Source organism: Solanum verrucosum, unplaced genomic scaffold, assembly GCF_900185275.1.
Source record: "Solanum verrucosum unplaced genomic scaffold, falcon-dt-bn FXZP01000239.1, whole genome shotgun sequence".
NCBI lineage: Eukaryota > Viridiplantae > Streptophyta > Magnoliopsida > Solanales > Solanaceae > Solanum > Solanum verrucosum.
This window is the reverse complement of record NW_026020009.1, coordinates 2,230,659-2,288,893: the sequence shown is the minus strand read 5'-3', so window position 1 is coordinate 2,288,893 and position 58,235 is coordinate 2,230,659. Positions and strand designations below refer to the sequence as shown.

The 58,235-nt window shown below is 32.4% G+C and overlaps 1 protein-coding gene across 1 annotated transcript; it reads right to left on the bottom strand.

Annotated features, from left to right (window-relative positions):
* Positions 1-28,998: 28,998 nt before the first annotated feature.
* LOC125819780 (WAT1-related protein At1g09380-like) lies at positions 28,999-32,934 on the bottom strand. Its single transcript, XM_049499227.1, has 7 exons — positions 32,739-32,934; positions 32,046-32,108; positions 30,903-31,019; positions 30,449-30,701; positions 29,946-30,101; positions 29,710-29,861; positions 28,999-29,134 (listed from the first exon to the last, which is right to left on the bottom strand). Exons 1-7 carry the CDS (start codon positions 32,921-32,923, stop codon positions 28,999-29,001), a joined length of 1,062 nt encoding a protein of 353 aa, XP_049355184.1. The 5' UTR covers positions 32,924-32,934.
* Positions 32,935-58,235: the final 25,301 nt, after the last annotated feature.

Genomic DNA, 58,235 nt, shown 5'->3' with positions numbered 1-58,235 from the left:
AAAGTTGGACCTCCGCGGTGACAGTGAGAAGTCTGTTTGTGTCAGTTGGTTGGTCTGTGTCATGATGTGATCCACATGAGTTGGCTTGTCGAGTCTAAGAGAACGAATGTGCACCCGAACAATGAGGAGGTAGAGAGCCATGTGATTGCTTGAGTTTAGAAATGCTTGCTTCTATACTAGTGTCGTTTAGAGTTGTAGTGTGTCGCTTGAGGACAAACAATGAATTTAAGTTGAGGGTGTTGATATACCGTGAGTTTACGGTATTTCTAATACATTTCACTTACAAGTTGTGTGTGTCTAGGGCCTTTTTATATTGGTTTTTATGTGTTTTTATCATGTTTTGTAGGAAAGGTGTTCAGGCGCGGAAGTTTAGAGACAGCTGAAAGAAATGCAGAAAAAGGCATCCACGGAGGTGATCTACGGACTGTAGGTCCATTCACGGTCCGTAGGTTATGACCGTAGATCAGCAGGCATGGTGTTGAGGACAAATCAAGGAAATCTGACCAAGTGTGGAACCACGGTGCCCATTGACGGTCCGTAGATTGATCTACGGACCGTATTGTTGATCCGTAGAGTGAGACTGCGAGGGTTCCAGTACCTAATTTTTGAAGATTCTAAGTATGGAGCTACGGAGGGGATTGACGGACCGTAGGTCGATCTACGGTCCGTACTGCTGGTCCGTCGTTTGCTTCAGAGAAGCTGAGTTTTGGAAGCTGAAATATTTTCTAAGTCCCGAGCGACGGAAGGGACTTACGGACCGTAGATCAATCGACGGTCCGTAAGTCAGTCTCGTGGATCGAAGACGCGTACCTGAACAAATCTTTCCTTAATTTGTTTCCTTTTTTATTTAGGATTTGTTTTCTATAAATAGGACATGTAAACCTCATTTTTGGGAGTTAGACACTATTATTCTATTTTTGCTTTGTAACTTTGGAGATTAATTTGCAACCCTAGCAATTATTGATTTCCCAAGTTCGTTTTGAAGATTTTGGCTTTGCAATTCAAGTTAATTTTCTGGGTTTATTATTCTCTTTACGTAAGTTCATGATTTCTTCATCTACAATTATGAATTGTGTTCTTGCCAATATGAGTAACTAAATCCACAACTAGGGTTGTGGGAACCATGATCAATTAACAAAGTATGAATAGTAAATAAGCAATTATTGATTAGTATTTTGCATGCATTGATAATTCTTTCGTTTAGAAGTCTTTTTAACGGTGGCTAACGTTAGAACTCGCCTTGTTACTACTTGCCGGACCAAGGAGGTAATTAACAAGAAAAGAATTATCAACATAGATTTAGTGTGATACTATCTAATAGGCTAGTATCGATTGGTGCGAAGTAATAACTAAGCCAAACATCGATTATGATGTCTAATATGAGGTAAAGGTAAATGTTAGTAAATTATACACACGTAGCCGGACCAAGGTGCGGGGTGAAATTCTCTAGATGTCGGACCAAGGATTTAGAGATACCTAACTTATCACTTTGCATGTAATACACTAGAAAAGGATTGCTATTACTAGGATTACTGCGTTATGAGATTGTGGGGAACACGTATACCCTAGTTCTTTCTCTTATCTTGATAACAACCAAAGTTGAGTTTAATTATTGATTACTTATTAAGTCCTTACTATTTGTTTCACACAAGCACAACCCCCCTTTTTATTACCTGTTTCTGGAAAATAATTCGGCATGAACTTTATTCTAAGAAGTCCTTTACAAAAAAATTTATAAATTTTTTTAAGACTTGAGCACTTGAGTTGAGAAAGAGTAGAGTCGAGTTCATTTTCTTTAAAATGATATATGGGAACTATGTATTTCCAAAAGTAAATGTTTTCACAATTAAAAGAAAGGAAACACCGATTTCCAAAAGAGCATTTGAGCTAGTTTTCAGTAAAGAGTAAAATGTTTTCACATTTAATCAAGAGGCGACACACTGATTTCCAAGAGAGCCTTTGGGCTAGTTTTGAGCAATTATCTCAAATCACAGAAAGAGTTATGTTTTTAAACATATGATCTAGTTATATTTTGGGAGTTGTATTGACCATCGATATGGGGAAAAGTTCAGACAACTCACAGCCCCCATAAACCATGTAGCCAACGTGGGTAGAAAAAGGGTCATACTTGTTAGATGATTCCTTAGTGCTTTTTAGCATAGACTAGTGGATCCACTTAATAGTAGGTCTTATACCCTGGAAAAGTATAGGACAGTTCTGACAGTGTGGACGAGACGTTGTATCATCACATAGCTTATAGTGATGGTTGTCGGTTAGAGAAACTCCCACAAAGATATTTTGTATTCTTATATACATAGAGTATTTTGTATTTTCATATACAAATAGAGTTATTTTGTATCCTTGCATACAAACTGAGTTATTATTGTATTCTTAAATAAATTGAGTTACTTTCTACTATTTTAAAAGCTTTCCATCTATTGTATCTTTTATTGTTGCTTTATATTGAGTTGAGTCTCCAAAGTTGAGTTTCCAGAGTCAGGTATCTTATTATTGAGTTGTTCCTTCTTTCACTCCTTAATGAGTTGAGTCTTATTTTCTCTGAGTCGAGTTGAACCATGTTTCTTTGAGTTGAGTGAGTTGAGAAGAGGTAAGTATGTTTACTTTTTATCAAGTTCAATCTTATGTTTATGCTTTAGAATTCCCCTTACATGCTCGTACATTCCACGTACTGAGCCATTTGACCTGCATCGTCTTATGATGCAGATACAGGTATTCAAGGTCATCAACAGGAGCTTCGTTGAATCCACATGGAGTTCAAGTTAGCTATGGTGATCCTTCTTGCTTCCGAAGGGTTACAATTGTACTTTCAGTTATATCAGTTGTTAGGATGTCGTGGGTGTAGACACGTAATTTTTGACCGAACATAAGATTTTACACTATTTTTTATTCCTTAAATGTTTCTTTTATGTCTAAGTTAGATATTTTAATTTTGTCTTATTTTAGTGAGTTTATTTTAAAAGATTTGAAAATAACAAAAAAGATATATTTTATTTTTAGTTTAGTTTAATAAATAAACTAGTATTTCTTATTTATAATTTATTATTAGTTACTCAATTTTTGTTAGTTTAAAAAATAACTAAATAATATTATATTATATTATTTTATATTATATTATATTATTTGTAAAAAAAAATAATTACCCCACAACCCATTACCCCCTAAACCTCTACCCACATGTCCCACTCCACACACCACCCACCACATACACGTACCATACTATTCCCTCACCCCCACTTCACTATCAACCCAGCAGCAACATAACACACACATACACCCTCACACTACATATATTACATACCAACAACCATCAAACATCCAAAAAAGAGGATACCAAAAACATTTTCTTCAAACACACACACACACAAAACGTACAGAAAATGAAAAAAAAAAAGGCAACCAACATATATGCACAGATGCACACTACCAAAAAAATCCACAACACACAGTAAAACCTTTTCTTTCTCAAAAACACACACGTACAAAAAGAAAAATCATCAACCAAAAACACCCCCACTTTAGATTTCTTTCACTCACAAATAAAAGTGAGATCGAGATTCACTTTCGTGGTTCCTTATTAGGACTATTTCCTTTTCGTTAATTGAATTTTCACAAGAGGTACCGTTTAATTTTATTGTATATTTTAATTTTTATGATTATATAATACTTGATTCCAATGTTATAAAGTTTGCTTGAAATTTAGGTGTGTTTAATTTTGACACAATAATATTAAAATATATCCTATTTTATTCCATTGTATATTATTTTTTATTTTGTACCATATGTTATTATCAATTAAGTACCTCTTGTGTCCAATCAAGATCAACAAAATGTCTAAAAGAATCATTCTAATAGTTTGTTTATTCAACTTTATCTAATATGAAAAATGTTTATTTTAAGAAAATTAAGAGATGAAGACTTACAAATTTTTATTTTATTTTAATGCCTTTTGTTATAGCTTGCAAGTTTAATTAAAACGTAAATGCATCTATATCAAATTTGAATATGAAAATAACTTTTTTTATTCGTTTAAGATTTTAGACTTTTATTATTTAAATAGTATTCATGAATATAAATAGTATAAAATAATTTAGTCACGAATAATACGCTTAAGCTTTCTAGCAATAGGTAAGCATTAGGACGGATATATGCCCGGTAAAAACATTTGTTTCGATTAAGAATGTGGTTACACATCTTTTTCTTGAGACATTAAAACAAATTTAAGGATGTGGTGACGCCACTTGTCCAAAAATATAATTATATTTCATTAACTTAAAATAACATTTTTAGATAAAGTTAATAAATGTGATGCAAAGAAGACAATTATGTCTCTAAACGTCAAGACCAAGATTGCGGTTACGTATCTAGGTCGAGACCAAATAAAAGTCCAATAATAAAAATATGATCGAAACTGTAGCATATAAAATATATCCAAAATATAGTTAAAATAATTATAAGTCAATAAAAGCGACCGCGCTAGAACCATGGGACTCGAGGGATGCCTAATACCTTCCCCTCGATCAATAGAATTTCTTACCCGAATTTCTAGTTTGCAGACCATACAAAGAGTCATTTCCTTTTGATTAGGGATTAAATAAAAAGGTGACTTGAAGCACCATAACTCAATTTCAAGTGGCGACTACGAAGAATAAAATAATCCATAATTCAATATTGTCACTTAAATTGAAAAAAATCCTTTCCGTCGACGCGAAAAGGGATGTGACATCTCTGGCGTCTCCGTTGGGGAATAACTAGAATTCGAGCTTAGTTATATTGACTTTTACTTGATTTTATCATTTTATATTTTGGATATATTATGTATGATGGCCTAATGTGTTAGTTGTTGCTCATTTACCGCTTTGATATTGTTGAACTGTACTATAAATTATTTACTCTTGTGCAATCACTATGAGTCTCTAAAAGTATTTCACACACAGTCACAGAATGCAGTTATGCATCCTACTTTCTATTGAGCTAAAGCCAGATTGTTTCGGCACCTGGCGAAGGATTATTCGTAGCACATGCTAGGCGGGGTCGGACCAACAATGAAGTTGGAATAGCACTGCTACCGATAAGTTGCCCATCCATGGCTCGGGTTGTTTATTCAGGTAAGTCTGTTGAGACACCAATCTGTTTAGGATGAGCCTAGTAAATGTGAAACACAAAAATGGTTATCACTAGTAGTCTCTGCTTATTTGCATTTGTTTAAGTGAGACTCACAACAATAGTTGGGTCCATCTAGGACATATATTCCTCTCTTACTTGACCACTTAGATCATTTTATTTGCTACATGAAAATGCATTTATTTAAGAAATTTTTGCAAGGTGACCCATTTTAGTATGGTTAGTGGAATGAGAGAAAATGTTATATTTTGATTTCTACAAAATAATAAAGGAGAGGTAGAACGCATAAAAAGATTTCTTCTTTTAGAAGTTATTATACATTTCTAGAAAATGAAATGAAGATATTTCACTACTTAACCAAAATTACAAAAACAATTATTTAAATTTCTTTTTGTACAGTTAATGAAAAAAAAATCAATATATTTTGCTTTCATAATACTTTCAAAGAAAATGCATTTTTCAAGTAAGTTTCAATATCTAAATTTTTTTTCATGTCCAATCTCTACGCACACCTGATTCTCATCTCGATGAGATACGTAGGCAACTCTCCTCGGGTTCGGTAATCCTTATTTAAAAATTCAAAAAAAAAATCATCCAAAAAATATGATTTGTCCAAAAAAAAGTGTTTTAACTTCATATATCCTGAACTACGTATGACCTGACTCTTGCTTTGACAAAATACGTATGCAACCTAAAATGGGATTTTTTTTTTAATTTAGAAAAAATATTGACTTGGTTGGTACCAACATACTTAGGAATGTGCATATGAAAAAAATAAAGTGTTAAATCATTCGGCAAGACAAACCAACTTTGTTGTGACCCATAGACTTCTTTTGGTACATCTCAATATATTTATATAATACTTGAGAAACTGTTTTGCTTAACATTAAGGCTAAAACAAATTCGAACTCATGTTTCATGTGCATTGTGTGGTGAGCTTTATATATAAAATTCAATGACATGATTTTGTTGATCTAGAACTTGGCCTGCATGTTGGTTGAAGCAAAATTTTGAGAAATATTTAATTTGGGAAAGGATTAGAGGCTTTCTTTGATCCGATTGTACTTACCAAAGCCTACCGAATGACATGTAATCCATAGGACTCTCATTTCGAGCCTAAAACATTTTTATTTGAATAACCGTATTTTAGGATATATCCTTTTGAGTGCATAAATGCACTATTGCTTGGTCCCACCTACCTGAGCGCACTATCTATTAGCTACACAACTCCAAAGACCTAAGTTGGATAACAAAGTGAAAATGTCAAATATGCGAAAATTCAAAAAAAAATGACAAAGAAAAGCTAGAAAAACCTCCAACGAAAGCAGAGAAAATGAGAAAAAAAAAAGAAAAAATAAAATGAGGAGAAGCTTTCAAGAAAACAAAGGTCAAACGCGAAAATGAAAAAGTATTGAGAGCATTGTACAAATTTTAAGGAGGAAATAATCACTTTATCCCAAATAAATATCCTACATTTCCCTAAGCCTACATTACAAGCCAATGACAAGTCTTATTTGATCTCATTTTTTGTGTTCTCATATTAGTGGATACTTACATGAGGGTCAAGCATATGGTATCTCAATCTTATGTATTGAACATCTTTCTGAGTGTGAGTGACTTTCAAAAATGTCCTACGATCTAAATTATTCTATAGTGTGTGAAAAAGGACTCTATTTGTTGTAAGGGCACTTGAAACATGAAGATATGAATAGTTCTAGTCCCTTAATTTATGCAAGATGGACTGATCTTGTTAATACTTAAGAATGTTTGAGATACCATTTGAAACTATATGGATTACTCAAAGTAGTCTAAAAGTAATTGAAGGTGATTAATATTCATAATACTAATTTCTGGTATCAACTAAACTCAAAACAATCTCAATCGTGAATTAATTTCTTTCTTTTTTCCTCTAGTATTTTTTCTTAAAGAGGTCTTTTGCAGAAAAATAAATAATAATTTATGATTTATATGAATTATGTTTGACCTGATTCTTGTCATACGAGATACGTAGGCAGTTTTACAATGAATTCGGTCTCACAAAATATAATTGTATAACCTTGAAGGAATAAAATTGGATCATTTTTTTTATAAAAAAAAAAGAATAAAAAAAAAGAAGAAGTATTAAAAAGAGTTTCAAAGTTCCTTAGTTCCAAAAATTGGGGCATTTTTTTATTTGTTTTAAAAAAAAACCACTCTCATTTCTAGGGAACAAGCACCTTAGTTGCATTTTTATCTTAGGGAACATACACCCTATCATCTTTCATTTTTAGAGAACAAACACCCTAGTTGTGTTTTGACCTTAGAAAACAAACACTCTAGATGCATTCTAGAGAACAAACACTCTATCATCTTTTATTTCTAGGGAACAAACTCCCTAATTGCATATTGTCTTGCATTTTTGTTTGGTACATATATTTCTCATTCATGTTAATAACTCATAAAAATTATTTTCGGGTGCAAACTGGCTAAAAATAAAAATGTTGAATTCCAAATTATGATTATGTTTAGTAAGATATTCTTGAGTAATGAGATTTAGGTTAACAGGATCCGCCTCATAATTGAATTTGGACTAGTAGGACCCTCCTGGATAATGGGACATTAGCAGGACCCTCATGGATAATGGGAGGACCCTCCTGGATAATGGGACTAGCAAGATCCTCCTGGATAATGGGACTAGCAAGATCCTCCTGGATAATGGGATTAGCAGGACCCTCCTGGATAATGGGACACTAGCAGGACCATCCTAGATAATGGGACTAACAGGACCCTCCTGGATAATGGGACTAGCAGGACCCTCCTAAACAATGAAAATTAGAGTAGCAGGACCCTCCTAAACAATGGAAATTAGAGTAGCAGGACCCTCCTAAACAATGAAAATTAGTATAGCAGGACCCTCCTAAACAATGGGAATTAGAGTAGATGGACCCTCCTAAACAATGAGAATTAGAGTAGCAGGACCCTCCTAAACAATGGGAATTAGTGTAGCAGGACCCTCCTAAGCAATGGGAATTAGAGTAGCATGACCCTCCTAAACAATGGGAATTAAAGTAGTAGGACCCTCCTTAACAATAGGAATTAGTGTAGCAGGACCCTCCTAAACAATGGGAATTAGAGTACCTAAACAATGAGAATTAAAGTAGGAGGACCCTTTTAAACAATGGGAATTAGTGTAGCATGACCCTCCTAAAAAATGAGAATTAGCGTAACAGGACCCTCCTAATCAATGGGAATTAGCATAGCAGGACCCTCTTAAACAATGAGAATTAGCGTAACAGGACCCTCATAAGCAATGAGAATTAGCGTAACAGGACCCTCCTAAACAATGGGAATTAGCGTAGCAGAACTCTCCTAAACAATGAGATTAGTGTAGCAAGACCCTCCTAAACAATGGGAATTAGTGTGGCAGGACCCTCCTGTACAATGAGAATTAGATTCGCAGGACCCTCCTAGACAATGGGATTAGCAGGACCCTCCTACATAATGGGATTTGGTTACTTTCTCCTAGGATAAACACTTCCTAGTCTGAGACCCTCTTTTTTTTTCTCCTAGGATAAGCACTTCCTAGTGTGAGTCTTCTTTTTTTTAATTTACATTTGCTAATAACTCACAAAAAATTTCCAGTGAAAACTGGGGCAAAAATTTTGTTTATTTCTTTTGTGTGTGATGGTTTTCAGGTTTCTTCAAGCGAAACATGGATTTGAAATTCAGAAATAAAGTTTCAACTCTTTTTAGAATGATCAATCCCATGATAGCCAGAATTAGCTTCTTCAATGCATATAGCAGCCTGACCTCCTGACACCTGCTTCTATTCAGCTTCTGATCAAAAAAACATGCAGTCATTCAAAAGCATTTTTCAAATTGTCATTTTGAAGAGTCTAAAAACTCACTTTAAGTGGCAAGTTAAGCATCGAATCCATTCAAGATCAAGATACTCACCAAAATCAAAGTGATATCTCAAATTGAAGACTCAAGAGAAGCTACATGGATAAGAGCTTGTACTTTTATTTTCCTTTTGACTATTAGCTTTCATATTTTTTAATGTAAAGATAAGAGTCGCGACTTGGCGCCTCGATGGAACCTCACTTAACTTCCAACTCATCACCTCATCTCCTTGAACTACACGTGACCTGATTCTCTTATAACCCGGGATATGTAGGATGTCCAAAACCAAGACTCGATCGCACAAATTTTGTCTGTCAAATAAGAGTCTGATCAAAACTTGTCACTTTGTCTACTTCTTTGTCTGAAAACTCTTCGTCTTTCCAGTCAAAGAGAGGCAAACTGTAGACATATAATTTTCGACCGAACATAAGATTTTACCCTATTTTTTATTCCTTATATGTTTCTTTTATGCCTAAATTAGATATTTTAATTTTGTCTTATTTTAGTGAGTTTATTTTAAAAGATTTGAAAATAACAAAAAAGATATGTTTTATTTTTATTTTAGTTTAATAAATAAACTAGTATTTCTTATTTATAATTTATTATTAGCTACTCATTTTTTGTTAATTTAAAAAATAACTAAATAATATTATATTATATTGTATTATTTAAAAAAATAAAAAATTACCCCACTACCCATTACCCCCTAAACCTCCACCCACATTTCCCACTCCACACAACACACACCACACACACGTACCACACTACACCCTCACCCCCACTTCACCATCAACCCATCAACAACACACACATACACCCTCACACTACATATATTACATACCACAACAACCAGCAAACATCCAAAAAAGAGGATACCAAAAACATTTTCTTCAAACACACACACACAAAACGTATAGAAAATGAAAAAAAAAAGAAAAAGAACAAAAAAAGGACAACCAACATATATGCACAGATGCACACTACCAAAAAATCAACAACTCACAGCAAAACCTTTTCTTTCTCAAAAACACACACACGTACAAAAAGAAAAATCAGCAACCAAAAACACCCCCACTTTATATTTCTTTCACTCGCAAATAAAAGTAGTGAGGTCGAGGTTCACTTTCGTGGTTTTGAAATAGTGGTTCCTTATTAGGATTGTTTCCTTTTCGTGAATTGAATTTTCGCAACATGTACCGTATAATTTTATTGTATATTTTAATTTTTATGATTATATAATACTTGATTCCAATGTTATGAAGTTTTCTTGAAATTTAGGTGTGTTTAATTTTGACACAATATTAAAATATTTCCTATTTATTCCATTGTACATTATTTTTCATTTTGTACCATATGTTGATATCAATTAAATACCTCTTGTGTCCAATCAAAATCAACAAAATGTCTAAAAGAATTATTCTAATAGTTTGTTTAGTCAACTTTATATAATATTTAAAATGTTTATTTTAAGAAAATTAAGAGATGAAGAGTTACAAATTTTTATTGTATTTTAATGTCTTTTGTTATAGCTTGCAAATATACTTAAAACGTAAATACATCTATATCAAATTTGATTATGAAAATAACTTTTTTTATTTGTTAAATATTTTAGACTTTTATTATTTAAATAGTATTCGTGAATATAAATAGTATAAAATAATTTAGTCACTAATAATACATTTAAGCTTTCTAGAAATAGGTAAGCATTAGGACGGATAAATGACCGGTTAAAAACATTTGTTTCGATTAAGAATGTGGTTACACATCTTTTTTTTGAGACATTAAAATAAACTAAAGGATGTGGTGACGCACCTTGTCCAAAAATATAATTATATTTCATTAACTTAAAATAACACTTTTAGATAAAGTTAATAAGTATGATGCAAAGAAGAAAGTTACGTCTCTAAACATCAAGACCAAGAATTCGGTTACGTATCTAGGTTGAGACCAAATAAAAGTCCAACAATAAAAATATGAGTGAAACTGTAGCATATAAAATATATCCAAAATATAGTTAAAATAAGTATAAGTCAATAAAAGCGACCGTACTAGAATCACGGGACTCGAGGGATGCCTAATACATTCCCCTTGGTCAACAAAATTTCTTACCCGGATTTCTAGTTTGCAGACCATACAAAGAGTCATTTCCTTTTGATTAGGAATTAAACAAAAAGGTGACTTGGAACACCATAACTCAATTCCAAGTGGCGACTCCAAAGAATAAAATAATCCCTAAATCAATACCGTCAGTTAAATTGGAAAAAGCCCTTTTCGCCGGCAGGAAAAGGGGTGTGACAGTGGTCTTGTCCCGACTTCCATCTTTGTCAATTAGAGGATTCATAGATAGACAGTAGAGTTTCAGAAGTTTGTTCATTTATTTTTAAATGTTTTAAAGACTTAAGTTGTCTATTTCATAGCGAGTTGAAGATATTATTTTATTCAGAGTTTTTCATTTGAGTTAAAGCTTTGTATTTCAGTTTCATGAATTTTTATGCAGTTTTTAAGCTTTTTATGCTTGAGTTAGTCTTCTGCTTGTAGTCAGCCAGGATGAGGATTCGCTTGGGGACCAGTAATGGTTCTCGAGTGCTGACCATGTCCAGGGTGTAGGCTCGGGTCATGAAAAACATGGTATCAGAGCACAGAATTCAAGTGTCCTAGGGTGTCTGTGAAGCCATGTCAAGTAGGATCTTTTTTGTGGTTGTGAGGGCCCCACTTCTCTAAATAAGTGACTACAGGCATTTAGAAAAAAAAAGACTCCCTTCCTTCATACTCTTAATCACTCAATAGAGCTAAGTCGTAGAGATTTATTCCTACTTGTGTGTTTCTCAGATTCATTCGACTACCCCTCATACTAGTGGTGGTTGAAAAGCAAAGTCAGTCCTTTATCGATGAGTTGTTCTTAGCAAGAGTTTTGAGGAAGTCATGTGACTCCAGAGGGGATTGAGAGAAGCCCATGAGTGAGTAAGTGTTCAATTTCAGAGAAATGCACCTATATTCATATGAATCGTGCATTTGAGCTAAAAGCAAGTTGTACTCTCTTCTCTAACTCTTATTTCAGCTGAGATCCTTATGAGAAAGTATGTTTAGAGCTTGGGTAGTATTTTCACCCTAAAAGATAGTATGAATGACGAGATCATGAGCAGTAGTAGTGAAAGAGCCTAGAGTTAGAGGAAAGTATGCAGAGGTTTAGTAATCTAAGAAATGGAGATAGTCATGAGGCAGATTTTGTTATTACAGTCATACACCCAGTAAGTTATTGATGAGGAGATTTCCCTTATGGGTAGACTAAGAAGTGATGAGTTATGAAGATCTCATGATATGAGGTAGAGTAAGAGTTGCTAGTCAAGATGATATAGAGTATATATATTTTAACCAGAATAGAGTTGAGGCCGATGTGCCATAGTGTTAGAAGAAGCTAAGTAAATGTGTTGAATAGAAGCACAGAGTATTCATGAAGTCTAGCTTAGATTTGTTTGAGAGGGTCATAATGTTCAAAAGGTTATAGAACTGACTAAGTAATGAGGTATAGTATAGTAGGCAAGCAATCGTATTGATATTCGAGTTTAGTAATAAACATTAACCTTGAATTTGAGATGAGTGTCATGATCCAAAGAAAGAAAACATGAGGGTGATGATGTTAGTCTTGAGATTTGATCTGGTAGACTTGACATAGAGAAGATGAGGAATTGAGATGTTAGCTCCAATGAATGTGAGTAGTACCAGTGAGAGATCCTAACATTTAGATAATTGCAGTGAAATGTGGCTACATCACAAGAGTGAAAGAGAATTAAGTGGTGTATCGAGAGGGTATGTAATCAGAAGAGGTTAACAGAATCACCTTAGAAAGAAGTCTTAGTACCTGCTTATGGAGAGTTTGATAGTCATGAGATAAGCTTCTCCCGAGTGTTAGAGTAAAAGAGGATGTAGACCAGTTAGAGATGTTGGAATGGGTCAATAGCCTACAATTGTCAGCTATGACCTAAGGGGGAGATGATAAGATTGGAAATCAAGTCAAGTGTTGAGAATAAGATAGTAATGAGTTCAAAAGAGTATGGGAGAGATATTTTCAGAGGTCTTCTTAGTAACAGAGTAATGTTAGAAAGAGAAGCTTTAATGATCCTATCATGATAATGATGGTATGATAATTCTGTCTAAGTTTATAAATAAGAAGGAACAAGTGAATGAGGTTTTACTATAAGAAATAGCTAAATGAGAGCCCTTAGTTGGTTCTCAATAGTAATGCAGGCAAATTCTAGTTGGTATGGCAGAGATGATAAGAGTAACTATGTTCCATACCCAGTCCAGCCGTCATTCGAGGACAAATGATCCCAAGGGGGAGATATTGTAACACCCCAGAAAACTTTTGAACTAAGACTCGAGCCATCCTTCGTTGTAAGTAGGATTTTACCAAAAAATTTAAAATTTCTTAAGTATTAAGGTCAGGTCACTAGATATAGCACCTTGAGTTCTAAAAAGAACTAAATTGGAATTAGCAAAATCTGAAATTTTGCAAGTTATGCTTAAGTTGTGAGTTTTGGGTCAACTTCAAATGACCATAAATCTCGGTACAGGATTATTTAGGTGGGCTATAAGATATCAATGAAAGGTCTTTGAATATCTTTTCAACGCCAGTGAGTTTGCTAAGTTTCGAAGTCGGATGAGTGAGATAAGCCCTTCTGAAGTCAAGTTGTCCAAATAAGGAAAGTTACCCGAAAATAGTAAGGGGTATTTTGGTCTTTTCCTTACGCAATCAAATTTAATTCATTTTTAGTAAGGTTTTAAGGGTCTAATCCTATTAGGTTCAGTTTTATAATCCTAATATACGCCTAGGGTTCTAGTTGAGAGTTCAAGAAGAGAAAAGAAGAGAAAAGAGGAGAGCATCAAAGTGTTCGTCACGTTCTTCAGTTTTGTTGCAGATTTTCGCCATGGGTTTAATCACTAAGAGGTATGTAAGATTCCATAGTGTTGGGTTTATTCACCCACATGCCAATCATGAGTTTCTTTTGCGAATCTATCCATAAATATTGAGCAATTTAATTTATTGATAAGTGTTCTTGAAGATTCCATATCGATTAAGTGTTGATGTAAGATTATATTTGGGTCAACTTAAAACAACCATATCTATCAGAATATAAAGAGTTACATGAGCCATAACCTATCCAATTAAAGGTATTTGAATCTACTTTCCAACGACACCAATTTCGCGTTAATCCAATTTCTAAGCAAAAAGTTATGACTGTTTTAGTAACCAATACAGTGTTGTTATGAATTAGCCAACGGGAAAACATTAAAAATGGTTGTTTTTATTTTTTTACATCCAAGAAAGCCCTAAACGAATTTCTTGACTAATAAAAGGCTAAAAAAAAATAATCATATTTTCATCTTTTAATCCATCACTCTCTTCTCTCTCAAAACCTAGGGCAAAACCCTAAGGAAAAAATCAAATTAGAAGACTCCATTCAAGATTCTTTCAATCTCTTTTCAAGATTCTTCTTCAAGGTAAGTCTTTCTCCAAAAATTCCATTTTTTTCAACTCAAAATCCTCCATACAATTATGAATCACTAATGAAAATCATAATTCTTGGCCATAGAGATTTCAAGAAAATAATTCAAGAATCTCAAGAAATGTTTTCTTGATCGTTTACCTTCAAGATAGGGTTTCAAGGCTTTTAATCAAGTTCTTCTTCAAGATTCATCAAGATTCTTCAAGAACCTTGTTCTTCCAGGTATGTAAGGATATCATAGTGTTGGACTAGTTCGTCCTCACGCCCTACATCTACTTTCAGATCATTAAAAGAGTAATCTATGATACTTTCCCTAGATTTTAGTATTCTTGAGATAAGTTGAATTTGAGTTATTCAGTTTGTGTTTTTTTTTAAAGTTCTATTCCTAATTATCGAATTGCTATATTGTTATTTAGATCCTTCATATCATGAACCATAACTCTTGAATTCACAATTCACATTCAAGAGAGAGTTAATAGTAGAGTCCAAGAAAGCCTTTGGGTTCAATTGTGAATCCTTTGAGATCAACTATCGATTTGAGCTAAGTTTTGAGAAAGTAAGTATGAGAATGAGAAAAGTCATATACATGAGTTTCATATTGTTATGTAGACCCTTTATTCGAGTCGTTCATGCCCATAATTCCGCATGAACTCCATAAATTGAGTATCTTTGAGAGGAGTAGTATCTTCAAGTTCTAAGTCTTAAGTATTGAGTTCTTAATCCCTTTTGAGATTTTATTCCTAATAATGAGACTATTACATATTACCCATGAAGTCCTTGAGTTGAGTAGTTTATACCCATAATTTTGCATGAACCCTATAAGTCGAGTAGTCTTGAGACAAGAAGTATCTTTGAATTCCTTGAGTTGAGATTGTTCATGCCCATATTTCCGCATGAACCCTCTGAGTTGAGTGTTCTTGAAACGAGTATTACCATTAAATTTCTTGAGTTCTGAGTTGTTGAGTCTCGAGCATAGAGTTCTAGTTATGGTTATTGAAAACCTTGAATTGAGTCGTTCATGTCCATAATTTGGCATAAACTTTATTCTGAGAAGTCTTTTACAAAAAATATTCTAAAATTGTTTTAAGACTTGAGCACTTGAGTTGAGAAAGAGTAAGTCGAGTTCATTTTCTTTAAATTGATATATGGGAACTATGTATTTCCAAGAGTAAATATTTTCACATTTAAAAGAGAGGAAACACCGATTTCCAAAAGATCTTTTGAGCTAGTTTTTAGTAAAGAGTAAATGTTTTGACATTTAATCAAGAGAGGAAACATTGATTTCCAAAAGAGCCTTTGGGCTAGTTTTGAGCAATTATCTCAAATCACAGAAAAAATTATGTTTTTAAACATATGAGCTAGTTATATTTTTGGAATAGTATTGAGCACCGATATGGGGGAGAAGACAACTCACAGCCCCCATAAACCATGTAGCCAACGTGGGTAGAAAAAGGGTCATACTTTTTAGATGATTACTTAGTGATTTTTAGCATAGACTAGTGGATCCACTTAGTAGTAGGTCTTATACCCTGGCTAAGTATAGGACAGTTCTAGTAGTGTGGGCGAGACATTGTATCATTACATAGCTCATAGTGATGGTTGTCGGTTAGAGAAATTCCTATAAAGATATTTTGTATTGTTATATACATAGAGTTTATTTTGTATTTTCATATACAAATAGAGTTATTTTGTATCCTTGCATACAAACTGAGTTATTATTGTATTCTTAAATAAATTGAGTTTCTTTGTACTGTTTTAAAATCTTTCCATATACTGCATCTTTTATTGTTGCTTTATATTGAGTTGAGTATCCAGAGTTAAGTATCCAGAGTCGAGTATCTTATTATTGAGTTGTTCCTTATTTCACTGAGTTGAATATCTCCTTATTATGTTGAGTCTTATTTTCTCTAAGTTGAGTTGAACCATGTTTCTTTGAGTTGAGTTGAGTTAAGTTGAGTGAGTTGAGAAGAGGTAAGTATGTTTCCTTTTTATCAAGTTCAACCTTATGTTTATGCTTTAGAATTATCCTTACATGCTTGTACATTCCACGTACTGAGCCATTTGGCCTACATTGTTTCATGATGCAGATACCGATATTCAGGGTCATCAACAGGAGCTTCGTTGATACCATATGGAGTTCGAGTTAGCTATGGTGATCATTCTTGCTTCCGGAGGGTTCCATTTGTACTTTCAGTAATATCAGTTGTTAGGATGTCGTATGTCTTGTCTCGACTTCCGTCTTTGTTAGTTAAAGGCTTCATAGATAGACAGTAGAGTTTCAGCAGTCTATTCATTTATTTTGTTAAATGTTTTAAAGCCTTAAGTTGCCTATTTCATGGCGAGTTAAAGATATTATTTTATTCAGAGTTTTTCATTTGAGTAAAAACTTTGTATTTCAGTTTCATGAATTTTTATGCAGTTTTTAAGCTTTGTATGCTTGAGTTAGTCTTCCGCTTGTAGTGAGCCAAGATGAGGGTTCGATTGGGGACCAACAATGGTTCTCGAGTACCGGCCACGTCTAGGGTGTAGGCGCGGGTCCTGATAGTGGATGAACAAACCCAACGCTATGTGAACTCTCATACCTCGTAGGATCGAATCCTTGGCGAAATCCGCAATCAATTCTTCAAGAAATCGATGAATCTAGACCTTTTCTTCACCTTTCTCCTCTTGAGTTTGTTTCTCTAAAACCCTAGCGTGATTTTGCAATTGTGTAAACTGAACCCATTCAGTTTAGACCCTAATTATTTCACTAAAAACGAATTAAGCCAATTGGGTATGTTAAAGACCATAATACCCTTTTAAAATCCAGTTTTGACTTTCCTTATCTAGATAGCCTGACTTCAAATGGGCATATCTCCCTCATACGAACTCAAAAATGAGAAAAGATAATTCAAAGATAATTCCTACGGTATCTTGTAGCACACCTAAATCATCTTGAGCTAGTAGTTATGGTTGTTTGAAGTTGACCCAAAACTCATACTTAGCTTAACTTTGTCAAACTTTCCAAATTTGATTATTTCCAAAACATATTTCTTCTTAATTTGTGTTCTTTCAATTAGCGACGTGTTACAATATCTCCCCCTTGAGAACATTTGTCCTCGAATGAGATTACTCTTAGGAGGCTAAGGGTGTAACATCTAACATTCAGCTCAAACACCCAACAAGAAAATCTAACACATTTAGTATATCAATTAAAGAGTACTAAGAAGAGAATTAGTACCTTGATCTGGAATTTCTCTGGCCTCAAAGAGATGTGGATATCTCTTCTTCATATCCTCCTCAGCTTCCCAAGTAGCTTCCTCAACAAATTGATTTCTCCAAAGAACTTTGACTGATGCTACTTCCTTGGTTCTCAACTTGCGAACCTGGCGGTCTAGAATCTGAACAAGAATTTCCTCATAAGACAAGCTATCCTTGATACCAATATCTTCGGAAGGTATGATAAGTGAAGGATTGTCCATGCACTTTTTCAACATGGAGATGTGGAATACCAGATGAACAGCTGCTAGCTCTTGTGGTAGCTCTAACTCATAAGCTACGTTGCCAATCCTCTTGGATATTCTGTACGGGCCAATATATCGGGGACTAAGTTTCCCCTTCTTACCAAACCTCATAACACCCTTCATGGGTAAAACTTTCAAGTAAACCAAATCATCTACTTCAAACTCTAAGTCTATTCTCCTAACATTTGTATAAGATTCTGATGACTCTACATTGTTTCAATATCTCTTGAATAACCTTTACTTTTTCTATAACTTGATGCACTAAGTCTGGTCCTATCAACCCAGCTTCACCAACTTCAAACCATCCACTAGGAGATATGTATCTTCTCCCATAAATAGCTTCATAAGGAGCCATCTGGATGCTAGAGTGGTAACTATTGTTATAAGCAAACTCTATGAGAGGTAGGTGATCATTCTAATTACCCTTGAAATTAATCACACAAGCCCTCAACATATCCTCTAAAGTATGAATAGCGTCCTCTGCTTGACCATATGTCTGAGGATGAAAAGCAGTACTCACGTTCACCTTTGAACCCAAGCCTTTCTAAAATGACTTCCAAAACTGTGCAATAAATTGTGTACCTCTATCTGAAATAATAGAAACTAAAACTCCATGAAGTTTGACTACCTCTTGAATATATAACTTAGCATAATCTTCTGCTGAATGATTAGGCTGATTTATTCATTCGATCTACAATTACCCAAATCGAATCATGCCTGCCTGCGAGACCGCGTAAACTTGTGATGAAATCCATATTGATCATCTCTCACTTCTATTCCAGAAGTTCTATGTTTTGAGCCACACCACCGGGCCATTGGTGCTCTACTTTGACTTGTTGGCAATTCGGACACTTAGCAACGAACTCTGCAATGCCCTTCTTCAAACCACTCTATAAATATACTTCTCTCAAATCACGATATATCTTTGTGGAACCCGGATGGATAGAATATCCGGAGCTATGAGCTTCCTCCATGATCCTCTCTTGGATTTCATCCACCCTTGGTACACACAACCTACCTTGATACCTCAAAACATCATCTCCCTCTTGTTCAAAAGTCATTACTTTTTGCTTATGAACATTTGCCTTCAATTCAAGCAAAATAGGATCTTGGTCTTGTTTCTCTTTCACTTATGACACTAATGATGATTCAGCCCCATTCATCACCACTACTTCTCCTTCTGTGGAATCCATTAGTCGAACTTCTAATCGTGCAAGTCTGTGCACATCTTTCGCTAACTCTCTCTTTTCTTCCTCAACATGGGAGGTACTACCCATAGACATCTTGCTTAAAGCATCAGCAACAACATTAGCCTTACCTGGGTGATATAGAATACTCATGTCATAATCCTTGAGTAACTTTAACCACCTTCTCTGTCTGAGATTAAGTTCTTTCTGACTAAACACGTACTGGAAACTCTTGTGATCGCTGAACACATCTGCATAAACACCATATAGATAGTGACGCCATATTTTCAAAGTGAATACTACGGCAGCCAACTCTAGATCATGGGTTGGGTAATTTTTCTCATGAACTTTCAGCTGTCTGGAGGCATAAGCTATAACTTTACCATTCTGCATCAACACACAACCCAATCCAACTCTGGACGAATCACAATACATGACAAAACCTTGCGTACCTTCTGGTAATGTCAATACTAGGGCAGTAGTCAACCTCTTTTTCAATTCCTGAAAACTTTTCTCACAAGCTTCAAACCATCGAAACTTTACTATTTTTTGAGTTGACTTAGTCAAAGGAGATGAAATGGATGAAAATCCCTCGACAAACCTTCTATAATAGCCAGTCAATCCCAAGAAACTCCTAATGTCAGTTGGAGACATGGGTCTAGGCCAATCCTGCATTACCTCTATCACTTGAATACCATCACTGAAAATAATATGGTCTAAGAATGCCACAGACTTAAGCCAAAATTCACACTTGGAAAACTTAGCATATAACTCCTTATCCTTTAGAGTTTGGAGAACTATTATGTGATGACTAGCATGATCTTCCTCATTTCTTGAATAGATTAGAATGTCATCAATGAATACGATAACAAACATATCTAAATAAGGCTTGAATACTCTATTCATAAGGTTCATAAACGCTGCAGGAGCATTAGCTAAACTGAACGACATGACCAGAAACTCATAATGACAATAACTGTCCTGAATGTTATCTGTGGAATATCATATTCCCTTACTTTCAATTGATGGTAGCCTGATCTGAGGTCTATTTTTGAAAAACAAGAGGCACCCTGAAGTTGATCAAAAAGATCATCAATTCTCGGAAGAGGATACTTATTCTTGATTGTAACATTGTTCAACTGACGGTAATCTATACACATTCTAAGGGAACCATCTTTCTTTCTCACAAACAAGACCGGAGCGCCCCAAGGTAAGACACTTGGTCGAGTGAAACCTTTCACAAAGAGGTCTTTAAACTACTCTTTTAACTCTTTCAACTCTGCAGGTGCCATCCTATATGGAGGAATATATATAGGGAGAGTATCAGGAAGAACATCTAAACCGAAGTCTATTTCTCTCTCAGGAGGGACTTCAAGAAGAACATCTTGAAAGACTTCTGGAAACTCTTTTATTACTGGAACTGACTGGATATGAGGTATCTCAACACTAGAGTCATTAACTAGGACTAAGTGATAGACAAACCCCTTGGAAACTAACTTTCTCGCCTTAAGGTATGAAATAAAACAATATTTAGGAACTGCTGAACTACTCTTCCACTCTATAACTGGTTCACTGGAAACTGAAACTTGACTACTCGAGTTCTACAATCTATTGATGCATAACAGGCATAAAGCCAGTCCATACCTAGAATGACATCAAAATCTACCATATCTAACTCAACTAAGTCAGTCATGGTACTCTTGTGACTGACGGAAATGGTACAATCACTATTGACTCTCTCAGCTAGAATAGACTCACCAACAGGTGTAGAGACATTGAAGGGCTCAAGAAGTTGCTTAGGAAGAAGATCAAACTTCATTGCAACATAGGGAGTCACAAAAGATAAACTTGCTCCTGGATCTAGCAAAGCATAAATATCAAAGTTAAAGACTTGGATCATACCAGTGACAACATCCAGCGAATCCTCTTGCTCTTGGAGACTAGTGATAGCATATAGGCGGTTTGCTCCTCCGCTTGCCTCTGAAGTAGCTCCTCTAGGTGCAACCATAGAGCAACTGATCAAGATTGGGCTTTATTGCCCTGACTCCCATTACTTGTCCGGTTCTTAGGGCACTCTTTCATGAAGTGACCCTCTTAACCACACTTGAAACAACCATTGGAGCCATCACGACACTTACCTGGGTGGTTCCTATCACACTTAGAACATGCAGGAACCCAATTACCTCCTTGTGCTACACTACTTTAAGACTGTTCCGGCCTAGCTCTAAAATTTTGCGAATTCTGATTTTTGAACTCACCTTTATTTCTTGGTATAGGTGCACTAGCAGATGATGGAGAAGGTCCCTTATGTTTCTCTTGGAAAGAAGACCGGTTCGCATTACTCTTATGCTGCCCAGATTCGTTCCCTGTCTTAGCTTTCTTATTTCTGAATTCTTCTTTATCACTCGACTTATCCTTCTCAACCTGCTGCACATGAATCATGAACCTCGCTATGTTTATATCACCTATTAGCATAGCTGCCTTACCTTTCTTACTCGACAAACGAGACAAACCAATAACAAACAGACTCATCCTACTCCTCATATCCCCAACCATCTCTGGAGCATAATGGGAAAGTTGGGTGAACTTCAGACTGTACTCATGAACACTCATAGATTCCCACTTAAGGGTAAGAAATTCTCGTACCTTTGCTTCTCTCAGTTCCCGGGGAAAGTAACACCCCAAGAAAGCCTCCTCAAACATAGCCCAACTCATATTCGGTGCACCCTCAACTCTACCCTTCTTACATTGATTGAACCAGATTCTAGCGACACCCTTTAGTTGGTATGCAGCTAACTCAACTCTCTCAGCATCGGTGACATGCACAATCTCAAAAACGTTCTGAAGCTCCTCAACAAAGTTTTTCGGATCCTCAGTGATGCTTGAACTAGTGAAGCTTGGAGGATTCATCCAAAGAAACTCTGGGATCCTAGAAGTATCAACCACTTCCTGACAATTCTCTCTCTATTGCTCAGCTTAGTTGGTCACAACTTAGCTCAACATTCAGATGGCTTCCCAAAATTCAGCATTGGTGACCTCTCATTGGGGTTGCACTTCAGGTGCATTAGGTACCCCTTGCTCATCAACATTCCTTCTAGCAAGACGACCTCAGACAACTCTTCGTGGAGGCATGATCAACTGAAAGGCACGCACAAGCATGAGTTGGGAAGAGACTTTATACAGATGAACTCTATCGCACAAAATGAGTATGAAAAAAGTGAAGGAAATTCCTAAATATTGCAGCCTCCTAATTATAGATGTGGCGTGCTTCACACCGATAACTAGGACTCTACAGACACTGCTTCATAGACTCCCTAGGACTCTTGAACTCTGTGCTCTAATACCAAGTTTGTCACGCTCCGAGCCTACACCCTGGGCGGGACTGGAACTCGAGATCCATTGTTGGCCCTAAGCGAACCCTTGGCCTGGCTAGACTCTCAGCGAAAGACTTTATGCATTATTACAGAAATCAAACGCATTTTCAAAACACTGTCTCAAATAACTTAGAACGTTTTAGAAACAAACGTTCAACTTAGCTAAAGTGTCAACTCAAGTCTTAACATAATATAATGAAAATGGAAAGACTAAAGAACAATTAACTAACTGTCTATGAAGCTTCTAACAACTGAGATGGACGTCGGGACAAGACTCACGACATCCTAATGAACTAACTATAAAAAAAGTACAAATAGGTCATCCGAAAGCAAGGAGGCTCACCAAGTGACTCTGAGTGCTTGACTGGATCAACGAGGCGTTGGATGCTGATCTTGGTTACCTGTATCTGCATCATAAAATGATGCAGACCAAATGGCGTTAGTACATTGAATGTACGAGCATGCGAGAGGAAAACTATACATGACATAAGCTTGAACTGAATTCTAAAAGAAACACTTACCTCAGCTTTACCCAACTCATGGATACTCAACTCAATACAGAAATAAACAACAATAAAGATGTAGTTTATAATAAGCATTTAAAACAGTAGATAATAACTCAATGTATTGAAAACTCATTAAGAACTCAATGTGTGTGTGTATATATATATATATATATATATATATATATATATGTAATATACTTTTGTGGGAGTTTCTCTAACCGTCAACCATCACTATGAGTTATGTGATGATACAGCATCTCGCCCACGCTACCAGAACTATCGTATAACTTGTCGAGATATAGAACGCCTCAACTAAGTGGATCTACTAGTCTATGCTAAAAAAACATTAAGGAATCATCTAAAAAGTATGACCTTTCTACCCACGATGGCTACATGGTTTATAGAGACTTGAGTTATTATGAACTCGTCCCCATATCGGTGCTCAATACTACTCCTCCCAAAATATGCTTAGCTCATATGTTTAAAAACATAACTCTTTATATGGGTTTGAGATTATTACTCAAAAACTAGTTTAAAAGCTCTCTTGGAAATCGGTGTTTCCTCTCTTGTTTAAATGTGAAAACATTTTAACTCTTGGGAATACTTAGTTCCCGTAGAATATTTTGAAGAGATGAACTTTACTCTTACTCTTAATCAACCCAATACTTAAGTCTTTAAAACACGTTTAGAATGATTGTAAAAGACTTTTGAAATACTCTAAGAACTATCTAGACTTGGCTCTTAACTTTCATTGAATTTGAATTTATGGATTCAAGGTTATGATTCGTGTTTAAGGATGATTTCTAGATGTTTAGAAGTCATTTAAAGTAGTTAGAATCGATATAAAGTGCTAGTACACTTTAGAAGGACTCAGACGGGCTAAACGATGAAAAATGAGTAGGGGCAGACGTCTCAGGCGCACTGCTGGCGCGGGGCGCCAGCCCCTCTCTTTCAGAGACCCATTTCTGGTGCACTGCTGGCGCGCCGCCCCAGCTTCCTTGGCGCTACAGGGGCATGCCGCGCTAGCTTTCCTCAGTCAAATCTGACGAATTTTCCAACTCATTTTCTGATCTTAAGTCGATTAAATTCGATTCTTTTTCTCAATTTCTCTTTAGATTCAGATACCCAAAACATATACACTAGAATCTAACTCAAAACAACTCTAACAATAGACATTAAACTCTCAAGAATTCCTCAATCTCATCCCAAATTCAAGAACAAAAGCAATTCAAGAATACAACTCAAGAACATCAAATTCTCAATCTTTTAGGACAAAAATCATACTGAAATAGACATGTTTAGTGCGTGGGTAAACGAACCCAACACTATGTGAACTCACATACCTCATAGGATCGAATGCTTGGCAAAATCCGCAATCAATTCTTCAAAAAATCGACGAATCTAGACTTTTTCTTCTCCTTTCTCCTCTTGAGTTATTTTCTCTAAAACCCTAGCGTGATTTTGCAATTGTGTAAACTGAACCCATTCAGTATAGACCCTAATTAATTCACTAAAAAAAATTAAACCAATTGGGTATGGAAAAGACCAAAATACACTTTTAAAATCCGGTTTTGACTTTTCTTATCTAGATAACCCGACTTCAAATGAGCATATCTCCCTCATACGAACTCGAAAATAAGCAAACTCGGTGGCGTTAAAAATATAATTCAAAGATCTTTCCTACGGTATCTTGTAGCATACCTAACTCATCCTGAGTTTGGAGTTATGGTTGTTTGAAGTTGACTCAAAACTCATACTTAGCTTAACTTTGTCAAAGTTGGTTATTTCCAAAATGGATTTATTCTTAATTCTTGTTCTTCTAAAGCAGGTGTTACAATCGTAGACCAAGTAATGGGACCTTAAATTTTAGCCAATCTTTGATGGAACCCTTCTACTTTCCGTAGGACTTGCTACCTGTAGAACTCAACTTTAACCCCAAAATTTCACCAAGTATGGATAGATTTTATGGAACACACATCTACGACCCCTAGACATATGACGGACCATCTTGGTCAACCGTAGAATAAGGTACTAGACTTGATTTTCAAAAATTATTTTCCCTTTCTACGAGACTGGTCTACGACCACTAGAAAGTCCTACGAACCGTAAGCTGATCTCGTAACATTATAATACAAGCATGAAATACCCAACTTTAAGTTCACATTGAATAAAATCACTCCATCGTAGGACATGCATGATGATGTGACTTGGGGTTGTATGTTCTTCCACATTAAAGGGATGTGAATCACTAAGAACCCTAGTCTTTAATTGATCAAACTTCAAGATTCAATAATTTAGACTCGAACACAACTCATGAGCCCAGTTCTAGTGTTGCTATGACGAAGTCTTGCAGTTTTGCTCCAATGGTTACTTCTCTCAAGATGATATATTTCGTGAATATGCAATAGGTGAGCCTTTCAGTGGCCTTAATGCCACATATATTTATATATATATATATATGAGATTTGTAGTTCCCTAGTATATCACGGACTAAGACTTTTACTTTGAATAGGACTTGTCCTCCTATAAGGAAATTTCTGATTTCCTTCCTTAAAAGGAGTTTCATCATATAAGGAAACTTTTACTCCTCTTTGGACTTTAATTATACTCTTTATTTCTTTCCTTCTTTACTCATCTATTTATTTCCTTATTTTCTCCTTTGTTTCATCTATTTCTTTATTTCTTTTTTCGCTGCTTTATTTCTGCAATTTAATAGTTTCCTTCTTTGTTGCAATCTCTCATATCTGTATAGGCTGTCCGCATTCACGTCTGGAGCTAATAAAGTGCACACAAGACAATAAATAGTTAATCAGGTTCACTTTATCAATAATCAAACTACTTATATGTTCTCCTACATCCCAATAGTAACACACAACTTAGACTTTAATACAGCCTTTAAGTGTCCATGTGTCACTAGGCATGGCAAAAAATAAAGTATCCAGGAGTCACTCGACAAACACTTTGTATAGTACACACTATAATAGAAGGCTTTGGACCTACGAAAATAAATGGAAGCACAAATATTCAGGTAAAGGTGGGAGGAAAAAGGTCAACCTGGTACATGGATAGTGCATGCGCGCTCCAGACAGTTGCTGAAAATGGCAGAAAATTTCCTCTCATACTCTGATTTTCAAGGCAATAGTGAAGTCCTTGAAAATGATAAAAGTGAAATAATCAAAATTGACATAGTTAAAAAGTCATCATGTTCAAGAATTGAAGAACAACTTGTTGAGTATCTATGACATGGGTGACAAAGAAAACAATGTATTGTTCACATCAACTTAAGGTCTAGCGCCAAACTCTAACTAAGAGAACCTTCTTCTGAAAAGGCACAAAAATGTGTACAAAGTGGACATCATGTCTCTTCAATAAGATAATCTTACTCTCATCAACGTCATTAATGATATTTCTCTACTTCGGCATAAGAGAATGGGTCATGCTAATTTGAATCCATATTTGAAAAATACCTTTTCACAACCATGATCATATTCGTATGTGAGAAAATCTTTCACAACATCATTGATATTTTTATCTAATTATCTAAAGCAGTCCAACGTGAACCTGGAAATGTCTCTGGATCTAGGAGGAAACTCAACACCAGAAGTACTACTATCAGTCAAGATATTAATACTCTGGAACTGTACAGGCGCAGATAACGCAAACTTTAGGAATAATTTGCGAGCCTTAATCGAATGGAATAATTTAACTGTTTTAGATCTCATGGAGACAAGTATGCAAGATCACAACAACATACTACATGCTTTGAACTTTACTGACGAGTAAATATCTTAAAAGGTCATTCAACTTTGAGAAATTATGTTGTAAAGTCATTCAACTTTGTTTTATATCAATAAAATCACTCAACTTTGAATATTTCTTTTACAAAATCACTCAATCAAAATTACCATAAAAATAATTTTACAACATGGAGTAGGCATTTCCTCGTAGATTGTGGTCCCCTCGTTGGAGTGGTTTACACCTTCCATATCCAGTATTTGTTGCAAAGAGTAGCTGCTCGCTCACAAAATTGTTTAGTTGGAGTATAATGATAAGTGTTGCATGCTCAAGTTGGAAAGGGTTGCTAGTTATTAGAGGATGTGATAGAACTCCAAAGTTGTCAGCTCCTGAGTTAGTTCCACCTATGTCACATCTAGACTTATGAGACTGCCTGTTGGTAGTGGAGTAGGGTTTTTTTGGTTCATAGGCATGTTGGTTACTCCCTCCATAGTTGAGTAGTTCTGGTCAAAAGGAGTCAATGGGTTTGTGAGGTTCTAAAAAACCGGATGACCCGTATGTGTAGCTTGGCATTTCCATCATCATAGGCAGTTGGTGTGGTTCTTATGGATAACTTGGACAATATTGGGGTTGGAAAGGCTGAAGGTTGGGCTGATTGAGGTTGACGTTGTTGTTTTTCATGACCATTCAGTGATGGTAGTAGTGAGGATTGTTTGGAATTGTTAATCTTAAGCTTTGGCAAGGGAGGGAATTTTGGATATTGTTGTACTGTGACATATTTACTACTAATAAAATTTTGTGGTAGTTAGTATATGTACAAGACATGGTATGGCTTATAAAGCTCGAAGTAGGTAGAATGAGATCATTACCATCAGTACTATGTTGTACTATAAGATCTTCTATTTCTTCTTCCCAATTTTTGAGAGGTGCATTACTTTTGAAATGGTTTTTGGGATATAATTTATAATTGTACTATGATCTAGCTGTTCAATTTCCAATGAAAATTGGGTGGTATTTTAGAAGTAAAAGTAATGATGCAAACTTTTAATCTGGAAAAACAAATTGGACTAATGTTAGGTGAGGTAATAATTCTAACATACTCATTTGTACATCTCTTATAAATATTTATCCAATACTACTTATCATCCAACACTTAATTGTATTTATATACTTTCCTACTGGTATAAGTTACTGATAATTATATTCTTTTCTTAACTTCACCTCAAGAAAATCGAAGAACAAATTTTCAAGGAAGATGTTCAAAACTTCAGGATTGTGAAAATATACTTTGCGTGATTTGTGAAAAAAATTCCGTCTCAAAACAGATTTTTTAAGTAACAAACCTGTCAAGGAATAAATTTCTAATCCCTGCCAATCAAGAAATTAAATTGCAAACGTTTTTGTATAAGTAATAGACTAGAGACGCGAAATATACATTCAGTTAATTATGTAGCACATCAATACCTATGGTTCATAATTAGAGAAACATTAATTAAAAAGTCTGATGATGTTTCTAGTTTTATTTGTTTTTAAAGATCCTCTTCCTCAAAACCGTAGTAATAACTCAAAAAAAAAAAATTAGAGTGTGTATTTTTTAATGTAGAAATATTTTATTACTTTAAGATAGAATTGTTTCTTGCTTTCACTTTCACTACTATAAAGAAAGGGATATATATTAGGAACAAAACTTTCCTAGTTAGGATTGTATTAATGTATAATTAGAAGATGGAAAATGAAGAATATGCCATTTTTTCTAATTTGAATAAGAATGCAATTATAGGTGTGAAAGTTGCATAAATAAGTAGTGCATTTTCGAATACAAAGCTAGTGTTAAAGGGAGGAAACTCAAGTTGATACATGCAATACAATATTTTTTTTAAATAATATATAGTAATTAAGGCTAGTTTTGGGAATTTATATTTGGGGGAAAACCATCCATATCTAATTATGAACTTATAATTGAAACTCCAAGTCAGCCTTGTCAGGGATGGAGGTTGCCTTCTAACAGGGTTCATCCGAACCTCCTTCGACAGAAAATATTACTATTTATATATAGTTAAAATTATTATTTATGTATATATAATAATTATTGAATCCTCTTCAATTAGTTCATGTGTTTAGTCCTTCGGATTTTAAATCTCTTATTAAGAATTTTAGCTCCGCCACTAAGCCTTGATGTCCTCTTTGTTAGCCTCCACCACGTCCTCTTCCTCTATCTCATTTTTACTTTGTTCCATCTCTTTTTTCTGCCCCCAAAGAAAACCATACAGTCCAACAACTGTCAAGATTGACCCCACCACTCTGTCCAAAATTAACAAAAGCCAAATCAACTCAATCTTATACTATAGTATATTTTCTCCGTTTTAATTTATGTGATACATTTTGAATTTTGAGATTTAAACAAGTTTATTCTTAATTGTAAATTTTTCATATATCTTTTAAATATATTTTGAATTATCAATTATTGTGACTTATAGTACTTTATACGTAGTTTATAAATATAAAATTTTATTTAAAAAAAATGAAGATTTCATGTGCATGTCAAACTTTAATTGTTTGATTTTCGACAAACAAAATGTGTCAAAATAAATTGAGACAGAGGGAATAATATTTTTTCTGTTCACTTTTACTAGTCACATTTACACTTGACACACTTATTAAGAAAACAATAATTAGCATGATTATTTTACCACTCTATCCTTATTAATTGATGTTTAATATTAAATCCTTGAAAAAATAATTAATTAATGATAAGGAAAAACATGAAAAAATAATTGTCTTTTATTTTCTTGAAATATTAAACTTGAAAAATAAAATTTATTTTTAAAATAGTGAACAAATAAAAATAAACATATGAGATGTTTTTGTTCACTTACATTCCAAGGTATAATTTCTCTCTCAACAGAATCCAACTAAGAAAGGCAGCAATAACAAGTAACAACGGATTGAACATCGAGACATATAAAGGACCTTTCCTTTCTATACACCAGGAGCATAAGTATAATGCTAGTGAAGAGCACACAGTTCCCTACAGTAAAAATCAAATATTTTTAAACAAATTAAATAAAAGAAACCAAACTAATATTTTGGAGAGGAAATTAAAGATACTTACATTATAAACAACAGAGATAGCTCTAATAGGATTTAAAGCCCATTCAGAAGCTTTTGGTACGACACAAAAGCTGATAATCATGCACTGGAAACTTGCCATGAAGAACATCAAAAGGGTACTAGAATATGGAGCTGCATACTTCTCATTCACTCTTGCCTAACATAAATAAAAATAGTCAAATAGTAAGAATTATTTTATTTACTCCCTCCGTTTAAAATAAGAATGATCTAGTTTGACTTGAAACAGAGTTTAAGAAAAGAAAGAAGATTTTTTAATCTTGTGGTTCTAAATTAAAATTATATCAAATGTATCAAAATACCCTTTAATTTTATGGTCTTAAACATGTCACGTGAAAAGTTAAAGTTAAAGTGTTGACAAAAAAAGAAATGGGTCATTCTTTTTTAAACAGACTAAAAAGGATATTGGATCATTCTTTTTTAAACGGAGGAAGTAATTTTTTGAAAAAGGAAGAAATGAATTAAAAGAATTATAAAATTAATTACTTGAATGATTAACCATAATGCATAGGTAATACTGCTGATTATGAGTATAAAAGGTCCCAAAAGGAAGTTGGTATGTGTAGAATTGACATCCTTGTCATCAGTAGTGTTTTCAACATATTTCCAGTGAAATCCCAATTGGCCAATCACTACAGGTCCACGATACAATGACAATAACATTGCCCCTCCAACACACACTATAGTTCCAATCAATTTGGCTTGTCCTGCTATACTTCTTAGTCCCAATTTTTCAAGCCTACACATCAACTAACACAATTCAATTTTCAATTTTTTTTATATAATAATGTAGGAGTAATATTTAGGTTATGTTGCTCAGACTCTTCAAAATCGTCAATGAATATGTGTCGGATGAATGTATTTTTGAATAATCTGACACTGTTGTGACATCGAAACTGAAGAGTCCGTGCAATTTAGTATTTTAGAGAAAGAGAAATACCCGAATGGGACGGCTAGGAGAAAAGTGAATGCTGGGATTAGATTATCGAGGGCGGAAACAATCGTCGGAGTAGTATATTTTAACCCAATACAAAATGTATACTGGTTCGCAGTTATTCTGTACGTTCATACAACAGAAATAATGTTAATTAATCATATATTATACTAGTTGACATAACACTCTCATGTATGTATATTATAAAATAAATATAAATAAATGTAAGGTTCGACTATTATCAATATTTTTACTAGAGCTTTAATCTTTGTCCTTGTTGTACTAGTAGGTCTGCCACCATACATGTTTTGCTCCACCTCGCCGGTCTAAATTTGAAGTTTCTGGATATTTGAAATTTTAGTCTATTTGAATTATTTCGTTCTAATTTATTTTTATATATAGTTTATACATACTCATCCACAGATTTCTTGAGATGCATATAAAATTTTGATCAAAATTATTGAGTTCTACCAACTCGTAAGTCGTATAGTAACTCCACCCTAGGTCCTGTATTATTTATTAACCCTATCCCTTATGTGACTAAACATCGACTTGACACAACTCTTACATTGGATTTCAACTGAACGCTATATATATATATATATATATATATATCGTAAAGGGTATGCAAATACCCTCCGTCATACTTTTGGGATATTTGTGCCTCTGCCGTCCAAAAACTAGAGCATATATGCCATTCACTCTAACGAAAGACTAAATAGGGACACGTGGCGCAATCTTATCCGTCGATCTGATATTTAATAAATGTCGGATTGGTGGATAAGATTATGACACGTGTATGCCCGTTAGTATGAAGGGCATATATGATCTAGTTTTTGAACGACAGGGGCACCAATGTCCCAAAAGTATGACAGAGGGTATCTGCATACCATTTACGATAGTTCGGGTATATTTATCCTTTTTTCCATATATATATAAAATTAGCTTAAAATGAGAAAAGCAGATACGAAAGATACAAGTGTATGTTGTCGGCCATTAATTAATTTTTATTTACTTCATAATTCATATGATTAAATTATTTTTACATTTTAATAGATTATTGGAATACTTTTTTCATAGCTCACTTTAATTAAAACATGTTCACTTTATCAAATAGGAGAGCAGCAAGTGGAAAGACTAATTGCTTACCCGATAATGGAACACAAGAAAATTTGAAAAAATACAGATAGGCTCAACTTTGGTCTTGTTTTCCTGCATCAACATAAATTAAATAGCTGAATTAAACATGGATATCTCGTGTATTATCTATTTTTTGTACTAAGGGTGTATTCGATATGAATCCAATAATTTTCTCGACATGAAAATAAGCTCCTTAGTAACTTTCATGTATAATGAAAGTAGGAAAAACAAGTTACATCGATGACATTAATTTCACATTAATTATGTCATCCTCACCCTTCAAGAGATGAATGAAACCATTTTCGTTCATTTTGGTCCTTCAAGTGTCTTGGATGATGGCTAAGTAATTCAACTTGAACATTTATATCAAGTTGAGTAATTTTTTTAATACAAAACAAAGTTCAATAATGACTTTACTAAATAAATTTCCAAAGTTGAGTGAACTTTTACGATATTAACTCTAATTAACCCTATTTCGAGCAAAACCGTTGCTTGAGGGAAGTACATGTTCTTGAGAGCAAGGACTAACCAAACTATAAGAACTTTATATTGTCCAAAGTAATATAACTTCTTGTAAAATGTTATTATATTTGTCTAGGTTATCACTTCATATTATTGATAACTAAACTTCTTTGTAATGTCAGAGTGTGAAAATCAAAAAGATGATAAATAACATTAAGAGGGAAGTAATAATAATAATACCTCTCCAAAAAGTAAGCAAAGGGTGCAATTGAAATTGTGGCAAATATAGGTCTGTATGCTGTCTGGACAAAAGGGTCCATACCAGTATCCATGACTAGTTTTGTCACAACATTTGATCCAGCATAGCCTACTTGTACAATCACCATTGCAATAAATGGCAACAAATCACTACCCTTTTTCTTCATTATTAGTGAAACACTATATATGAACTAATAATGCTAAATTATTATTATATGAGTACCTAGTACTAGTATATATAGTGATAACAAGTGAATAATGAATCTCTGACTCATTTAATTGGTGAGTGGACCAGCCAAATAAAGATATATGTTAAAAGGATATTCCTTCCCCCAACCCAACTAGGAATAATGGGTGTGTTTGGTAGGAAGGAAAATGTTTTCCTGGAAAACAAGTAGGTTTTTAACTTATTTTCTCATGTTTGGTTTGTGAGTAGAAAATGTTTTTTGGAAAATATATTTTAGTGTTTGATTTAGAAATGAAAAATATTTTGAAAAAATATCTTTTATTTTTATTAGAGAGTAGAATTTTTTTAAAATTGAAATTGAAAATATTTTTTAAAAATAAACTTAATTTTTTCTGGGGGTGGAGGTGGGGTGGGATGGGGGGTGTGGGGTAGGGGGCCTGGCGCAGGGGCTAGGGATGAGATGGGGTAAAAAGATAAAAATTTAAAATTGAAAATATTTTTTAAAAATAAACTTAATTTTTTTTTAGGCGGTGGAGGGCTGATGAGAGGGGTAGGGGTGGGGTGGGGTGGGTGGATAAATAAAAAATTGTAATTGAAAATCTATCTATATTTTTTACTATATAAGAAGAGCGAATAAGCACACTCTTCTCTGTTAACACGTATGCTTACGTGAAAATACACTCAATTAAAGGATTATTTTTGTCATTCTATGCTTTACTTTACATAAGTGTTGAGTACCTCAATACTACGAAATCAGTTAATAGCCTCCACGTGGGGCGGACGATGAAGGTACTTGTGTAAATAAATCAAAATAGAGGGTTGCTTTATGGTATTACTTTTCAAACTTGAAATATGATTGTACTTGCCTGCTTCATAAATGTACTTCCTTTTTGTTGGACACAAAAATCATTAGCTTTTTTTCCTCTTTTAATTGTGTGGGCCCTATTATTACTTTTGAACACCATTTCATTTTTCCTTGCATTGTTCTTATATTTTATTATTTCCAATTTCTATCCTCCAGGTATCTTTGAATATTATTTATTTAATTAATTAATTCATTAATAAATTATTTATATTGTTTCTTCCATTTTAATTGTTTCATCTTCTTTTTTTTTTGCACGAAGTGTTAAATATGAAGAATATTTTTAAATTTTGTAATCTTAAATTTAAAATATATCACATATATGAACGTAAAAGTATTTCTAATTTTATAATCATTGATACGCTATGTAAAAAAATTAAAATTAAGAAGTAATTTTCTTTTTTAAGTGAAATAAAAAAACATGTTCAAATAAATTGATACAGAAGGAGTCATATTTTAAAAAATAAAATAAATATGTGATATTATTAGAAAGAGCTTTAATATATATTTTAAAAATTATTTTGTCTTCCGTATATTATTTTGTGCATATATGTGGAGTTTTAAAGTTTTAAACATTTTAATATAGAAATATGATTATTTGAAAATTTTAGTACTTTCTTCATTTAAATTTTTTCTTGTTTTTCTTTTAATTTGTTCTATATTTAAAAATTACATAAAAAGTACTGAAAATCACAATGTAATAATATAAGATATTAAAAAAAACATAATTAAAAATCATAAAAGAAATTTTATTGACTCTTTAATTCCATATTGAAACAAAAGAAGTTTGTTTGAAAATAACATAAAAAGTACTGTAAATTAAAGTAAAATAACAACTAAAAATATTTAAGAATCATATAAGAAATTTAGTTGACTTTCGTAAAAGTTCCTACGTCACGTAAAATGGAACAGAAAGAGTAATATATATTATTTGAAAATGATATAAGAAGTGCTATATATCACAATAAATTAACAACTTCAAAATATATTTAACAAAATCACATACAAAAAATTATATAACTCTCCAAATTTCATCGATGTCACATAAATTGAAACAAAGAACTACTCCCAATTTATGTGACTTACTTTCCTTTTTAGTCAGTCCCAAAAGAATGTCACATTTCTATATTAAGTAACAATTTGACTATAAAATATTTATTTTAACCATGACATAATTTACAGTCACACAAATTTATATAATTCATTTTGGACCACAAGTTTTAAAAGTCTTCATTTCTTTCTTAAACTCCGTGGCAAATCAAATTACCTCACATAAAATGAGATGGAGGAAGTAATATATATTGGGCCCGCGCTAGCGCGGGAACCTAATATCTAGTCTAGTATAATAGGAGAAGAAAAAGTGACACATGTCATCACCACATAAAATTAGATTTTTTAAATAATTTAAATTAATTATATGTAATCTATCGATATATAAAAGGAGAAGAAAAAATAACACATGTCAACACCACAAATTTTCAGTATTTTAAATAATCTATCTATATATAAAAGGAGAAGAAAAAATGACACATGTCAACACCACAAATTTTCAGTATTTTAAATTAATTTTAAATAATTAATAGTCAATAATCAAATAAATAAATATAGACACATGTCAATAATTAGAATAGGAACGACACATGTCAACATCACAAAAATAAAATAAAAATAAATAAATAAATTTTAAATAAACTATTTAAAATACAAAAAATAAAAAAATACCAACGGACAAAAAAGTAAAAAAATGTTAAAATAGGTTTATATATATATGTCATAAAATTACTACTCGTTTTATTTTTAAAATGATTTTAAATTATTTTTTACAATTAAACAATAAGTAATTTTAAGAACTTTCTAAAAATATGGTGATATAATGTGCGTGATTACCTTTTTTTTTAAAAAATTTTTAACTAGATTTCCATAACCTCCTTATTTATAGCAAAAAAAAATATAGATGATAATAATTATAAATTTTTAATTTTTTAAAAATCATTTCATTAAATAGTAAAAATATTTTTATTTTATCTTTTAAAATAATTCTGAAGTAGTTTTTACAAATAAACGAGAAATAATTTCAAAACAATTCTTTTTTTTTCCTAAAATTAAAAATTGGTTACTATTCTTTGAATTTGAATTTTTAAATTTACTGCTTTGAAATAAAAAAAAATAAAAAAAAAGAAAACTAAAATTTTTGGTAAGTACGTTAGGTATCCTATTTTTGTGGGAAATTATCAAACGGTTTATACTAAATATTTAAAATAATTTTCCACAACTACTCCTTCGTAACAAACATAATGCAAATTGCTTACACTAATTCCTTAAGCATAAAAATAAATTAATAGCAAGTATCAGACTCATTTTATAATGCAATTTTTTTTTTATAGAATAAAATTATTTATTTCATACTTTTATGTAGATTGTTGTCACATTCAAAAAAAATTCTTTAGTTTTAAAATTTTCAAATACAAAATATTTTATCAAATTAATTACTACTAATTAAATATGAAATATACTAAGATTATATAATAAAAAAGATTTAAAATAGGGTGATGCAGTTACAAAACGAAAAAAATGAATTTTAAATTATTAAAATACAATAAAAATTAAAATAGGAGAAGAAAAAAGTGTCATGTGTTAGCACCACAAAAATTTAACAATTGAATCATTATTATATTGAATTAAAATATTAATTTAAAATATGAAATATTTAAATCTGAGTATATCTATTTAAAAGATAAAAAATACTTTTTAAAGTTTAAACAAAGAAGAAGAAGAAGATAAAATCAGAAAAGGAATAATAAAATATTAACTAACTAATTATAAATATGTGGCTATAATAACTACTCCACTCATGATGAAGTCTTTTAAAACAAAATTTATATCTAATTAATAAAACTATTTTAAAATCCGACATTAAATTTTTTTTAAAGATAATTTATATTTATGACAATGAAATCAATGATTATATAAATCTCTTCATTTGTAAGGTCCTATAACAAATGGATAGTTATTGCTCAATATTGTGTGAATATCACTGTTAATGACATAAAGAATTCTAACAAATGAAGATCTCTTATTGTCATACATACTTGTCACTATACATAATTTTCCAAAGATTTCAACAAATTACAATATGCATGATTTGAATAATTAATTTTACCGTAAACAACACACAAATATTTTTAAATTTTAAAATAGTGAAAATATTTTAAATATTTTAAAGGTAACATTAAAAATTAAAAATATTTTTTAGATAATATTAAAAAAAAAAAAAGAGAGAGAAAGATAAGTGCGCTTTTTTCATATGAGATTTACCATAAATATTTGAAAATATTGAATTCAAAATATCAATTTAAATTTTTGAAATTAAACATAAAAAATATTTAAAATTGGAAGATCTTTTTGAAGGATAAGACTACTTTTTTAATTCTATATAAAAAAAGAAGATAAAATTAGAAAAGGAACAATAAAATATTATATGTGGCTAAAATAACTAATGGAGTCTTTTAACACATAATTTATATTTAATTAACAAAATAAATTTTAAATATGAAACTAAAATCTAAAAATATTTTAGAAGATAGGGATACTTTTTAATTTAAACAAAAAAATGAATAAGATAAAATCATAACAGTTACAAAAAAAAAAATGCTAACCAACTATTTTTAAATACATAGCTAAAATAATTACTCCACATACATTACACACGATGGAGTCTTTTTAAAAAAATTAAAAATCCAAGTATTTTAAATCTAAAAATCATTTAAAAGGAAAAGGATATTTTTCAATTTTAAACAAAGAAAAAAAGAAGAAGATAAAATCAGAAGAGGAACAAAAAAATAAAATTAACTTAACTATGTTTAAATGTGGCTGAAATAACTGCTCTCGTGTACTATGGATTCTTCTTTAATTCATATTTATCATTTTCTTTTTACAATATTTGTAGGCCTAAAATTTAGAAATGTCAATTTGTTTATTTAAAAAAAATCGTGTTTGTCCTTATTTTTTCTATTTATGTTATATATATAATTAAAAATAGTTGTGTTTTTAATTTTTTTAATGTATGATTTATGACATTTTATTTTTAATATCAAAGTAAGATATGTTACTCCTCCATTAGTGAAGGAGATTCATTGTAAAATAGCTGGATTGTGTAGATAAAAACATGATGAATGGTCTTTTTGGTTATGGGGTGATGAAATTTATTAGTTTTCTTTAGTTATTTATTTCAATTTTAATTTGTGATTCTTTTGATTGAAAATCATATATGAAAGAACAAAAACTTATGAATATTTTTTTGAGATGTAAAGTATGTTAAAAAAATCCATGCTTCTTTATACTTGATTAATGAAAATATGTCAATGGTTAGAATATTTGTTTGCCAATAAAATTAATAAATTTAAAAAATATAACTAACAATGTAACTATAAATTATATTTGATTGTAAATTGTGAAAAATACATATACAATAACTTTTTTTCCTCACTGATTTTGCCTCTCTTTTTAATGATTTTTTCTTTCAATAACAACTACATATTATAGGATTAGCCTTTTTATATAACTTTTCTATTGAATGTGTTTTTCGAAATTGATTTGAAAATGTAAACATTATTTAGTAATAAAATATTACTATAATTAGATGATTTTAAGAAAATATCACTTAATCGATATATGAGTTTTACAAAAATAGAAAGACAAAATTTAAAAATTTGAATATCGTGCCTACAATTTGATATTTAATCATTTCATGTGAAAGTTAGATTTTAAAACTTACTAACAAGGATATAATATTATTTCAATTAACCATAATTAAAAATAATAGATCAAACATGTAAAAACACATAAAGTAATTATTTTTTTAATCAAACTAAAATAAACAAAAAAATTAATATTATATTTATTAAAATTTCAACAAAATATATTTAAAAACCAAAAATGCAGCTATTTATAACAATAAACATAATGTTTTAATTTTTAATAATATAAATATTAAATTGTGTATTAATAATACATTAAGTACATAGTAAATTTTATTACTTAATTTTAATTTAAATATCCACACAACGCGTGGGCACGTATATTAGTTTTTTTTTTTAAACAAACTATAATTTTTCTTTTGGGTGGGGGGGGGGGGGTGTAGGGGGTGAGGGTGGATAAAAAAATAAAAAATTTAAGTTGAAAATATTTTGTTTAAAAAATCTTTAAATTTATTTTTCAAAACAAAGTTGTAATTTGAAGTTGGAGGAGAGTTTGGAAAATGTTTTCCTTAATATTTGAAAGGAAGTCATTTTCTTTAAATTTAACTATTTGAGGAAAATGAATTGATTTGGAAAACATTTTCCAAAACATTTAATCCAACCAAACACTGAAAAATATTTTCCTTCATACCAAACACACCCACACACCCAATGTGTTTACTTTAATTAATCTCCCAACTCTATATTCTATATCATAATAATATGTTTCCTTTAATTGATTTCTTAATAATTACTTTTCCATTCTAACATATGAAACACCTTTCAAATTTTGAGATTAATCAAACAATTCTATTTCTGATCATAACTTTTTCTTTTTACATCGTTTTCAAATATATAAATTTTATTTTAAAAACTTAAACATTTCATACCCGAATTCACAATCAAACATAGATTGATTGACCTTTGAAATTCGAATTATGTCCTATAAGTTGAGACATAGGAAATACAAATTTAAGGTCCACACTTTATCAGGTTGAAAAAGGGTGAAAATAATTCCCCCCTAATATTACTTTAAAAATAAAATATATTTTCTTACCTTTGAACAATATAATAAATATTCTTCCCTATATATCTAAATTTAACATTTTAAATTCCTAATTTCCCTCTACATTATTAAGTTCGTTCTTTTTATTGTTTAACATTATATAATATTTTCTTTATTATATTATTCTTTTATTATGGACTAACCTATAAAACAAATAAATCTTATTTATTAAGTAAAAAAAATATTTTTTCAACATATATAATGTTGTAATAATAAATAAATTGAGCACAAAAAGTTAGAGGAATTTGTTCAAATCAGTATATTTTTTAAATGACAATCCAAACAAAAAAAAAATTATGAAATTAAGAACGAAAGAAAATATATTTTTTAATAATATATTCAATGCATATGATACAAAAAAAACCCCTTCCAGGTCATTTATGTATTTATTCTTCTATTCATAGTTTAGATCATTCCTTTAGCGATCCCAAGTTAGTTATCACTTGTTGTAATTGATAGTTCGGTCACTTGGTCGTTCATTTGGTTTTTATGCGAGTTTTTGTGTTCTGGAGCTTTTGCACCTTGAACGGTCATTTTTTATCAAAAGTTCAAGAAGATGGCCTCATAATCCAATTTTGATTATTCCATCAGCTCCAAATGGGTCATTTTGGGTCAGTATCATGGTCAGCATGACTCTCGAGGCTTTCGGTGCGAGTCTGTGAGATTAGGCATTTTAACTTTCAAGTTCAGGCCTAATTAAGTTTGACTTTAGTCAATGTCACGACCCAAGGTAGCCCCTAGGCGTAACATGGCGTACAAGACCCCGAGAGGCCTCATACAAGCCACTTAGCATTCATCATACACGATATAGGAATAAAGAGATTAAGAGAAACATTTCAAGTCTAAAAGTAAAGTTAAGCGGAAGTCTAAACATCGTCTCAAAGTCATCTAGTACATAAGAATGAATCTAGGCGTAGCCCGTACATCATGTTCCAAAATTCAAAGTAAAGAAAAACTGAAAACAATGAAAGTCCGTCCTCAAAGTATGAGGACTCACCAAAGCTCAAAATCTCATCAACGAACTCTAACCACGAAACTGGGAACCCTGACTGTCGGGCCCTACATTTGGAAAAATGTAGGCAAGAGAATATGTTAGTACAAAATATGTACCAAGTATGATAGTCAGGCACAAAACATTTAAAATCATGCTAAAGGGGGACATTTTCATGAGCATGCAATGATCAAGCTAAAACATGAATTTTGAATGTTAGAAAACATAAGTCATAAAACGTGATCAATGCAAGTGAACATCATCTTAAAACATATGAAAGATACTTCTTGAAGTAACCTTAATTCATCATAACTTAATTGTGGGAAGTAGCCTTAACCGACATATAAGACCATGTTAGTTATCAACATGGAATCCGGTGTCTCCAACACCAAAAAGGAGTTGTCATACTTGCCAAGGTTAGGACCATGAACTTCTAGCTTATATGGATCCACTAGCTAGTGTCTATCTAGACAATCCTTTGTTGGCACATAGTTTATTGGACACGGATGATTGCTACTTTTCCACTCGATACTAAGCTTAACTTCCACATAATAGTTTTTAATCATATTCATCTTAGCTCTTAAATGAACATGGGTAATCGCCTCTTGTCCTTACATCATGTGATATGAGTAATCGTCTCTTATCATTTGATTTAGAGAGCATGAGTAATCGCCTGATGCCTCAACATTAGAATAGCTCCTTAACATTGGTTCATTTTAGGTGAGAAGAATTTTCAACCGTAAGAACCCTTATTATGTGAGAAAACCTTTCACAATCATGCTTTCATGTGTATATGAGAAATCCTCTCAACAACACAACATTAACAACATCATTGATACTTCAATCTCAAAGCATCCTTAGAGCATTTACATAAATTTCATGAAAACATGCTTGATTCCATAAAGTCTTCTTTCATAATCTAAAACCCAGATCATATGCTCATAACTTGGAAAAACAAGGGAATTACATAGGTTCATGGGGCATCATAAGAATATGACATTAACTCAATTCATGCATAAAAGATCATAGATCAATCAATTAAATCAATAATTAAGAGAACCCATAACATAGAAGAAAAACCCTAACTCAATTGGAGATTTCTTACTTTGAAAATTGGAGAATTTGGGAACTCCATGGAGGGAAGGGCCCATGAATGATAACTATCATACCTCAATGTCAATTGCTTAACTTCAATGGTGCATTAGGAGACTTGACTTGAAACCCTAGGTTGAACCCTTCTTCTTCAAGCTTTCTAGAGAGAGAAATATTTTGGAGAGGAAGACTTGTTCTTCTTTTGTGAAGTTGAGAGAATGATTTCAATTGGGGAATTTTTGGGTTAAAAACACTTATATAGGGGTTTTGGTGAAGGGTAAAACGGCATAGTATTAGGATAGAATAATTATGAAAAGACCCAAAAATTCTGAGAAATATAACTGCCGACCCAGATTGTGTTCCTTTTTGGGTGATTCGAAGTCTCACATTTAAGTTTGATTTGGGTGATTATTCTCTCCATTTAAGTCTAATTTGGGAGATTATTTTCTCCATTCAAGTCTGATTTGGGTGATTCGAAGTCTCACATTTCCAAAATTGTCAAGGCTACGTTGTGGAGTATCCAGAAAGTGTTTGGCGTAGCTTTCTTCTTTTGAGGTGAAATACCGTCCAAAGCTACGGTCTGAAGTCCTTTTTAGCTTAATTGTTGTAATTCTTGAATGTGTTGTTTGCAGGTGTTTTGAGCCCCAGATTGTGTTCCTTTTTGGGACACTATCTCTGGGGCATTTGTTAGGACCTCTTGATGGAATCAATTTCGGTAATTTCAATGTTGGTTCCACAATTTTTGTTTGACTTTGAAGTTGGTCTGTTTTCATTTTATGTGTGTTTTGGTGGCTAAACGGCCGTATAGAGTTGTGATCCTATATTTGATAGTGTGACAGTGTTCGGAGGTCGTTTGGAAAGAAAAAGCTTCGGACTTGTATATTTGGTTTCTAAACAACTGTACTGACGTTGTGATCCTATACATTTTTGTATGATTTTTTTTTATATTTGATTTCTCTTTTATTTTTATGATGTTTTTATTTACATAGGTTGTGTATTTTAAGTAATTAAAATAGACATGTAATTAACAACGAATAGTTTAAGTACGGAAAAAGGGTAAAAATTGCTCCTAAACTATGCGAAATAGACCACTTATACCCTTCATTTCATTTTGGCATAAAAAATGCCCCCGCCGTTATCCTAAGAGACCACAAATACTCTCAAAAGAACATCCCAAATTTTTAGTGATGTGGAAAGCCACGTGGAACTAATCCCTCCACCTAAGCGTTGGTAACTAGGATTCACTTTAAAAAAACTAGACCTTGTGGTGAAAAAAGTAGCCACAAAAACCCATAATATCGCTACTAAAGGGTTTAACTGATTTTTAGCATGAAATTCTGAATTTGTGTTTTTTTTCTTCATTGTTTTTAAAAAATCACAAATTATATCGATCAAGGAGGAGTTTGAAGACTCTATACTATACATTTTTGTATAAATATTTTGTATTTCATTTCTCTTTTATTTTTGTGATATTTTTATTTACATAGATTGCATATTTTAATCAATTGAAATCGACATGTAATTAACAATGAATAGTTTAAGTACATATTTAAATGGTACTATTTCAAAGCATTAAATATGCTATAATAAATCACTTATGGTCACAAAATATCTTCCATAGGTAAAAAATAACTAAATCATATTACTACATTTATATTTAACATGAATTAATTATATTTAGTGATGAAAACATTTCATAGCATGATTATGTTTTTAACTACGAATTAATTCATCACTCATACCACTTATTAATTATATATCAAACATATTTTTCAACCACGAAATTGTTATCTTTTAGTTACGTAATCTTATTTTTTTTACTACAAATTGCGCATAACTTTAAAGACGATCATCACCAATTAAATTTATAATTAGTGAAAAATAAGATTTGCAGTATTAAACACACTTTTAGTGACAATATGATATTTTTAGCTACAAAATATTTACGTTCTTAAGGCAAACAAGCTCGTCGTATACTATGCATTTGAAGACAAAAAATTTTTTTGTAGTCAATATAACAGTTTTAGTGACAAAATACTAAATTGTCTTTAAATACTATTAGCGACCTACATTTAGTGACAAAAGATTGACCAAATATCTTCCTTAAAAGAGATTTTTTGTGACAAAATGTACTTTTAAGTGATAAAATAATTCGTCACTAATACTCAAATTTCTTGTAGTGATAAATTACCATTTCCCTTAGAAATCAAAACTTTAAGCTGAATATTATACCAAATATACATAAATTTTATAATTGTATTCTTAATTAGATTCGAGCCCAATCTCATTGGGTGTTATATTTATATTTAAAATACAATGATTACTCTATATCATTTCAAGATGTAATTTGAACATTTTAGAGATAGGAAGAGAGGAAGAGAGATAAGAATACAGACGGAGATAAAATGTGTGTAGTGCACTTTCTATTAAAATAGCAATTATTAAAAATAGTGACAAGTTCTTGTAAGAAGTTGATAATATTAAAACATTATTATAGGTTTGGTTTATGTGAACTTAAACTACAATTGCAATAAGATATAACCTTATAATTGTAGCCACACTAGCTTGGTGAAAAACTAAATTTTACTTTTAATAAAAATATATATTGGGCAGGGTTATATTATTTAAAATTTACCAAAATTTAAATAGTAAATAAGATTTAAAATGATAACGGAAAAATCAGTATTGTGTAGAATATATAGGATAGGGAGAATGTCTATTATTTTAATATTGGAAAAGATATTTGATTTTAAAAAAAAAAAAGTTGAAGGAGAAAAATGATTTCCGTTCCGTGTTGAAAATGTCCAACTTATCATATTACAAGTAAAGCTTACATGACCAACATGGTTTGTGGTACACTTATGAGAGTGCTTCAAAGGTCTCGGGTTCGAGTCCTGGGTATGGAGAAAATCCTATTGGGAGCGCCACACCCGAATGAGCTCTGCAAAGCGTGATCCAAATTTAGTCGAAGCTCTAATGTGGACTCTAGACACCGGGTGGAAAACCAAAAAAAAGGTAAAGCTTATATGAGACATTCATCGTGAACAGATAAATTGGGGATTCAAATAACATAAAAGATAAAGTGAAAATACAATTGATATTCTAAGAGTTTTTTTTTCTTTGGTTAAAATCTCAATAAGTAAGCTGTCTACTCAACTTTTTTTTTTAATAAAGAAGAAAAAGTAAATTATTTCTTTTATTTCAATTTGTTTATTTATTTCGTTTAAAAATATTTTTTTACAACTCTTTAATTTTAACATTTCACATGCATGGCATGTTTAAAAACACAAGATTAAAAGACATTAATTTAAGATGACAAAATTCAAAAGTCTTATTTACATTCTGAAATTTAATCCAAGTAAAAATTACACAAATAAATTGAAATGAGAAAGTATTATCTTTACATAGTGCATAAAATAAAAGCTATCTAGAATGATAGAAGAGACGTGGGAGGGGGGACATGAAATAAATAGTAGAAACCAACTTGCAAAAAAGTAAAACATAAAATATTTCAAGAAACTTTTGTGAAAAGAATTTATTTTTAGCAGGGAAAAAACTGTTTCGTGAAGATGTAATTGATTTTACATAATTTTAAAAGAAAGTTCCTTTCAACTTAAAGTTTTTTATTTTTATTTAATATAAAGAAAAGATAGAACTATCCTTTTACATTTTCTTTATGGACAATTAAACCTTTTAATTATCAACAAACCTTTCCCCAAAGTTTACATAACTTTTGAAAAAGTTTGAAAGTTGAATAGTAATTAAGAAAGATATAACCACATCAGAGACCATGAAAGAACTGTTTTATTTTTATAATTAATAAAAAGAAGATGTTACTTTGGTGGAATCAAACGTAAAGAAATAAAACAATGTATGGGGTTTGATGCCAATCATTATACATTGGTGGAGACGTGCAAAATGTGGAGGTATGGTTGTTTAAGCAATGTGGCCCAACAGAAATAATGCTTGTTATGGAGAATATGTCCCACAAATATAATTGATTATGCGTGAGCATGGCATGGTATGATACAGTAGGGTATTTGAAAAAAATTGTACGATAATTTTGATATTCAGTTTTTAAAATATTATATTATTACCATACTAATTTAATTTGGTGTGATTCGGTATTTTGAAGTTCAGATTCGATATTTTACGGTATGGTAAATTGGTAACTATAGCTTGTGTAACTTCAAATCGACTAATATATACTCGTAAAATATAGTATTATGACTTCGGCAATTAAAAAACATCTCAATTGTATCATACTAACACATTACACATGTAGAAATATATATTTTGTAAGTACAACCAATTTCTTTTGTAATCAATTAAATTTCAAATACATTTCAATCAAAATAAAGTAGTCATGTTTCAACTTCTAAACATTTAGTTTATACTAATACTAGGTTGCATATTTGGTACTTGGTAGTATTTTAATAATATATATACTTCAATATGATATTCGATATTTCAGTATGTTATTTATAAATATCAAATATCATATCTAATACATAAAAAATTAAAATGTATATCATATACCATATCAAATATCATAATACTAAAACCACGATATTAAAATTTCAATATAGTATGATAGTTTGATATATACCATACCATATCCATCCCTGGACGGTCAATTTCAATTAGATAGTGTGAATTGGGAAAGAAAAAAGGTCTCTCGATCACACTAATTTTGGTCATAATGGTCCAAACGGGAAGCACAGTAAATTAATGCGTAAATCTTGATCAAATCTAATAATGGGTAAACTACCTAAATAAACAAATTTACACATGTTATAAATATTATCATAATATAATAAATGTTTATTTTGTGTGTTATTTTTTTTTAGAAAAGTCAGGAATCCTAATTTTGAGATTATTCCTTAAAAGAAATTTTAAGTGTTCTTTCTTCTCTCGATCTTCTCCTTCTTCTTATTTTATTGTTTCATAACCTGTTATCAGCCTAAGATTACCTTTTACTTGAGTAATGTTTTCTTGTTAATGCTTCTCATATAGCTTTTCATGGACTACATTGTTGTTCTAGTCATCAAAATTTTTTGGTTTCTTCTATTATTGATTGGTGTTAAGGTTAGTGGCGTAGTTGAGTTTTTCATTACGAGAGTTCAAAATATAAAAAGTAAACACATGAATAAGTTGAAGGAAGTTCAACGTCTGTTATATCTGAAATAAAAAATAATTTTAATCATATATAAACAATATAATATTTCACCGAAAGGAGTTTGAATAAACCTTTTTAATACTTAATAGTTCCGCCCCTAGTTAATTAGGCAATGGTCAGATGCTAGAATCAAGAGGTATGTTTTTATTTACAAATTTCTACTATATTCAATTAGTTGGTTTAAGTTTTACAGATGAAAACCAACGATAAAGAAAAGACTATTAAAAAATATTTTTACACGTCATAGAATAAATAAAATTTCTTTCCAATATTTTTTACTATACAATCAATTCTCATCAGCAACTTAGAGATGCAATACTAGAAAGGTTTTCAAGTTATTTATAACTTTTAAAATGCTTTTAATTTAAATATCAGTTGATAAATGATTGTTGGTAAATATGATGTTGAATTTGATCCACTTACTTTTATAATCTGAAAGTGATTATTTTGAAAGGATTGAGGGTAAGACAATGAATTAAAATCATGTCGTACTAAGAGGATATAATATTGAGTTTGAGTTCTGGTGCATTATGATGATAATATGTTGAGTTTGAGTTTTATTGAATTATGGCATAACATGTTTTTATATGAAAAAGACGTCGGATTTGAGTCTCAATGCACTGTATTTGATGATATAATGATAACTAAGGTAAAAGGATGCGTTTTTGATGAAAATTAGGGTCTATTTAGATTGGCTTTTGCCTTATGACTTATAAGTCAAAAGTCAAGTTAGAATTTCTAACTTATGATTTTTGGCTTATTTTTGTCATTTTGGCTTAAAAATAAGTGCTTATAAGCACTTGTTGACTTTACCCAAACACTTTAAAATTGCTAAAAAACTATTTTAGCTTAGAAGCTCCAAAAATAAACTAATCCAAAAGGACACTAGTCATGAAATCTATTCCATTTGAAACTGCTCTATTTCCATAAGTGAATGTTATAGCAGTGCATATATTTCTGAAAAAAAAGTGGAAAAGAGATAAAATTAAAATAGCTGTCATTGTAATAATTATACTAAAGGGGTCCTTCAAAAGATGAAGATAATTTTCATCATAAATGGGAATGGTATGAAACATCATTAGGCATGTGATTGTCTGTGATCTAATTTGATAAATTTTATAAATTATTCATAAGAAAATAAAGTAGAGGTGCACTTCAACTTTCAAAGTGACGTTGGGGTGAATCATGTAATAAGATATATGCAAAGGTATGACAATGAGATTATAATGAAAATTTTGAAGCATGAATAAATAATACTTAATAGTTCAATTTTTTTAAAAAGAAAAAACCTTGTAATAAACATAATCAGTGTTGACCCATTTTTTGAAGTGAATATGGAAAGATACGATAAAAGATATAAATAAATATATGCACATTGAGCCAATAAGTTTTCATCCCTTGGTCTTTCTTACACCCAACCACCCCGCCACCCTTAACCACCATCACCCCCTTCTTCATCCTCACACCACACTACTCCCTTCTTCTCTTCGGACCCCCTCACTTTCTTTCTCCTTCTACGAAACCCCTCACCTCTACCCCCTTTCTCGTTCTTCGAACCCCCTACCGCCACTCTTTTTCTCCTTTTTCGAATTCTGCCGCCCTCAACCATCACCAGTCTCATTCCTTTCTTCTTTCTCTTCGAACACTACCATCTTCTTTGTCCTTCATCGAAATATGGTTGTCGCTATCCATAACCCTTACAATAAGTAAATGAGAGATGGTTGTGATGAATATGGAATAAATGGAAGCTAAAAGCTTATATGGAATAACTAATAAGCACATTGATTCTGTAAGCTAATGCCTACAATTCCCTTTAAGATCACTATTATGGCGGTGTTAATTTGTTGATTGGGGATGAATTTGATTTTTTTTTAGGGAAAAATTTTAAAACAACAATATTTTAGCATTTAATAGGACCCCTTATCTACACTTTCAATATTTATTGAAAATAACTATATTTCAATTTGCTATTGAGCTGATTTTGTTACGACCCAAGGTACACCCTAGGCGTAACATGGCGCATAAGACCCTGAGAGGCCCTATACAAGCCACCTAGCATACATTATACAAGATAATAGAAGTAAGTACCTGAAAGAAAACTTTTGATACATCAAAAGTTTGACAAAACGAAAGTCTAACAGAAGTCTCAAAGTCATCTAATACATCATAAGGGAAGTGATTGAGACGTAACCCATACATCACATACAAAGTTTACAACAAAATGACATAAAACGATAAAAGAGTCTTTGTCCTTGAAACATGAGGACTCACCAATCTTCAAAGTCTATGAAACCAACTAGCCACGAGGGTGCGGAGTAGGAACGTTGGACTCTACATTCATGAGATAATGTAGGTAAACATATGTATTAGCAAATGGAATGTACTAAGTATGGGGCAATATGCATAAACATGAACATGATGATATAAACGATTTAAATCATGTAGACATGATCAATTATTGGACATTCTAAACATAGAGAAGTAAAACAAGGGAATCAGAGAATATAGTCAATGCACTTGAAGTAAAGGACCTAAGAAAAACTTTGAAGAAAACATAAGTCCCAAGTGTGATTAGAAATTATAGAATGTAATTCACTTTTAATAGTCTCTTTCCAAAATATAACATCTATTGATCTCATTGCTTCATCATAAGTCTTAGGGTATTCTTCTATTAAATAGATAGACACTAATTAATTGTTTAAAACATTAGTATCAAAATTTTCAGTTAAGACAGTAGTGATAAAATTAGGACCAAAACTAATCTCAATTCTACCTCTTTTACTTTTTCTGAGTTCGTTTTCATGCTCATTAGAAATATCATTAGAAGAAGGCACAACATGAGAAATAACTGACATAGATGTAGACGCATTATTTTGCGCATCACTAGGCACATTAATTTTCACAGAAAAAATATGCTCAAAAAATTTTGCATCTCTAGATTCACAAATAGAATTATCGCGTAGAGACATAACTCTATATGCAACACTCTTTTGAGCATAACCAATAAAGACAATATCAAAAGTCTTAGAACCAACATTTACTCGTTTAAAATCAGGTAGACCAACCTTAGCCAAACAGCCCCACACTTTTAGAAATTTCAAGTTAGGAGTGAGGTCTTGTCTAACTTCTTATGAGGGACTCTATTAAGAATATAACATGCAGACAAGACTGCTGCTCCCCACATATGGTCAGATAGACCAGAGCTTAAACGCATAAAATTCATCATTTCTTTAAGGATTTTATTTTTTCGTTTGGCTATACCATTTTGTTGGGGAGTATAGGGAGCACTAACCTCATGTATAATATCATTTTTCTCACAAAAATCTTCTAGAGTTTTAGTACTATATTCACCGCCCCTATCAGATCTAAATCTCTTGATTTTTCTGTCTAACTGATTTTCCACTTTTGCTTTGAATTTAAAAAATATGTTTTCAGCTTCATCTTTAGACTTAAGAAGATAGACCTTAGTGTATCTAGAAAAGTCATCAACAAAAGTAATGTAATACTTTTTTCCACCTTTGCTAACATTGTTCTTGAAAAATGCTAAATATGAATGTGTTTTATGGAATTGAACTCTTTATTCCATATATCTTTTCTTACTGATTGAATGAAGATAGAGAGAGGAATATTCGATCAAAACCCTTAGTCCGATAGGGGGATTACTTCAAGTAATTTGGTCTTTCTACTAATAACATATTTGAAAGGCATCTTGGCATGCTTTGCTTCTACACACATGACATTTAGAAAAATCATCAGTTTTTATCATAGGAAGTAATTTCATTTTTCTAAGTCTGTTAATAGAAGCAATATTAACATGATCTAGTCTACCATGCCACACATTAATAGACTCAGCAATATAAGCAGAATTTGAAATACATGCATTATTGACAATCTCTTGAACAACGTTCAGTACAAATAGGCCTCTATTAAGATATCCCTTCCCAGCAAAGTCTCCTCCACAAGAAAAAAAATATTTTATCACCTTCAAAAATAAGTTTAAGGCCTACTTTTTTAGAAGTGCTCTGGAAACTAAGTTTCTACGGAGGAAGGGAACGTACAAAACATTGTTCAAGGATAATTTTTTTTGCAGAATTTAATTCAAGTAAAACTTTTCCTACTCATAACTCCAGCTGTAGTGGAGTTATCCATGTAAAACACTCTCCATCAGTGGACTCCTCAAAGTCATGGAATAACTTTTTATTGACACCGAAATGCCTTGACGCGCATGTGTATAACACCCAGTCAATTTTGTTAGCCACCAGATTTGCCTCAATGACTACAACATCAATCACTTCATTACCCTCAGTAAGATGAGCTTGGACATCACTTTGTCCTTTCTGCTTTGAGTCCTTCCTTTTCTTTGATAGGACTTGGCAGCCCTATGACCAAGTTTTCCAGAGACAAAACAAGGGCCCTTACATTTTTGAATTTGGCTCTCCAGCTTGTTAAATTGATTTTTCTTCTTCACATGTTCCTTTTTCAAGATTTTCTTCTATTTGCTTTTGAACCTATCTTTCTCAACAATACTTGAAGATTCAACAAGATTAACTTTAGAAGAATTAAGACAAAGTGCTTCCATCTTATCTTTGAGACGGTTCGCCACTTCAATTCTCATATGACTAATAAGTTCTTGGAGAGTTCAAAAAATTCTTATGTTTCAATTGATTTCTATATTCGCGAACTTGTTCCATTATTGGCTTATTATCAATCATTTGAAATTAAATTCACTGACCGACAACATATTTTTTCTTTCCTACATCATCAACACCATATTTCTTTTCTAAACTATCCCATATTTCTTTAACAAATTTATAGGTTACAAATAAATCAAATAAATGATTAGTCATATGAATTAGCAAATGTCCTCTCACAGTTCTGTTTGATGGAAACTAAAGAAGGAGAAATAAAAAGATACGTAAGGAGAGAAAGTAATTTGCTGAAAACACTAAATCCTTTTATTCATGACTTCAAGCCTATAAATAGGCAAATACTTAACAGAATAATCAATTAAATAGGACACATATCAGTCCCATTATCAACTTACTCCTAAAATAGAGCACATGACTCCTAAAGCAACTATAACACTTTACTGCACTAATTCCTTAAAAACAGAACAACCTGCAAACTACTACAATAAAAAAGGAATCAAAAATCCTAAAGACTAGGTCAACTGATAAAAGAATAACGACTAAAAATCCAACAGTTGCCCCCTTAAACTGATGTTTTCTAACAGTCAGTTTATATCTTTGATTGTACATACACCTAGCAGCCTTCTAAGTTTCATGAATGACTCCGTCTTCAGGGCCTTGGTGAAAATATCGGCAACTTGATCTTCACTCCTGCAGTAAATCAGATCAATAGTTCCATTATTGCTAAGATCTCTTAAGAAATAAAACTTCACATCAATGTGCTTGCTTCTTCCATGTAGCACTGGATTCTTGGATAGCTGAATTGCTGAATCATTGTCACAAAAAATCTTAGTGGCTTCTGCTTGCTTGAATTTTAACTCCTCCAAAAGTCTCCTCAACCAAATAGCTTGACAAGCACAAGCAGTCGCAGCAACAAACTCGGCTTCTGTAGTAAACAAAGTGACAATTGGTTGCTTCTTAGCTGACCGCGAAATAACACCGGACCCTAGCATAAAAGCATAACCTGAAGTGCTTTTCCTGTCATCACGATCACCAGCATAATCACTATCCGTATACCCAAGAAGATTGGAATTTTCACTCTTCTTATAAACTAGTCCAAAGTCTCTCGTTCCTTGCAAGTAACGGAGAATTCTCTTGGCTGCCAGCAAGTGCATTTCTGTGGGATTCTCCATGTACCTGCTGATTAAACTCACAGAGTACATTATGTCAGGCCTTGTAGCAGTGAGATACATCAAACTTCCCACGATTTGCTTGTAAAGTGTGTTGTCAACCTTCATTCCAGTAGGATCTTTGTGCAACTTCAAACCAAGTTCAACAGGAGTATTAACTGGATTGCAATCCATCATTCGAAATCTTTCTAGAATTTCCCTTATATACTTCTTCTGAGAAATAAAGATCCCCTTTTCAGATTGTACTACCTCTATGCCAAGAAAGTAATGCATCAATCCTAGGTTGGACATTTCAAACTCATCCATCATTGACTTCTTGAATTCCTCAAACATGACACCACAATTTCCAGTAAAAATGAGATCATCAACATACAAGCAGATAATGAGCATTTTTCCTTTATCCCCAATCTTAACAAAAAGTGTATGCTCATAAGGACATTTCGAAAAACCAACTTTTAGAAAATAGCCCTCAATGCGACTATACCAAGCTCGAGGAGCTTGTTTTAGACCATAGAGGGCCTTTTTTAATCTATAAACCTTATGCTCATTTCCAATTTCAACATAACCAGGGGGTTGTTCAACAAATACCTATTCCTCCAAGTGCCTATGTAGGAACGCCGACTTGACATCTAGCTGGAAAATAGGCCAAGAATTCTGAGCTGCCAATGCGATAACCAATCTGATTGTATCATGCCTAGCAACAGGAGAAAATACTTCTGTATAATCGATCCCATATTGTTGCTTATACCCCTTGGCCACTAAACGCGCTTTATACCTGTCAACTTCGCCATTTTCCTTCAACTTTGTTTTGAACACCCACTTCAGTCCAATGGTTTTCTGTCCCTTTGGAAGATCGGACAGCTCCCAAGTATCATTTCGTTTAATAGCATCAATTTCATCATCCATTGCTTTTCTCCATTTTTCTTCCTTTACAACACTCTCATAAAAAATAGGGTCGCAATCTGAAAATAAAGCAAAGTGAGTAATTGGATCTTCAATTCCAGTTACCTTGTAATCCTTCATCCAAGCAGGCCTTCTTCTAACACGCCCAAGAGTTTGAGTTGCTTCTTCATTTGCAACAGCAACTGGTGGGGAAGTTATAGGGGCCGAATCTGATGAATTTTCAAGTGTACAAGGTGCTGAAAATTGCTCTTGTTCCACGTCACTGTCACATAGGATTTGGGTAGCAGGCTGCTGCCTATTCCAATCCCAAGTGCTTTCCTCATCAAAAATAACGTCCCTGCTGATAACAATCTTCTTAGTCAACGGACTAAACAACTTATATGCTTTGGAAGACTCACTCACACAAAGAAAAATACATTTTTCAGCCTTATCATCAAGTTTCTTCCTCCTTTCATCCGGGACATGGGCATATGCAATGCATCCAAAAATTCTAAAATGATCTATTGTTGGTTTTCTCCCATTCCATGCCTCCTCAGGTGTCATATTTTTAACAGAAAAAGTTGGACTTCTGTTTAGAATATGAACACTCCAATTCACTGATTCTGGCCAGAAAGTTTTTGGAATGCTTCCTCTCAATAACATACTTCTCACCATGTTGAGGATGGTTCTGTTTTTCCTTTCCGACACACCATTTTGCTATGGTGTATACGCAGCTGTAAGCTCTCTCCGAATGCCATGCTTTGCACAAAACTCTTCAAATTCTTTTGAGCAGTATTCGCCACCACGATCAGTTCGGAGAGCCTTAATGGTTTTCCCTGCTTCATTTTCCACACGAACTTTGAAGTTTTTAAATATTGAAAAAGCTTCAGATTTTTCTTCCAGAAAATAAACCCAAGTTTTTCTTGAAAAATCATCCGTAAAAGTAATTAAATACCGTTTACCTCCATTAGACGTTGGGTTTATCGGACCACAAAGATCTGAGTGTACTAGCTCCAAAACATCCTTTGCTCTCCATGACTTTCCTTTGGGAAATTGAGAGCGATGTTGTTTGCCAACAACACATTCTTCACAAATTTTGGAAGGTGCAGTAATTTGAGGAAGACCAGTAACCATGTTTTTCTGTTGGAGTGTTTTCAAACCTCCAAAACTCAAGTGACCATAATGGAAGTGCCACAACAAGGATGAATCCTTTACTTCAGCCATCAAACAGGATTGGATGCTATCAATCCTTAGTGGAAATAATCTGTTGGAGCTCATTTGAACTACTGCAATAGCTCCTCTCACAGGATCATAAATTTCACACTCGCCCTTCTTGATAGTGATGACATAACCCTTTTCTTGCAACTGACCAGCACTAAGTAAATTACTTTTCAAGTCAGGAACATACAACACATTAGTAATTGTTTCCACAAAACCATTCTTGGTTTTAATCTTGATGTCACCTTTCCCTATCACTTCCACAGTTGAACAATCACCAAACGCTACAATAGAGTGGAAATTTTCGTCTAGAGATGAAAAAGAAAAATTACTTCCACACATGTGATTACTGCATCCAGTATCTACATACCAAATATTAGACTCATATTTTGTTCCACCATGGACAGCCATTAACAATGTTTCTACTTCCTTATTTTTGACAAAATTGGCACTTTCACATTTTTCTTTGTCATTAGGAAGTCTAGTGTAACAATCTGATGCATAGTGACCAAATTTGTGACATCTATAACACTCTACCTTCGATTTGTCATGATCTCGACCTCTGCCTTGAGACTGATCAGTGCTGGTTTTGTAATTTCTGCTGAAATCTCTTCCTCCACGATCTCCTCTTCCTCTTCCTCCACGATCTCCTCTTCCTCGACCTCTACCTCTACCTCTATAGTTGCTGGAATAAGTATTAGTAGAAGCCTTCAACGCTTGCTCCTGCACTCCAGAACTTTTGTTCATCTTCTGTTCATGAACCAATAAAGAACTTTGCAGTTCATCAAGAGATAGTTCATCTATATCCTTTGATTCTTCAATTGAGAAGACAACATAATTATATTTTGATGTCAGAGATCGTAAAATCTTCTCCACAATGGCTACATCACCTATCTTCTCACCATGGAAGCGCATCTTGTTGGTTATTTCCATGGTTCTAGCACAATAGTTTGTCACAGATTCTCCTTCCTTCATCTCCAGTGTTTCAAAATCCTTTTTCAAAGCTTGAAGTTGTGCACGCTTCACCCTGCTTGAGCCTTGATACTTCTTCTTCATGGAATCCCAAATATCCTTGGAAGTTTCTTTGCAAAGAATAGTTTCCAGGATGGGACGATCAATTGCCTGAAAGAGATAATTCTTCGCTTTCAGATCTTTCAGCTTTTTTGCTTCCAACTCTGCCTTTTGAGCATTCGTCAAAACTTCGCCTTCCGCTGGAGTGTCGATGCCGTCCTCAATAATTGACCAATACTCTTTTGACCGTAAGAAATTCTCCATCAACATGCTCCAATGGTCATAATGACCATCAAAGCGAGGAATTGCTGCTTGCACAAAATTATTTTCAGTAGCCATTAGATAATATGAAAAGAAATTTGTGGCTGCCTCACTTGTTTTCACTCTTTGAATAACATGGTGCTGATACCACTGATGGAAACTAAAGAAGGAGAAATAAAAAGATACGTAAGGAGAGAAAGTAATTTGCTGAAAACACTAAATCCTTTTATTCATGACTTCAAGCCTATAAATAGGCAAATACTTAACAGAATAATCAATTAAATAGGACACATATCAGTCCCATTATCAACTTACTCCTAAAATAGAGCACATGACTCCTAAAGCAACTATAACACTTTACTGCACTAATTCCTTAAAAACAGAACAACCTGCAAACTACTACAATAAAAAAGGAATAAAAATCCTAAAGACTAGGTCAACTGCCAACAAAAACTACGACTAAACTTTCAAATTGTCACCTGAAGGTTTGTATTCATCACTAGGAGATTTATATTTGTCATGTGGGGGGTTATATTTGTCACCTGGAGGTTTGTATTCATCACTAGGGGTTTATATTTGTCATGTGCATGTTATTTTGCCAAGGGTTTATTTCATTCTCTAGAGGTTTATACTCATCACTAGAGGATTCATATTTGTCATTTGGGGGTTTATATTCACTACTTGGAGGGTTATATTCACACACCGAGGTTTATATTTTTTCATGCGGGGGATTGTATTCGCCATTTGATGAGTTGTATCCACTATGTGGGGGTTTATTTCCATCACTTGGAGGCTTATATCCATTGTTATATTTACCACCATGAGATTTATATCTGTTGTTATAATCGTCATGTGAGGGTTTATATTCACTACCTGGGGATTTATATCCACCACGTGGAGGATAATATCCATCACAAGAAAATTTATATCCATTGTTATATTATCATATTCATCTCCGTGATATTCGTCAATGTCATTATATCCATCATCGTGTACATCATCTGATTTCATTGCTACAAATATCAAATGTGAAATTTAAAAACTAGAATAACATTGAGTAAATGTCAAGTAATTAGATAAGAAATCCAATATTTCAAATATATAATTAATAAAAGGAAAAAATAATGATAAACTTACAGGTCTCAGCCAACTCCCTAGCTACAACCTCTGAGCTTATTATTGCAAAAATAACCAAAAAAATGCCAAGAAACAAAAATGCCTGGAACCCATCATTTTTTTCTTTTTCAAAACTTAGTTATCTTAATTAAAGGATGAAGAAATTGATACAACATTGAATTATATTTAATACTAAAAGAATTCATGAATTAGAAATTGATAAACAGTCACTTGTCATTTATCTTGCCCAACAACCACACATCGATTATATTTCCTCTGTTTTAATTTATTTGTATTATATTTTTTAATTATATTTGTTTTTTAAAAAAAGGTAGTAATAGGGGTGTACAAAATCAAACCGAAAATCGAACCAACCCGCAAATCGAGTCAAATCGGAAAAAAAACGATTAGTGGTTTGGTTTGACTTGGTTTGGTATTGGGAAAAAAGCCTGACTATATTTGGGTTGGTTTGTTTTAACTAAAAAAAAACAACCCGACATTAAATATATAATTTTAAAATTTTATTTTATACATAAAAATATTTACTTTGATATAATTTAAAATTTCTTATACTTTTTCATTGTTTATCTTTTAATATAGGGAAAATGCATAAGTACACCCCAACCTATGCCCGAAATCCCAGAGACACACTTATACTATACTTAAGTCCTATTACTCCCTGAACTTATTTTAATAAATAATTTTCTACCCCTTTTCGGCCTACGTGGCACTATCCTTGAAAAAATTGTCAACACGCGCTGGGCTCACAAAATAGTGCCACGTAGGCCGAAAAGGGGTAGAAAATCATTTATAAAAATAAGTTCGGGAGGTAATAGGACCTTAGTATTGTATAAGTGTGTCTCTGAGATTTCGGGCAAAGGTTGGGGGGATACTTGTGCATTTTCCCTTTAATATATTATTTCAAGTTTTAAACTTAGAATTCGGAATGGTTCAATAAAGACTATAGTCCACAGATGTTGGTAATTATAATAAAGTTTAAATCAAAATCAAATTAATACTAATGCAAAAAGAAAATCAATTCAACACTAAGAATGACAAT

Bases quoted from the DNA above. Each gene is read 5' to 3' on its own strand.
- LOC125819780 (XM_049499227.1), bottom strand. From the start codon at position 32,923: ATGAAGAAAAAGGGTAGTGATTTGTTGCCATTTATTGCAATGGTGATT. The intron at 30,102-30,448 runs GTAATTAATTTT...TATTTATGTTAG, and splicing joins CATTATGGTTAATCATTCAA to GCAAGAGTGAATGAGAAGTA. The intron at 29,135-29,709 runs GTAAGTGAACAA...AATTTTGGACAG, and splicing joins GAGAAATTATACCTTGGAAT to AGTGGTGGGGTCAATCTTGA.